This window comes from Triticum dicoccoides, chromosome 7A (genome assembly GCF_002162155.2).
Source record: "Triticum dicoccoides isolate Atlit2015 ecotype Zavitan chromosome 7A, WEW_v2.0, whole genome shotgun sequence".
NCBI classification, from domain to species: domain Eukaryota; kingdom Viridiplantae; phylum Streptophyta; class Magnoliopsida; order Poales; family Poaceae; genus Triticum; species Triticum dicoccoides.
The window spans coordinates 179,353,952-179,414,915 of record NC_041392.1 but is presented as its reverse complement, the minus strand read 5'-3'; the positions used below and the strand labels follow the sequence as shown (position 1 = coordinate 179,414,915).

General features: G+C 48.7%; 2 protein-coding genes across 3 annotated transcripts; one reads left to right on the top strand and one right to left on the bottom strand.

Annotated features, from left to right (window-relative positions):
- Positions 1-745: 745 nt before the first annotated feature.
- LOC119331434 (basic blue protein-like) lies at positions 746-1,546 on the top strand. The gene is made up of 2 exons (XM_037604590.1): positions 746-1,027; positions 1,150-1,546. The coding sequence occupies exons 1-2, from the start codon at positions 823-825 to the stop codon at positions 1,356-1,358; spliced, it is 414 nt and encodes a 137-aa protein (XP_037460487.1). The 5' UTR covers positions 746-822; the 3' UTR covers positions 1,359-1,546.
- A 38,778-nt stretch (positions 1,547-40,324) lies between these two features.
- Positions 40,325-43,329, bottom strand: LOC119332424 (HIPL1 protein-like). Of its 2 annotated transcripts, XM_037605610.1 has the most exons (7): positions 43,150-43,329; positions 42,910-43,067; positions 42,058-42,822; positions 41,759-41,975; positions 41,327-41,496; positions 41,006-41,247; positions 40,325-40,878 (listed from the first exon to the last, which is right to left on the bottom strand). In XM_037605610.1, the coding sequence occupies exons 1-7, from the start codon at positions 43,250-43,252 to the stop codon at positions 40,479-40,481; spliced, it is 2,055 nt and encodes a 684-aa protein (XP_037461507.1). In that variant the 5' UTR covers positions 43,253-43,329; the 3' UTR covers positions 40,325-40,478. The 2 variants fall into 2 exon arrangements, with proteins under 2 accessions (XP_037461507.1, XP_037461506.1); XM_037605609.1 differs by having other exon boundaries at positions 42,910-43,301.
- Between the last annotated feature and the right edge of the window lie 17,635 nt (positions 43,330-60,964).

Genomic DNA, 60,964 nt, shown 5'->3' with positions numbered 1-60,964 from the left:
GGGGGACAGAGGCCCCGGTTCTACTCCTCCCGGTAGCCGCTGAGGCTGAGTCGACGACGTGCACGCATGCACTTGGACTGACGGTGGCGAAGCAGCAGTGCTTCACAAGTGTCGTGAAACCCACCTCACGCCATGGACGATGGAGCAGGAGCAGCAAGCTTTCCTCCAATCCTTTTTAGTTCGTATATAAGATTTGTCTAAAGTTAAGCCTCATAAAGTTTGACCAATTTTATAGAAAAAAATATCAACATTCACAATGTGAAATCAATACTTGTTTATGCATCAGGACTTAAAGTTTCATATTGTATAATTTTAGCATGATAGATGTTAATATGTTTTCATATAAATATGGTCGAACATTGAGAAATTTGAATTCAGACAATTTTTATATGCAAAGTAAAAATGACCTGAGGAAGTACCAGAGCAGCCCTCACATGACCACATGGCTTAGTGGTATTTTACATTCTTTTATTACTTCAAGGTTCAGGGTACTAGGGACTTATGACTGACTGTGGAAATAAGCTGTCACCTTTTTTTCAAGGACGCGTTTAGATGCGCTGACTAATTTGAACTCCACGCACAACATCGTACATTTAATGCTAATCGTAAAAAGAAAATAACATCGTACATTTAATGCGCTTTCACGCCACCGACTCGCACTGATCGGATCCGGAATGTACTACTACTTAGGTCCAGGGCTAGCTAGCTATAAAGACCGCACGGCTGGGCCTGTCACTCCGCAAGCTAGCACAGCCCTGATTCTGAAGCATCGATCGAGCTTGAGTTTCCTAGTTTTGGTGATTTGCATTGCAGAGTGGCCGAATGGTGGCTCAGGGAAGAGGCAGTGCGGCCACCGGTCTGGTCGCCGGCGTCGTGCTCCTGTGCGCGCTCCTTCCAATCACCGGCGCGGCCGCGATGGCGCGGCAGGCGCCGAGGACGTACGTGGTCGGCGACGACAAAGGGTGGGGTCGCGACCTCAACTCATGGTGGCCGAACGGGAAGACCTTCTACGCCGGCGATGTGCTCGGTGAGTCGTTGCTGTTGTGATGTTCTCTTCCAGCTAGGCATGCAGCTAGCTGGCCATGGGCTATGGCGTTCTCCATTGTTGCATGGGTTGCGTACTTACATGTGTTGATGGAACGGCTGCAGTGTTCAAGTACGACAAGGAGCTCCACGACGTGTCGGTGGTGGGCGGCAAGGGGTACCAGCGGTGCGAGGTGCCGAGGCACAGCGCCAAGAGGTGGGTGATGCGCACCGGGAACGACCAGGTGACGCTGCGCAGGGGCAACAACTACTTCATCTGCGGCCTGCCGGGCCACTGCGACAAGAACATGAAGCTCGCCGTCAAGGCCTGGTAGATCCATCCATCTGGCTGCATAATGTCCGCAAGGCCTACCGGCCGGGGTACATCATCATCAAGCAGTGCTTGCATGCTTGGCCTGGCCGTCGGTTAAGTGTCCGTGTCTTGCTGGGTTCTCGAGTTAATTTATTTGCCTCTCGAATTGGGGTTGTCACTTGTATTAGAAACCTAATTTATCGTGGATTATGTGTGTCGTCATCGAGTAAACTTGATGTTTTCTCTATGTTATTCTACTAGCAAACATTCTCGTGCGTTGCAACGGGAGAAAAAAAAAAGTTGACATGCTTCGCTGCAAAGCAAACGTCAATTACCATTAGTCAAGCAGCTGGACAGATAGAGGATAAGTTTGATAATAACAAAAATGATGAATTGATTACCAATAGGATTCCTTGAGGCTCTAGTTCGAAACTTGGGACATGAATCTTAGTAAACTAATCAGATGACAACCTTATCTTTTAGATTACCATAATACTAATAAAATTATCATACACATAGTGCTTCTTCTGAGTTACCGACATTAAAAAGTAAAAATGTGGTATACTTTGTCGGACGTCCAGACATACATGGTGTGGTAACCGTGATGTCCCGTATAGATATTCTAACTTACTGTTTTGCTTAGTCTGTTGCACCTCAATTCACAGCTAGACTAGCTAGACGTAATTTCCTCTTTTCTGGCTTTATTGGACATGCAAGCATATATGTTTTTGCCAGGTGTTCTTTAACCAGTGTATATATGTTAGTCCAACATTGTCTAATACTTATCCATATATGTATGATGTTTGTTTTCTTTTTAGTTTCGCCTCCTCGTGGATACTATGAGTTCGTGAGGGACAAAAACAGAATATATTTTTGCGAACAAGACAAAAACAGAGTTAAATTCAACCTTAAAATAAAAAATGTAGCATCAAATTCTGTAAGAGAATGAACATATCTGTGCACGCTAACACGCCTCGGAGATTCCTTAAAAAAATAAGTCTTGGAGATATTTGATGACACCCTCGCTAGCTAACGTCTCAGAGTTGAAAGGAGGAAAACTCAACATGGGTGCACGTCGGCTGATTTTCTCTTTTGAGAGCTAACACGTTGGCTAGGTAGTAGTAGAAATCAGCGGTCTCGCTGGCGCTCCACGCCCCACATGTTATCGTCGGCTGAAAGCGAACCCTTCCTTCCGAAACCTCCTCCACCTTGATGATTTCTAGGACGAACTGTTGCCTGCGCTCACTGCCGCCCGGAGATCCCATGCACCCACGCATGCCGCCAAATCCTCCTCGCTTTCCCGCACGCCGCCGGATCCCGGTTTTCCACTTCGGCCATGGCGGGCTGTCGGATCACGGGTTTCGACAAAACCCTTAAGGTTCGAACTCTGGGGTGCGCGCGAAAATCTTCCCCTACCGATCCACGTCCTAACTTAGCTAAGATCTTACGAACTAACTCGACGAACTCGCAACACAAATGACACAAGATTATACTGGTTCAGGCCACCGTTGTGGTGTAATACCCTACTCCAGTGTGGTGGTGGTGGTGGATTGCCTCTTGGGATGAGGATGAACAGTACAAGGGGAAGAACAGCCTCATGAGGTTGAGGTGTTCTTGTGCTCGGTGGTGTGTGGCCAAGGATGTGGTGGCTTCAATCTCAGATCCGGTCTCTCCCTAGTTATGGTGGTGGCTAGTCCTATTTATAGTGGCATCGGTCCTCTTCCCAAATATTGAGCGGGAAGGGATCCCACAGCGGCCAATTCGAAGGGGGATAGCTAGTACAAGCTATCCCGACAAAAGCAGTCTTCGCCTGCCAAAGGCTCTGGTGGTGACGCCGTCTTGGGCTCCACGGTGACCTCCATCTTGCCGTCCTTCTAGTCTTGGTCTCGTTGTACCAATATGGAAACCTTTACTTGACGCCTCGGTACTGCGTGCCTATGCTTGCCCCCTTAGCACCAAAAAGGAAACAAGGACGTTGCACGCGTTGGCGCCCGCCTGGTGCCCACCTGGTCTCGATCGTCATGGCTCACGTCACGAGAACCTCGCCAGGTTTGCGTGGCCTTGAACTCTCCGCCCCTCACGAGCCAGCCTGGTGAGGCCGCTCCTGAGGAGGTCTTGTGTCGTCCGCCTCGCGAGGCTTGGCCCATCGCGAGGGTCTTGATTCCTTGTTGATGAAGATGGCCCGTACAGGCCTGCTAGTAAAGCCACGCCGTGGGCCGCAGGCAGGCAAGTCTGGGGACCCCCATTTCCAAAACGCCGACAGTAGCCCCCGGGCACAAGGCGCGCTCGGGCTTGGCTTCGAGGCGAAGCCAAAGGTCAAGTGCGGAGCGCTGCGTGCCCCAATAGCCTGCGGCCTTGATTGACGCGTGGCGGTTGATTGGACGTGGGCGTCTCCGCTTCCCCACGCTGCCTTGATAACCGCCTGGCTAAACGACCACCGCGGTCTACACGGTTATTCTTCCATCGCTTGCGCCATTCTCCTCCAATTCCTCTGCTTCCCCCCGGACTCTGCTCCTCTTTCCAATCTGACCTTAGCTCTGCTCTCCCCATCGCCATGGCACCGACGCAAGCGGATAAGGGGAAGAAGGCTCTGTCTTCGGCTAGTGCGCCCCCGGCTGCCGAGCCCGCAGTAGGCCGATCGCCGGTGCTCAACGATGAGGCCATGTGCAAGGTGTGTCCCATGCTTGCCTCCAGCTTAAATGAGTGGGGAAAGACGGTGGCTTGGCCTACATCTCGCGCTCGCATTGATCGGGCAACCACTGAGGTCCCTTTCTTCATCGACGCCCTTTGGGCTGGCTTGGTCCCTCCTTTCTCCGCCTTTCTCAATGCGGTGCTTTCCCATTATCAGATCCACATGCTGCACCTTGATCCCCAATCCGTGACCCTTCTTGCCGTCTTCGCCTTCGTTTGCAAGGCCATGGTAGGCATTGCTCCCTCCGCGGCTCTTCTCCGCCACTTCTTCTCGCTGCACCTGAGCGATCCTTGCCAGAGCTCCGGATGCCTAAGCTTTCAAGCCATGGTGGCGATGGCCGGCGACGGGATCGACTTTGAAATTCCACCATCCACGAGCGGGTTTCGGACACGATGGGTGTTTGTTGATGCCGGAGTGCTCAGCCCCCTGCTCTCCTCTCCGTCAGGGCCTGTCATTTCTAACTCCAGTTGGTGCCACCAGAGGCTCGCCAATCCATGCCTTGTTCCCGCCTGGCTCATGTTGAGGTGGCTCAAAGACCTTGGCGTGACTGCGCCTATGGTGGTGAGGGAGTTCGTCCGGCGCCGAATCGCTCCGCTTCAGCGCCACTCCCGGCCGATGTGGGCCTTGCTCAGCAGCCAGGACCACATGAGACTTCAGGAGTCTAAGCTCCCCCTTGAGGCACGGTGAACGGTGCTTGAGGTCCTGACGGGCGTCCCGTCGCCAGACGACTTGCCGAGGAAGAGTTGCCTTTTGTACCGCTGCTCGAATAAGATGACATTCGCGGAGTGGATGCCCTCCTTCGAGAAGTGGGGGCTGCACCCAGTTGGCCTCGTGGGCCCCCGTGAGAACCCCATCGTCGTTGTCCCTCTCCTTGACGCTGGCGTCGAGCTCGCCCCAAGTGTTGGTGCAGGGGGGCGTGCACCGCTGGGGGTTGATAGTGAAGGTGCCGAGATGCTGATGCCACCCAGGGCTCCTGAGGTGTCGACCTTGGGGTCTCGTGATTCTTGCCCTGGGGCGGCGGTTGAAGGGGCGACGCAGCCCGTGTCTCCCGCGACCAGGGCTCCTGAGGCCTCGGCAAGTCACTGCGAGGCAGAGCCGGCTAGCTCTCCTCGGCTTGGCGCTTTTGAGGCTGCCCCTCCGAGCACTTCTCTAGCCGCGCCTCGTGTCGGCCTCCATGTCCAGCGCTTCGGCCGGCTTTGTGTGGACTTCGAAGAGCTCCGCAAGAGAAAGGGGTCCCCGAGTGCGGCAGCGGCACCTTCGGGCCGTTAAAACGGAGGAAGTATATCGCCGTTGACGAGTAAGTACCTCATCTTGGTGATCTTCTGCTTGTTGCTTTCCTTCCTGACGATTGTCTCCTCAGGACCCCTTCTGCCAAGGCCGCAAAATCTCCTGAGAAGCAGCTCCCTCTCGCCCCGTTTCACCCGCCAAACTCGAGCACTATAGGCTCGTGCGCTGCCCATGGTGTAGGGTCAACCATGGGAGTTGGCCTGTCATCAAGGTGTCTCGAGCTTGCGCCTTCGCCGTCTTTTCTTCGCGGCCTTGCTTGGAGCACGACAAGCGTGCCAAGGGCTCCTCCCCTGGTCGCGGTCGGTGGCTGGTTGGCTTCGATCCCGGGGTCTTCTTCAAGCAGCGGGCCCAGTTTAGTTCGGGCCCCTCGCGAGGCCCAGCTGATGCCTGGGGCAGCGGCAGCCCCCAGGCCCCTGCTGAGAGGGGGCGCACCGCTACAGGCGTCGCCCATAGCCCCCGTGGCGGAGGACGAGATGGGATGTGCGCTTGAGTTCGACCACGGGCGAAGTGTTGTTCGTCGTGAGCTCTTCCATGAGGCGATGGGTGCGATGAACCGACTCGGTGAAGAACTCATGGGTGTCGATACACGCCTTGAGGCCGAGGGTCTTCGGTTGGCGGAGGAGTGGCACAAGCTGAAGGTGACCATCAACCTCGGGCGCCATCAGCGCGAGCTGGATAATGTGAAGGCTAAGGTTTCCCTCGCAGCCTCCCGTGAGGCGTGCTCCTGAGCTCTGGAAGAGGCTCGGGAAGATGACCGCCGTCGCGAGGCCGTGGAGAAGCACGCGTGGGAGCTCCAAGCCTGGAGCGCTGTCTTGGATCAGCAGGTGGAGGCGCGTAGGGCTACCCTTGCGTCATTGAGGGGGACACCCGCCGAGGAGGAAGAGATTCGGAAGCGCGAGGAGGTGCTGGCGCTGGAAGCTGTGGAGCGCAACCTTGAACTCGAACGGCTGGAGACGAGGGAGCGCCAGGTTGCTCAGGCGGAGGACGACGTCAGCGCGCGCGAGGTCAGGTCCCAGGAGGAGGTCGACCGCCGGGTGGCCGAGGCTCGCGCGGATCTCAAGAGCATGCACGACCTGAAGCTGAAGTTTGTGGAAGCCGGTGCCGCTGGTAGGACTGCTGCCCTCAAGTCCAGGTTGGTCGAGGTGGAGCGGCGCGAGGAGGCCGCTGCAACTGCCCTGGCCTCGGCGCAGGCTGAGCTAGCTTCCGCCCGCGCCGAGCTGCTCCCTCTTCAGCAGCAGGTCACCGACGCCGAGTCCGTCGCGCGGCAGAACAAGGACGAAGTGCTTCAGCGGCGGACGTTGGAGCGTGTGCATGCCCCCATACTCGAGGACCTCAGGAATAGGGCCAACACCACCTTGGGCCACATCTGCGATGAGAATGCTCCTCATCCTCATGCGAACGACTACGCCAGCCACCTCTGCTTCTTTGCCGACGTGGTGACGCGCCTGCAGAACCGTTCCGAGAGGGCTCGCCAACTTGTTGAAGAGAGGAGTCGCAGCCTGCTCGGGCGCGCATTCTCCCGCGTCTTCAGCCACCTCTAGAACGCCGATCCCAACTTCGATTTTGACGCCGCCATTGCTCATGTACCGGAAGCCATTCAGGGCGACCTGGTGCGATGGGTTGAAGACAACGTGGATGTGCTGGTTAGGGCCTTCGCTTCTGACGAAGATGGGGTAGTAGTTGCGGCGGACGAAGGTGACGTGGTTGACGACGGCGATGCCGACACCGGTGAAGGTGGAGGCGATGCCAACGATGGCGACAGCAACGCCAGCGGTGCGCCTGAAGATGACATGGGGGACGCGGCGAGCGACATATCTGGCTGATCCCACGTTTCCCTGCTGTTTACCCTGTAAAAGCTTGGGCGTGGCCCCGGAAGATTGTAAGAGCATTTTGAGAGGGGGAGCCCCTCATGTAAACAAATCACAGCTTTTTATCCTCCTGTGTCAAATTGGGCATGCGTCTTTACGAGCTCACGTATGATGGGGCAAGGTTGCTGTTGCGGTTTACCTTAGCCTAGACGAGCCCAGAACCGGCTCAAGAGATTGTGGGTTTCTGAGAAGCTCCTCAGGAATTCGTCGACACGCCCGAGGGGCCACGTGATAAGCTAGCGCCAGCCGCGACGCGACACGTGCATGGCTCGTGTGCTTCATGCCCATCCCGGCTCGCGAGGGGCCCGCGAGGGGGGAGCGACAGACGCGAATTCCGAAATAAGGCAAGAACCAGACTACGAGAAATAGTTCGAACGAGAAAAGGCATCCCCCTGCACGCATCAAATGAAAATTAAACTTCAATTTAAATCCAAATCTAGAAGGCTGGGTTATAGAAAAGAGATCCAAAGCAAAAGGCCGCGTCCGACGCCTAGTCTAGTCTTCAACGTCTTCTCACCAGCGCGGAGCTAAGTGCTGCCACTGGGCGAGGGAGGGATCCCCCGAGGCCCAAGGGCGGCTCTCCTGAGGCTCCGGGGCGTGTACATCCCCACTCATTATTACGTGAGAGTGTCACGGGCGGGGATCTTCATAGGCGTGAGCCTTACTTCATATCGCCTGACGAGGGCCCTGCCTTGCGCCACCCCCTACCACCGCTGGGACGAACGGAAACTAGGACGGCCCAACGAGGGCAGAGGGGACGCCAGCGGCGCCCTCGGTGACCACGGGTCCTCTGCCGGGGGAAAGGTCGTCGGCGCCACCCCGATAGAGGGCCTACCTCCGAGCGTTGCCTTGCTTCATGTGACGCGGAGAGGGGCCTTGCTCCTGGCCCCTCCCACGCAGCCCCCAGTGAGTCTCTCCTAATGGGGCGGGCATCGCCGTGTCGGAACCATCGCCTGGCACCGTGACCTGGTTCATCTGTGACTCATGGTTAGTGTAAGCTTGTCCCCAAGGGATTAGTGGTACACTGTATCTATTGTCGACGGCGCGGCCGGTGGGGCTCTCCGGCGGCTCCTGGAAGGCTTCAGCTCATAACGCCTCCTCCTCCCATCCTGGCCCGAGGAACGAGCCGGGGTCGTCCTCCGGCGTATACTCCTGGTCCATCACGCGGGGCACGTAGGCCTCCGAGACCGCTGCCCCGAAGACCTCGCCAAAGTGCCCCACGCTCCATGTTGCTCGGCCCATCGCGCTGTCCTGAGGATGGCGGGGCGGTGCTCCGATGGGGCCGTGTGCTATGACGCTCGTGCCCGCACCCATCTGAGGTGGCGCGGGTGCGAGGGGGCACCCTCCGCCGTGGATCGTGCTGATGTCGATGAAGCCCCCGGGCGCACTTGGGGGTACGCGGGCATGGCGAGGCCCGTCGTGGGATACTGCTGCCGCCTGCGGCATGAGCTGGTAGCAGAAAGACGGTGTCCCGTGGCCGCCGCGTCCAGTAGCTCGGCGACGCGTTCTAGCAGTGCATCCCGGCCGCTCTCCATCAGTCGGCACCACAGAAGCTCCCGTGCCACTATGAGTGCGGGCCGCATGTTCGCCTGCTCCCTCCTAGTGTGCGGCGCCGTCGCTGCGGTGTGGCTTGCGGCCCTTGCAGCAGCTCGCGTCTGTCGGAGAGTAAGAGCTGAGGGTGTGTGACCGCGCCGCCCACGCCCCGCGGTGTTTGGCGGTGCGCGCACCACCTGAGACGCGGGGTTGAGGTCTTCCTGGGGAGGCGGGGCCACCCGGGCGGGCCAGGCTGCCCAGCGGTTGTCGTCAGCCCTCGGGTCGCCGGACATCGGAACCGCGGAGCGTCGGCAGATCGACTGGTGGGGAAGAGGCTCCAGCGCACCCCTACCTGGCGCGCCAGATGACGGATCACGGGTTTCGGCAAAACCCTTAAGGTTCGAAATCTGGGGACCGTGCGAAGATCTCCTCCCTATCGATCCACGTCATAACTTAGCTAAGATCTTACGAACTAACTCGACGAACTCGCAACACAAAGGACACAAGATTTATACTGGTTCAGGCCACCGTTGTGGAGTAATACCCTACTCCAGTGTGGCGGTGGTGGATTGACTCTTGGGTTGAGGATGAACAGTATAAGGGGAAGAACAACCTCCTGAGGTTGAGGTGTTCTTGTGCTCGGTGGTGTGTGGCCAAGGATGTGGTGGCTCCAATCTCAGATCCGGTCTCTCCCTAGCTATGGTGGTGGCTAGTCCTATTTATAGTGGCCTCGCTCCTCTTCCCAAATATTGAGCGGGAAGGGATCCCACAATAGCCAATTCGAAGGGGACAACTAGTACAAGCTATCCTGACAAAAGCAGTCTTCGCCTGCCAAAGGCTCTGGTGGTGACGCCGCCTTGGGCTCCACGGTGACCTCCGTCTTGCCGTCCTTCTGGTCTTGTTCTCGTTGCACCAATATGGAAACCTTTGCTTGACGCCTTGGTACTTCGCGCCTGTGCTTGCCCCCTTAGCACCAAAGAGGAAACAAGGACGTTGCGCACGTTGACGCCCGCCAGGCGCCCACTGAAGGAAATATGCCCTAGAGGCAATAATAATGTTATTATTTTATTTCCTTATATCATGATAAATGTTTTTATTCATGCTAGAATTGTATTATCCGGCAACATAATACTTGTGTGAATACATAGACAAACTAAACGTCACTACTATGCCTCTACCTGACTAGCTCGTTAATCAAAGATGGTTATGTTTCCTAACCATAGACATGTGTTGTCATTTGATTAATGGGATCACATTATTAGGAGAATGATGTGATTGACATGACCCATTCCATTAGCTTAGCACCCGATCATTTAGTATGTTGCTATTGCTTTCTTCATGACTTATACATGTTCCTATGACTATGAGATTATGCAACTCCCGTTTGCCGGAGGAACACTTTGTGTGCTACCAAACATCACAACGTAACTGGGTGATTGTAAAGGAGCTCTACAGGTGTCTCCAAAGGTAAATGTTGGGTTGGCGTATTTCGAGATTAGGATTTGTCACTCCGATTGTCGGAGAGGTATCTCTGGGCCCTCTCGGTAATGCACATCACATAAGCCTTGCAAGTATTGCAACTAATGAGTTAGTTGCAAGATGATGTATTACGAAACGAGTAAAGAGACTTGCCGGTAACGAGATTGAACTAGGTATTGAGATACCGACGATCGAATATCGGGCAAGTAACATACCGATGACAAAGGGAACAACGCATGTTGTTATGCGGTCTGACCGATAAAGATATCCGTAGAATATGTGGGAGCCAATATGAGCATCCAGGTTCCGCTATTGGTTATTGACCGGAGACATGTCTCGGTCATGTCTACATTGTTCTCGAACCCGTAGGGTCCGCACGCTTAAGGTTTGGATGATAGTTATATGAGTTTATGAGTTTTTGATGTACCGAAGTTAGTTCGGAGTCCCAGATGTGATCACGGACATGACGAGGAGTCTCGAAATGGTCGAGACATAAAGATTGATATATTGGACGGCTATATTCGGACACCGGAAGTGTTCCGGGTGATTTCGGAGAAAACCGGAGAGCCGGAGGGTTACCGGAACCCCCCCGAGAGAAGTAATGGGCCATATGGGCCTTAGTGGAGAGAGAGAGAGAGGGGCAGCCAGGGTGGGCCGCGCGCCTCCTCCCCCCTGGTCCGAATTGGACTAGGAGAGGGGGGGCGGCGCCCCCCTTTCCTTCTCCCTCCCCACTTCCTTCCCCCTCCCAGTAGGAGTCCTACTCCTACTAGGAGAGGACTCCTCCTTGGTGCGCCATAGGGCCGGCCGGCCTCCTCCCCTTGCTCCTTTATATACGGGGGCAGGGGGCACCCCTAGACACACAAGTTTATCCACGTGATCATTTTCTTAACCGTGTGCGGTGCCCCCTTCCACCATAATCCTCGATAATATTGTAGTGGTGCTTAGGCGAAGCCTTGCGACAGTTGAACATCAAGATCGTCACCACGCCGTCGTGCTGACGGAACTCTTCCCCGACACTTTGCTGGATCGGAGTCCGGGGATCGTCATCGAGCTAAACGTGTGCTAGAACTCGGAGGTGACGTACGTTCGGTGCTTGGATCGGTCGGATCGGGAAGACGTACGACTACTTCCTCTACGTTGTGTCAACACTTCCATTGCCGGTCTACGAGGGTACGTAGACAACACTCTCCCCTCTCATTGCTATGCATCACCATGATCTTGTGTGTACATAGGAAAATTTTGAAATTACTACGTTCCCCAACAGTGCTATCAGAGCCTAGGTTTTATGTGTTGATGTTATATGCACGAGTAGAACACAAGTGAGTTGTGGGCGATATAAGTCATACTGCTTACCAGCATGTCATACTTTGGTTCGGCGGTATTGTTAGACGAAGCGGCCCAGACCGACATTACGCGTACGCTTACGCGAGACCGGTTCTCCCGACGTGCTTTGCACAAAGGTGGCTAGCGGGTGACAGTTTCTCCAACTTTAGTTGAACCGAGTGTGGCTACGCCCGGTCCTTGCGAAGGTTAAAACAACACCAACTTGACAAACTATCGTTGTGGTTTTGATGCGTAGGTAAGATTGGTTCTTGCTTAAAGCCCGTAGCAGCCACGTAAAACTTGCAACAAGAAAGTAGAGGACGTCTAACTTGTTTTTGCAGGGCATGTTGTGATGTGATATGGTCAAGACATGATGCTACAGTTTTATTGTATGAGATGATCATGTTTTGTAACCAAGTTATCGGCAACTGGCAGGAGCCATATGGTTGTCACTTTATTGTATGCAATGCAATTGCGCTGTAATGCCTTACTTTATCACTAAGCGGTAGTGATAGTCGTTCAAGCATAAGATTGGCGAGATGACAACGATGCTACGATGATGATCAAGGTGTCGCGCCGATGACGATGGTGATCACGATGGTGCTTCGAAGATGGAGATCACAAGCACAAGATGATGATGGCCATATCATATCACTTATATTGATTGCATGTGATGTTTATCTTTTATGCATCTTATCTTGCTTTGATTGACGGTAGCATTTTAAGACGATCTCTCACTAATTATCAAGAAGTGTGCTCCCTGAGTATGCACCATTGCGAAAGTTCTTCGTGCTGAGACACCACGTGATGATCAGGTGTGATAGGCTCTACGTTCAAATACAACGGGTGCAAAACAGTTGCACACGCAGAATACTCAGGTTATACTTGACGAGCCAAGCATATATAGATATGGCCTCGGAACACGGAGACCGAAAGGTCGAGCGTGAATCATATAGTAGATATGATCAACATAGTGATGTTCACCAATGAAACTACTCCATCTCACGTGATGATCGGACATGGTTTAGTTGATTTGGATCACGTAATCACTTAGAGGATTAGAGGGATGTCTATCTAAGTGGGAGTTCTTTAGTAATATGATTAATTGAACCTAAATTTATCATGAACTTAGTACCTAATAGTATCTTGCTTGTTTATGTTTGATTGTAGATAGATGGCCCGTGCTATTGTTCCGTTGAATTTTAATGCGTTCCTTGAGAAAGCAAAGTTGAAAGATGATGGTAGCAATTACACGGACTGGGTCAGTAACTTGAGGATTATCCTCATTGCTGCACAGAAGAATTATGTCCTGGAAGCACCGCTGTGTGCCAGGCCTGCTGCTGGAGCAACACCAGATGTTATGAACGTCTGGCAGAGCAAAGCTGATGACTATTCGATAGTTCAGCGTGCCATGCTTTACAGCTTAGAATCGGGACTTCAACGACGTTTTGAATGTCATGGAGCATATGAGATGTTCCAGGAGTTGAAGTTAATATTTCAAGCAAATGCCCGGATTGAGAGATATGAAGTCTCCAATAAGTTCTATAGCTGCAAGATGGAGGAGAACAGTTCTGTCAGTGAGCATATACTCAAAATGTCTGGGGTATAATAATCACTTGATTCAATTGGGAGTTAATCTTCCAGATGATTGCGTCATTGACAGAATTCTCCAATCACTGCCACCAAGCTACAAGAGCTTCGTGATGAACTATAATATGCAAGGGATGAATAAGACTATTCCCGATCTCTTCGCAATGCTGAAAGCTGCGGAGGTAGAAATCAAGAAGGAGCATCAAGTGTTGATGGTCAACAAGACCACTAGTTTCAAGAAAAAGGGCAAAGGAAAGAAGAAGGGGAACTTCAAAAAGAACAGCAAGCAAGTTGCTACTCAAGAGAAGAAACCCAAACCTGGACCTAAGCCTGAAACTGAGTGCTTCTACTGCAAGCAGACTGGTCACTGGAAGCGGAACTGCGCCAAATAAGTATTTGGCGGATAAGAAGGATGGCAAGGTGAACAAAGGTATATGTGATATACATGTTATTGATGTGTACCTTACTAATGCTCGCAGTAGCACCTGGGTATTTGATACTGGTTCTGTTGCTAACATTTGCAACTCGAAACAGGGACTACGGATTAAGCGAAGATTGGCTAAGGACGAGGTGACGATTTGCATGGGAAATGGTTCCAAAGTCGATGTGATCGCGGTCGGCGCGCTACCTCTACATCTACCTTCAGTATTAGTATTAGACCTAAATAATTGTTATTTGGTGCCAGCGTTAAGCATGAACATTATATCTGGATCTTGTTTGATGCGAGACGGTTATTCATTTAAATCAGAGAATAATGGTTGTTCTATTTATATGAGTAATATCTTTTATGGTCATGCACCCATAAAGAGTGGTCTATTCTTATTAAATCTCGATAGTAGTGACACGCATATTCATAATGTTGAAGCCAAAAGATGCAGAGTTGATAATCATAGTGCAACTTATTTGTGGCACTGCCGTTTGGGTCATATCGGTGTAAAGCGCATGAAGAAACTCCATACTGATGGACTTTTGGAACCACTTGATTATGAATCGCTTGGTACTTGCGAACCGTGCCTTATGGGTAAGATGACAAAAACACCGTTCTCCGATACTATGGAGAGAGCAACAGATTTGTTGGAAATCATACATACAGATGTATGTTGTCCGATGAATGTTGAGGCTCGTGGCGGATATCGTTATTTTCTCACCTTCACAGATGACTAAAGCAGATATGGGTATATCTACTTAATGAAACATAAGTTTGAAACATTTGAAAAGTTCAAAGAATTTCAGAGTGAAGTTGAAAATCATCGTAACAAGAAAACAAAATTCCTACGATCTGATCATGGAGGAGAATATTTGAGTTACGAGTTTGGTGTACATTTGAAACAATGCGGAATAGTTTCGCAACTCACGCCACCCGGAACACCACAGCGTAATGGTGTGTCCGAACGTCGTAATTGTACTTTACTTGATATGGTGCGATCTATGATGTCTCTTACTGATTTACCGCTATCGTTTTGGGGTTATGCTCTAGAGACAGCCGCATTCACGTTAAATAGGGCACCATCAAAATCCGTTGAGACGACGCCTTATGAACTGTGGTTTGGCAAGAAACCAAAGTTGTCGTTTCTGAAAGTTTGGTGTTGCGATGCTTATGTGAAAAAGCTTCAACCTGATAAGCTCGAACCCAAATCGGAGAAATGTGTCTTCATAGGATATCCAAAGTAAACTATTGGATACACCTTCTATCACAGATCCGAAGGCAAGACTTTTGTTGCTAAATTCGGAAACTTTCTAGAGAAGGAGTTTCTCTCGAAAGAAGTGAGTGGGAGGAAAGTAGAACTTGGTGAGGTAACTGTACCTGCTCCCTTATTGGAAATTAGTACATCACAGAAACCAGTTTCTGTGACACCTACACCAATTAGTGAGGAAGCTAATGATGATGATCATGAAACTTCAGAACAAGATACTACTGAACCTCGTAGATCAACCAGAGTAAGATCCGCACCAGAGTGGTACGGTAATCCTGTTCTGGAAGTCATGCTACTAGATCATGATGAACCTATGAACTATGAAGAAGCGATGGTGAGCCCAGCTTCCGCAAAATGGCTTGAAGCCATGAAATCTGAGATGGGATCCATGTATGAGAACAAAGTATGGACTTTGGTTAACTTGTCCAATGATCGGCAAGCAATTGAGAATAAATGGATCTTCAAGAAGAAGACTGATGCTGACGGTAATGTTACTGTCTACAAAGCTCGACTTGTCGCAAAAGGTTTTCGACAAGTTCAAGGGATTGACTACGATGAGACCTTCTCACCCGTAATGATGCTTAAGTCTGCCCGAATCATGTTAGCAATTGCCGCATTTTATGATTATGAAATTTGGCAGATGGATGTCAAAACTGCATTCCTGAATGGATTTCTGGAAGAAGAGTTGTATATGATGCAACCAGAAGGTTTTGTTGATCCAAAGGGAGCTAACAAAGTGTGCAAGCTCCAGCGATCCATTTATGGACTGGTGCAAGCCTCTCGGAGTTGGAATAAACGCTTTGATAGTGTGATCAAAGCATTTGGTTTTGTACAGACTTTTGGAGAAGCCTGTATTTACAAGAAAGTGAGTGGGAGCTCTGTAGCATTTCTGATATTATATGTAGATGACATATTACTAATCGGAAATGATATAGAATTTCTGGATAGCATAAAGGGATACTTGAATAAGAGTTTTTCAATGAAAGACCTCGGTGAAGCTGCTTACATATTGGGCATTAAGATCTATAGAGATAGATCAAGACGCTTAATTGGACTTTCACAAAGCACATTCCTTGACAAAATTTTGAAGAAGTTCAAAATGGATCAAGCAAAGAAAGGATTCTTGCCTGTGTCACAAGGTGTGAAATTGAGTAAGACTCAATGCCCGACCAATGCAGAAGATAGAGAGAAAATGAAAGATGTTCCCTATGCTTCAGCCATAGGATCTATCATGTATGCAATGCTGTGTACCAGACCTGATGTGTGGCTTGCTATAAGTCTAGCAGGGAGGTACCAAAGTAATCCAGGAGTGGATCACTGGACATCGGTCAAGAACATACTGAAATACCTGAAAAGGACTAAGGATATGTTTCTCATATATGGACGTGACAAAGAGCTCATCGTAAATGGTTACATTGATGCAAGCTTTGACACTGATCCGGACGATTCTAAATCGCAAACCGGATACGTGTTTACATTAAACAGTGGAGCTGTCAGTTGGTGCAGTTGTAAACAAAGCGTTGTGGCGGGATCTACATGTGAAGCGGAGTACATAGCTGCTTCAGAAGCAGCAAACGAAGGAGTCTGGATGAAGGAGTTCATATCCGATCTAGGTGTCATACCTAGTGCATCGGGTCCAATGAAAATCTTTGTTGACAATACTGGTGCAATTGCCTTGGCAAAGGAATCCAGATTTCAAAAGAGAACCAAGCACATCAAGAGACGCTTCAATTCCATCCGGGATCTAGTCCAGGTGGGAGACATAGAGATTTGCAAGATACATACGGATCTGAATGTTGCAGACCCGTTGACTAAGCCTCTTCCACGAGAAAAACATGATCAGCACCAAAGCTCCATGGGTGTTAGAATCATTACTGTGTAATCTAGATTATTGACTCTAGTGCAAGTGGGAGACTGAAGGAAATATGCCCTAGAGGTAATAATAATGTTATTATTTTATTTCCTTATATCATGATAAATGTTTATTATTCATGCTAGAATTGTATTATCCGGAAACATAATACTTGTGTGAATACATAGACAAACTAAACGTCACTAGTATGCCTCTACTTGACTAGCTCGTTAATCAAAGATGGTTATGTTTCCTAACCATAGACATGTGTTGTCATTTGATTAACGGGATCACATTATTAGGAGAATGATGTGATTGACATGACCCATTCCATTAGCTTAGCACCCGATCATTTAGTATGTTGCTATTGCTTTTTTCATGACTTATACATGTTCCTATGACTATGAGATTATGCAACCCCCGTTTGCTGGAGGAACACTTTGTGTGCTACCAAACGTCACAATGTAACTGGGTGATTATAAAGGAGCTCTACAGGTGTCTCCAAAGGTAAATGTTGGGTTGGCGTATTTCGAGATTAGGATTTGTCACTCCGATTGTCGGAGAGGTATCTCTGGGCCCTCTCGGTAATGCACATCACATAAGCCGTGCAAGCATTGCAAGTAATGAGTTAGTTGCAAGATGATGTATTACGAAACGAGTAAAGAGACTTGCCGGTAACGAGATTGAACTAGGTATTGAGATACCGACGATCGAATCTCGGGCAAGTGACATACCGATGACAAAGGGAACAACGTATGTTGTTATGCGGTCTGACTGATAAAGATCTTCGTAGAATATGTGGGAGCCAATATGAGCATCCAGGTTCCGCTATTGGTTATTGACCGGAGACATGTCTCGGTCATGTCTACATTGTTCTCGAACCCGTAGGGTCCGCACGCTTAAGGTTTCGATGACAGTTATATGAGTTTATGAGTTTTTGATGTACCGAAGTTAGTTCGCAGTCCCGGATGTGATCATGGACATGACGAGGAGTCTCGAAATGATCGAGACATAAAGATTGATATATTGGACGGCTATATTCGGACACCGGAAGTGTTCCGGGTGATTTCGGAGAAAACCGGAGAGCCGGAGGGTTACCGGAACCCCCCGGGAGAAGTAATGGGCCATATGGGCCTTAGTGGAGAGAGAGAGAGGGGCAGCTAGGGTGGGCCGCACGCCTCCTCCCCCTGGTCCGAATTGTACTAGGAGAGGGGGGGCGGCGCCCCCCTTTCCTTCTCCCTCCCCACTTCCTTCCCTCTCCTAGTAGGAGTCCTACTCCTACTAGGAGGAGGACTCCTCCTTGGCGCGCCATAGGGCCGGCCGGCCTCCTCCCCTTGCTCCTTTATATATGGGGGCAGGGGGCACCCCTAGACACACAAGTTGATCCACGTGATCGTTTTCTTAACCATGTGCGATGCCCCCTTCCACCATAATCCTCGATAATATTGTAGTGGTGCTTAGGCGAAGCCCTGCGACAGTTGAACATCAAGATCGTCACCACACCGTCGTGCTGACGGAACTCTTCCCCGACACTTTGCTGGATCGGAGTCCGGGGATCGTCATCGAGCTGAACGTGTGCTAGAACTCGGAGGTGCGGTACGTTCGGTGCTTGGATCGGTCGGATCGAAAAGACGTACAACTACTTCCTCTATGTTGTGTCAACACTTCCGTTGCCGGTCTACGAGGGTACGTAGACAACACTCTCCCCTCTCGTTGCTATACATCACCATGATCTTGTGTGTACGTAGGAAAATTTTGAAATTACTACGTTCCCCAACATCCACCTGGTCTCGATCGGCATGGTTCACGTCACGAGAACCTCGCGAGATTTGCCTGGCATTGAACTCTCCGCCCCTCACGAGTCAGCCTGGTGATGCCGCTCCTGAGGAGGTCTTGTATTGTCCGCCTCGCGAGGCTTGGCCCCTCGCGAGGGTCATGATTCCTTGTTGATGAAGATGGGCCGTATAGGCCTGCTAGAAAAGCCACGCCGTGAGCCACAGGCAGGCAAGTCGGGGGACCCCCGTTCCCAGAACACCGACACGGGCGGGCTCCTACACATGTGTGTGCTTCTGGGAGTCTAACGGCGGCCATGGCTCCTCCCCCGCCGGGATCCTCCCCAGCGGGCCATGGCGAGCTGAGCATCCATGCGCCGTCGGAACTCCAATCCGTCAGCCCGGAAATCTAATTCGTCAGCTGAGCATCCATCCTGCTTTTTTTAATTTCAATCGCCTCTCCCTCTTTGATCCTCTCGGGTACCGAATGTGATGCATGGCATTTTCCTTATCATATCTGACCCCTCGCTGCTTTTGTTGGCTAGTTGATTCCGGAAACATCAAATGTATATAAGTTGCTAGGATTTAGTATGAACGGGTGAGGTGGGACTATTAATTAGAATCTCAAAATTTTCCCTTTGCTGCAGTCGTAATGGAAGGCAGGGCAGTTCGTGAGGTACCGTCCTGTAACAAAACTTCTGGCCCATTGACTGTGACGCCCAAGTGGGATGCTGCCGAGAGAATTTAGACGCCAGCCTTTAATTAGTACCACCTCGTTTATATTACAATTTTGTCCATATAAATTGTAAAAGCGTATTATGACATGAGAAGAAAGCGTATTATGATGGTGAACCCGACAAAGTTAATCCATGCTTTATTATTATTAAGGAGAGATATATAACTAAGTAGTTGATCCTCACTAATTTATTTATCTCAATATAAATTATGGCATCTCAACTTGCGAATAGTCATGCATGGAAAAAACCACACTTCAACAGGCAACCATTCATGCAAAAGGCTTAAATATTTAAATTACTTTTTTATGCTATAATTCAATAGATATTTTATAAGTGCAGAATAATCATATGCATCTTCGGTTTGTTCTTATATCCAGATATTCAATTTTCATAATATCAATTTTCATTGAAATATAATATGAAAAGTTCTGACATCAACACGCGGTATATCATCTAATTACTGTGAAAGCTAAGCGCTTGGTTGATTAACCGAAATATATATGGATGGTATGTTTGATGTCATGCATAATGCCATACCTACTAGCTCGTTGACTTAGAGCATGCATGATGACATACTTAGTTGCTTGTTGACTTACCCTAGCCCATCAACTGGGACTATTTTTTATCCCAGAGTCGCAACAGCAAAAAAACCTCACATGAACGGTACTTCACGGTATGAAGAAAACACTGAATAAAAAAAGGATGATAGTTCATCTCTTAGATTATGTGCACTATATGCAGATAACAATGACTGATTTTTTTTCACTTATGGTAAAACAACTACAGATACTATATATAAGAGAGAGATATGCATTTCAACCCAAACCCGTGGACTAGCAAATTTACAACCCCGAACTCTAATATCGGTCAGAACACAAACCTCAACTCTCAAATCCATTTAAACTATCCCAGTCACTTGGTCTAAAGGTGGTTTTGGCATACGTGGCAGATATTTAATCGAATTGACCAGGTCCAGATAGCCACGTCAGCGTGCCAAGTCAGGACCCACTTTTGGGTCAAATTCTGATCGAAAATTCAAGTGTCTAGAAAAATGAAAATTTTCGGTAAAATGAAAAAAATACCATGCTGACCAATCAAGGAAAAATCACATTTGTTTGACAAACAAATTAAAAAATGCAGTAGAAATTCAATTTCAGCCACTTTTTTGTCAAATTCTGTCCAAAATTTCAAAGTGTCCAGAGAAGATTGAGAAAATCATGTAAAATCAACACTACCATGCTAACAAAACTGAGAAACTTCACACCTTTTTGACAATTATATTGGAAATATAATATAATTTTAATTTCAACCCTTTTTTGTCAAATTTTGACCAAGAAACCAAAGTTTTCAGAAAATTCCGAAAACTTTCTATAAAATCAACAATACCATGATGGCAAATCTAGGAAAGTTTCACACTTTTTTGACAAACATATTTAAAATACGGTAGAAATTCAATTCTGTAAAAAAATCAATTTGAAAGAACCAAGTCCATCTCATTATGGACAAATTCTCTCCAGTCATCTGCATACAGAAATGCATATGCTTCTGCAATGGACATGGGAGTATTGTGCGCAAGGTATACGATAAAATAATCGCTAAAGATTTGGCAATTCTCTGTCTGTTACTCCCTGCAGGTGTTTCACTGTCATCTTTCTTAAGGATTTCCTCATATGGTTGTTTGAAATCACGAGATTCCATTATAGTATCAACATGCATATCAGGCACCCCGATTTAACCACCAAAATCCTATATTTTTAGTCCATTATTCCACTAACCAAACTTGAATCCCCTTTGAAGTTCTTCTTGAAGCTTTCTGCTCTTTATATTTTATGAACTCCTAGTCGGTTGGGGTAACATAGGAGATTTCAAGGTTGTGCACCGGCTCTAGGAATGTTTGTGAAGATCAAAGATTGCCTCTAGATCTACCCTTAGTGGTTGAGTTTGGACTTCATGGCCGAATCTCAAGTAGGACAGGGCTACGTCTTTTTGATAGTTGGGACTTTGTGTATAACATTTGCTTTTTAGCCTTGATTGCTAGAATCATCTTGTCATATAGATTGATTCACATGGTTGCATTTTAGAGAACTTATAATTCTATAGTTTCCTTAAACACAACTAATTGGTTAAGAAAGTAGTCGCATATTCACCACCCCTCTAGTTAACACCTTCGAATCTTCCTCAGTTGCGGTATCATGTACCAGGGGTGGCTCATCGAAGGGAGCCCGACCCGAGGTCTGATCGGGGACAACAAGGCCCAAGACAAGGGCGAACCCCTAAGGAGGGTGTCAAAGGCCTTCTTATCTGCCAAGGCAAGGCGGTGGTAGGAGAGATTACATATGTCCTTTTTGTAAACCCTAGACCTCCACCGCCTATATAAGGGGAGGTCAGGGAGCCTTTGTTCCTATCGAATCTCAGATAGCAACTCTCAGTAGCAACATCAAACACCATTGTAACCCCTCGCACGAGGTATCCCTTCACCATGAACAATCAAAGCAAGTAGAATGTAGGTTATTACTCCACAGAGGCCCGAACCTGGGTAAAACTTTTGTGCGACCTCTCATCAGAGATTATCAGCTGCACTTGGATCCCTACCAACGGATCTGCCAGTATTTTGCACGGCCACTCACAACATCTACAATTGGACCCCCCCAATGTCCCATCGGATTGTCCGAACACTGCCCGGACAGGAGAGAGAAGAGAAAAATACACCCAACCGGACTCCCCACTTTGCCCCCCATATCACCGGTGAAGGAAATATGCCCTAGAGGCAATAATAAAGTTATTATTTATTTCCTTATATCATGATAAATGTTTATTATTCATGCTAGAATTGTATTAACCGGAAACATAATACATGTGTGAATACATAGACAAACAGAGTGTCACTAGTATGCCTCTACTTGACTAGCTCGTTGATCGAAGATGGTTATGTTTCCTAGCCATAGACATGAGTTGTCATTTGATTAACAGGATCACATCATTAGGAGAATGATGTGATTGACTTGACCCATTCCATTAGCATAGCACTTGATCGTTTAGTTTGTTGCTATTGCTTTCTTCATAACTTATACATATTCCTATGACCATGAGATTATGCAACTCCCGTTTACCGGAGGAATACTTTATGTGCTACCAAACGTCACAACGTAACTGGGTGATTACAAAGGTGCTCTACAGGTGTCTCCAAAGGTACTTGTTGGGTTGGCGTATTTCGAGATTAGGATTTGTCACTCCAATTTTCGGAGAGGTATCTCTGGGCCCTCTCGGTAATGCACATCACTTAAGCCTTGCAAGCATTGCAACTAATAAGTTAGTTGCGGGATGATGTATTACGGAACGAGTAAAGAGACTTGCCGATAACGAGATTGAACTAGGTATTGAGATACCGACGATTGAATCTCGAGCAAGTAACATACCGATGACAAAGGGAACAACGTATGTTGTTATGCGGTCTGACCGATAAAGATCTTCGTAGAATATGTGGGAGCCAATATGAGCATCTAGGTTCCGCTATTGGTTATTGATCGAAGACATGTCTCGGTCATGTCTACATAGTTCTCGAACTCGTAGGGTCCGCATGCTTAAAGTTTCGGTGACGATTGTATTATGAGTTTATGTGATTTGATGTACCGAAGGTAGTTCGAAGTCCCGGATGAGATCGGGGACATGACGAGGAGCCTCGAAATGGTCGAGACGTAAAGATCGATATATTGGACGACTATATTCGGACATCGGAAAGGTTCCGAGTGATTCAGGTATTTTTGGGGGTACCGGGGAGTTACGGGAACACGAGGAAGAAGTAATGGGCCTCATGGGCCAAGTGGTGGAAGAGAGGAGGCATGGCACGCGGCCCCCCTAGCCCAAACCGAATTGGACTAGGGGCCGGCCCCCTTTCCTCCTTTTTCCTCCTTCTCCTTCCTTCTCCTTCTCCTCCTTCCTTTCCTCCTCCTAGTAGGAGTAGGAAAGGGGAGTCCTACTCCTACTAGGAGGAGGACTCCTCCTCCTGGCGCGCCCATAGAGGGCCGGCCGGCCTCCCCCTTGCTCCTTTATATACACGGGCAGGGGGGCACCTCTAGACACACAAGTTGATCAGTTGATCTCTCCCAGCCGTGTGCGGTGCCCCCCTCCACCATATTCCACCTCGGTCATATCATAGCGGTGCTTAGGCGAAGCCCTGCATCGGTAGCAACATCATCACCGTCACCACGCCGTCGGGCTGACGGAACTCTCCCGTGAAGCTCTGCTGGATCGGAGTTCGCGGGACATCATCGAGCTGAACGTGTGCTGAACTCAGAGGTGCCATGCGTTCGGTACTTGGATTGGTCGGATCGTGAAGACGTGCGACTACATCAACCACGTTGTGATAACGCTTTCTCTTTCAATCTACGAGGGTACGTGGACAACACTCTCCCCTCTCATTGCTATGCATCACCATGATCTTGCGTGTGCGTAGGAAATTTTTTGAAATTACTACGTTCCCCAACAGTGGCATCCGAGCCTAGGTTTTATGCATTGATGTTGTGCACGAGTAGAACACAAGTGAGTTGTGGGCGATATAAGTCATACTGCTTACCAACATGTCATACTTTGGTTCGGCGGTATTGTTGGATGAAGCGGCCCGGACCGACATTACGCGTACGCTTACGCGAGACTGGTTCTACCGACGTGCTTTGCACACAGGTGGCTGGCCGGTGTCAGTTTCTCCAACTTTAGTTGAACCAAGGTGTGGCTACGCCCGGTCCTTGCGAAGGTTAAAACAGCACCAACTTGTCAAACTATCGTTGTGGTTTTGATGCGTAGGTAAGAACGGTTCTTGATAAGCCCGTAGCAGCCACGAAAACTTGCAACAACAAAGTAGAGGACGTCTAACTTGTTTTTGCAGGGCATGTTGTGATGTGATATAGTCAAGACATGATGCTAAATTTTATTGTATGAGATGATCATGTTTTGTAACCGAGTTATCGGCAACTGGCAGGAGCCATATGGTTGTCGCTTTATTGTATGCAATGCAATTGCGCTGTAATGCTTTACTTTATCACTAAGCGGTAGCGATAGTCGTGGAAGCATAAGATTGGCGAGACGACAACGATACTATGATGGTGATCAAGGTGTCGCGCCGGTGACGAGGGTGATCATGACGGTGCTTCGGAGATGAAGATCACAAGCACAAGATGATGATGGCCATATCATATCACTTATATTGATTGCATGTGATGTTTATATTTTATGCATCTTATCTTTTTTGATTGACGGTAGCATTATAAGATGATTGAGGGAGTCCTGGATTAGGGGGTGTCCGGATGGCCAGACTATACCTTCAGCCGGACTCCTGGACTATGAAGATACAAGATTGAAGACTTCATCCCGTGTCCGAAAGGGACTTCCCTTGGCGTGGAAGGCAAGCTTGGCGATACGGATATGTAGATCTCCTACCATTGTAACCAACTTTATGTAACCCTAACCCTCTCCGGTGTCTATATAAACCGGAGGGTTTTTAGTCCGTAGGACAACATACAGAACAACAATCATACCATAGGCTAGCTTCTAGGGTTTAGCCGCTCCGATCTTGTGGTAGATCTACTCTTGTACTACCCATATCATCAATATTAATCAAGCAGGACGTAGGGTTTTACCTCCATCAAGAGGGCCCAAACCTAGGTAAAACTTTGTGTCCCTTGCCTCCTGTTACCATCCGGCCTAGACGCACAGTTTGGGACCCCCTACCCGAGATCCGCCGGTTTTGACACCGACATTGGTGCTTTCATTGAGAGTTCCTCTATTTCGTCGCCGTTAGGCTTGATGGCTCCTATGATCATCAATAGCGATGCAGTCCAGGGTGAGACCTTCCTCCCCGGATAGATCTTTGTCTTTGGCGGCTTCGCACTGCGGGCCAATTCACTTGGCCATCTGGAGCAGATCGAAAGCTATGCCCCTGGCCGTCAGGTTAGATTTGGAAGTTTAAACTACACGGATGACATCCGCGGGGACTTGATCCTCGACGGATTCGAGCCACTGCCGAGCGCGCCGCACTGTCACGACGAGCATGATCTAGCTCTGCCGCCGAACAGTGCCCTAGAGGCCGCACCTGCATCGGCTTCGACCGTTAATTCGGAGCCAACTGCGCCGATCAAGGATGGGTGGTTGGACGCCACCTCGGGGGCTGCGATCCCAACGGCGATCGAGCCGAACGCCAGCCCCGCACTCCGCGATACTCATGACTCCAAGGAGCCGGACTCCTCTCCGGACTCCGAACCCTCCGCGCCCCTGCCGACCGAATCCGATTGGGCGCCGATCATGGAGTTTACTGTCGCGGACATCTTTCAGCACTCGCCTTTCGGCGATATTCTGAAGACCCTAAAGTCTCTCTCTTTATCAGGAGAGCCCTGGCCGGACTACGGCCAGCAAGGTTGGGATACGGACGATGAAGAAATTCAAAGCCCACCCACCACCCACTTTGTAGCCACTGTCGACGATTTAACCGACATGCTCGACTTCGACTTCGAAGACATCGACGGTATGGACGCCGATGCAGGAGACGATGAAGAACCAGCGCCTATTGGGCCCTGGAAAGCCACCTCGTCATATGACATATACATGGTGGACACCCCAAAAGAAGGAGACGACGATGGGACAGCGGAGGATGACCCCTCCAAGAAACAGCCTAAGCGCCGGCGTCAGCGGCGCCGCTCAAAATCCCGCCAAAGCAAATACGGTGACTCCAGCACGGGAGATAATAATACTCCGGAGAGTGCCGAAGAAAACCCCCTCCAGCAAGATTCAGCACAGGAGGATGGAGAAGCCAGCCCTCACGAGAGAGCGGCAGACAGAGAGGTCGAGGACGATAACTATATGCCTCCCTCCGAAGACGAGGCAAGCCTCGACGACGACGAATTCGTCATGCCAGAGGATCCCGTCGAGCAAGAGCATTTTCAACGCAGGCTTATGGCCACGGCAAGAAGCCTCAAGAAAAAATAGCAACAACTTAGAGCTGATCAAGATTTGCTAGTCGACAGATGGACTGAAGTCCTTGCGGCCGAAGAGCATAAACTCGAACGCCCCTCCAAGAGCTACCCAAAGCGCAGGTTGCTACCCCGATTAGAGGAGGAAGCACTTAAACCTACATCACCAGCACTTGATATGTCCGACCGGCCACCTCGTGGCCGCGATAGAGAGGCCTCTCGGCCCTCCACTCAAGCCGCACCCCGTACCAAGGCACGGGAAAATGCGCCAGACCTGTGAGATATGTTGGAGGACAAGGCAAGGAAAACAAGATCGATCTATGGATCGCGTGGGCGCCCCATGACTCGAGACGGTAACCGTCACGCCGGACACAAATCCGGTAGGGCCGAACACAGTAGACAAAGCTCATTGGAGCTATGTCGTGATATAGCCCAGTACAGAGGCGCCGCACGCCCACTATGCTTCACAAATGAAGTAATGGATCATCAAATCCCCAAGGGTTTCAAACCTGTAAACATCGAATCATATGATGGCACAACAGATCCTGCGGTATGGATCGAGGATTATCTCCTTCATATCCACATGGCCTGCGGCGATGATCTCCACGCCATCAAATACCTCCCACTCAAGCTTAAAGGACCAGCTCGGCATTGGCTTAACAGCTTGCCAGCAGGATCAATCGGTTGTTGGGAGGACCTGGAAGCCACATTCCTCGACAATTTCCAGGGCACTTATGTGCGACCACCAGACGCCGATGACCTAAGCCACGTAATTCAGCAGCCAGAGGAATCGGCCAGGCAATTCTGGACACGGTTCCTAACAAAGAAAAATCAAATAGTCGACTATCCGGACGCTGAGGCCCTAGCAGCCTTCAAGCACAATATCCATGACGAGTGGCTTGCCCGGCACCTTGGACAGGAAAAGCCGAAATCTATGGCGGCACTCACGACACTCATGACCCGCTTTTGCGTGGGAGAAGACAGCTAGCTTGCTCGTAGCAACAATATGACCAAGAACCCTGGTAATTCGGATACCAGGGACAGTAGTGGCAGGTCACGTCGCAACAAGCAGAAGCGCCACAATAACGGCGACAATGCTGAGGATACGACAATTAATGCCGAATTCAGAGGCTATAAATCCGGTCAGCGGAAAAAGCCATTCAAAAGAAATCCTAGGGGCCCGTCCAGTTTGGACCGAATACTCGACCGCTTGTGCCAGATACATGGCACCCCCGAAAAGCTGGCCAATCACACCAACAGGGATTGTTGGGTGTTCAAGCAGGAAGCAAGTTAAATGCCAAAAATACTGACAAGGGGCTGCATAGCGATGACGACGAAGAGCCCCGGCCGCCGAAAAATAGTGGACAGAAGGGTTTTCCCCCACAAGTGCGGACGGTGAACATGATATACGCAACCCACATCCCCAAGAGGGAGCGGAAGTGCGCGTTAAGGGACGTATACGTGGTAGAGCCAGTCGCCCCAAAGTTCAACCCATGGTCCTCCTGCCCGATCACCTTTGATCAAAGGGACCATCCCACTAGCACCCATCATGGAGGATTCGCCGCATTGGTTCTAGACCCAATCATTGACGGATTTCATCTCACTAGAGTCCTTATGGACGGCGGCAGCAGCCTGAACCTGCTTTACCAGGATACAGTGTGGAAAATGAGCATAGATCCTTTGAGGATTAAGCCCACCAAAATGACTTTTAAAGGCGTAATACCAGGTGTAGAGGCCAACTGTACAGGCTCAGTCACACTTGAAGTGGTCTTCGGATCTCCGGATAATTTCTGAAGCGAGGAGTTAATCTTCGACATAGTCCCATTCCGCAGTGGCTATCACGCACTGCTCGGGCGAACCGCATTCGCCAAGTTCAATGCGGTACCGCACTACGCATACCTTAAGCTCAAGATGCCAGACCCTCGAGGAGTAATTACGGTCAATGGAAACACCGAACGCTCCCTCCGAACGGAGGAGCACACGGCGGCCCTTGCAGCGGAAGTACAAAGTAGCCTCTCCAGGTAGTTCTCCAGTCCGGCTATTAAACATCCGGACATCGTCAAGCGCGCCCGGAGTATCCTACAACAAGACTGCCTGGCACGTTTCGAGCAGGCGTAGCAATACGGCCCCAACCCCAGCCCGCGCAAACATGCGACACCAGTGCTTCGCGTACATAACTACGCTCTAGAAATACCATGGGTGCAGGGGGAGTTGCACCATCATGGCACGCCCGAAACACGGCTTAAACCGCACCAGGGGCTGCCGATTTTTTAATTTTCTCTTACTTTCTGGACTCCACTCTTCTGAAGGCTTGTTCGGCGGTTCAATTGCCGCACAAACGATACAAGAACTAGGGAAGCAGACAAGCCATGCCGCATTACGGAACTCCCAGGTGGTCTCTATCACGAGCAGTATACCTGTTTTGCTTACCATTCCGCAGCCTGCCCCTGGAACGGACATGTTAAATAGTCCAACCTTTTGCTTATCGCATTATTTGTATCGTTCTGCTTTGATCGCAGCCCTTTTTAATAAACAATGCATAGCTTCTGTCTATTTTTGCATTACTCTTTTTTTTACAAATATATGTTCCTTAACGACATGTTGCACCCGTACACTTTGGTACGGCCAAAATACGCCAGGGGCTTTAGTACCCCTCAATATGGTGTGCGAAGTCCGGACACTTTAACAAGTGCGGCACCTCGAACTTATAGCATTATATGCATCGGCTCCGAATCATGTCTTGGGTCAATAGTTGGGTTTGCCCGACTCCTATGTTTTGGTGCCTTACGTTCCGCTATATCGGCTAAGGTAGCACTAGGAGAACTACTGTGATTGTGCCCCAGTTGAGCTGGGTCGAGCACCTCAGTAGAGAAAGCTAAAACTGACTGTCATGATGAAGCGAGAGCTGGTCGCTGTTCGAGAGGTTTTTTGAGTCCCTCAAGACTTATGCCGCTTAGAGCGAGGAGTCGGCTCTGTTCGGCCAAGGCGTGGATAGCGCCCCGAACTCGGTCTTCCGAATACCAGGGGCTTCGCTAAAATTTAAAATTATAGAATTCTATGGCTAAGTGAGAGTGTTCAAGCATTATAGTCCGATTGCCTTGTTCGCTGTGCTAAGCACCTCCCTCGAAGGACCCAAACATGGGAAAAGAGCGCTCAGGTTTATCCCCGAACACCCCAGCACTAGCGGCACAGGGGCAGAAGCCGACGACTCGCCATCTCTCAGAATTGATAAACAGCCGCACAGAAGGTAATATTTTAAATTCTAACAGCATTGCTTAGTGCATATGAACCAGTTTTCAGCGCACAGGACAAAACGAGCGAGTTTTACTCAAAAATTACATCCCTGGAACATTCATCCGCCATAAGGCAGGCACCCTTCAGAACATCCTTATAATAATTCTCGGGCTTGCGATGCTCCTTCCCCGGCAGTGGCCCGTCCTTCACAAGCTTCTCAGCATCCAGCTTGCCCCAGTGCACCTTAGCACGGGCAAGGGCCCTACGGGCGCCTTCAATGCAGACGGAGTGCTTGATGACTTCGAGCCTTGGACAGGCCCCCATCAGCCGCCGCACCAGCCCGAAATAGCTCCCAGGCAGAGCCTCTCCAGGCCACAGTCGAACTATGAGGCCCTTCATGGCCTGTTCGGCCGCCTTGTGGAGCTCGACCAGTTGGTTCAGCCGGTCGCTCAGGGGCACGGAGTGTCCGGCCTCAGCATACTGAGACCAGAACACCTTCTCTGTCGAGCTGCCTTCCTCGGCTCGATAGAATGCGGCAGCATCGGACACGCTACGGGGAAGATCTGCGAATGCTCCTGGAGAGCTCCGGATTCGGGTAAGTAACAAGTAACTTACGTTTACATGTTTGCTTTGCATAAAGAATGCCTTACCCGCCGATATCTTTTTCACCTCATCCAACTCCTGGAGGGTCTTCTGGGATTCGGCCTTGGCAGACTTGGCATTTTCAATAGCCATCGCGAGCTCGGACGCTCGCGTCTTTGAGTCAAGCTCCAAACTCTCATGTTTTTCCATGAGTTCCTGGAGCTCCTGCCGCACCTTGCCAACCTCGGCCTCATACTTCTCCCACTCGGTGCGCTCCGTGGCCGCCCTCTTCTTGGCCTCGAGCAGCGCTTGCTTAAGGGTCGCCACCTCAGACATGGCCCCTACAATAGCCACGATAATCCTGTCATTTTTTGCAATTGCACCTTTTTATATATATATTTAAACAAGGTATTTCTTACCTTCCTTGTCCTCGAGCTGCTTCTTGGCACGCCCGAGCTGTTGCTCGGACTGCTCGAGGTTCTGCTTTAGCGTGTCCACTTCCGCAGTCAGTACGGCGGATGCCAACAGAGAAGCCTGCATACGCATATTGACTCCTTTTTGTTAGACTCCTGCGAATTTCATTTTGATCCTCTATTCGGCTTTTCTCCCCGAACGCCAAACAGAGCATCAGGGGCTACTGTCTATGCGGTAATATTATTTACACATTCTTTACTTACCTCAAAGCCTGTTAAAAGGCTAGTACAAGCTTCAGTCAGTCTGCTCTTGGCGGACTGAACCCTCTGGACCACCACACTCATAATGGTGCGGTGCTCCTCGTCGATGGAGGCGCCATTGAGCACCTCCAACAGATTGTTCGGCGCCTCCGGTTGGACGGGGGTCACCGGCACGGTGGGCTTGCTCCTCTTCGAAGGAGGTCACCCGCCGGACTCTGGAACCTTTGAAGATTCCGGAGCGGTGTCTGGCCTAGGGCCGGACTTGGAGCCCTGGGGGGTTTTATCCCCTTTACTCCTGGAATCCGGGAGGTCGCCTTGCGGCGCCTCCAGGACCACCTCCTCCCGGTTTGGAACCTGTTGGGACAACACTTCGGCGTCGTTCGTAGGGCGGGGGGAGGAAGCCGTCGGAAGCGAATTCAAATCCGACGAGTCCAGTGAACCGCTCGACGACGCGTCGAGCCGGTCTTTGGGTGGGCTGCATAATCATATTCGACATAAGGGAAAGCTGTGCAATAAAGGAATACTATGAATTACTCTAGTATCCGGATACTTGCGATTTCGCCAGGGGCATGGCCCTGAGCGGCCACTCCTCTTCGCCATCGACGGCGTTGGTGGAGTAGTCCGGAGGAAGGGTTTCCCCCTTCTTGGACCCTTCGGCCTCCCCAGTTGGGGCGGCCTTCCTTTTCTTCCCTTCCCCCGCTGGAGGGGGAGAGGTCTCTTCTTCCTCCTCCTCGTCTTCGTGGGAGGAGTGCGTCTTGGAGTCGTCGGATGATGAATCCGACACCTCCGGGCGCCGGGCACTCTTTCGAGTCCCCGTGGCCTTCTTCTTGGCCTTCTTCTCCGGCACCACATAGGGTGCCAAAACCAGCAGCTTCGCCAAGCGGGCATCGGCTGGGTCTTCGAGCAAAGGAGCCGGACAGTCGATCTGTCCGGACTTCGCCTGCCAAACCTGTCAAAGGTAAAGGAGCTTAGATCCCCCATAGAGTTAAACTATGAAAAACTAATACCCTGTAAAAGGTACAAACAACTTACCGCGCTAGCGTGACGCTGCGCGCTGAATCCGCGATCCTCGGTAGCAGATGCGGGAGCCTCGGCGCCCTTGAAAAGCACCTTCCAGACATCTTCGTACGTCGTGTCGAAGAGCCTGCTCAGAGTTCGGTGCTGCGCCGGGTTGAACTCCCACAGATTGAAGGCCCATTGTTGACACGGGAGGATCCGGCGGATGAGCATAACCCGGACTACGTTGACAAGCCTGAGATGCTTGTCCACCAGGGTTTGGATGCACATTTGCAGTCCAGTCACCTCTCCTTTGCTGCCCCACGACAGGCCCGTCTCTTGCCAGGACGTGAGCCGCGTTGGGGGTCCGGACCGGAACTCGGGGGCTGCGATCCACTCAGGGTCGCGCGGCTCGGTGATGTAAAACCACCCCGATTGCCACCCCTTCAGGGTCTCCACAAAGGAGCCCTCGGGTCATAAGACGTTGGGCATCTTGCCCACCATGGCGCCTCCGCACTCCGCCTGGTTGCCGCGCATCACCTTCGGCTTGACATTGAAAGTCTTGAGCCATAGGCCGAAATGGGGGAGGATGCAGAGGAAAGCCTCGCACACGATGATAAACGCCGAGATGTTGAGGATGAAGTTCGGGGCCAGATCATGGAAATCCAGGCCGTAGTAGAACATGAGTCCCCGGACGAATGGGTGGATAGGAAAGCCCAGTCCGCGGAGGAAGTGGGGAAGGAACACTACCCTCTCATGGGGCCTTGGGGTGGGGAGGAGCTGCCCTTCTTCGGGAAGCCGGTACGCGATGTCGTTGGATAAGTATCCGGCCTTCCTTAGTTTTTTAATGTGTCCCTCCGTAACGGAGGAGACCATCCACTTGCCTCCCGCTCCGGACATGGCTGGAGAAGGTTGAGGTGGGGAGTGTGGACTTGGGAGCTGGAGCTCGGGTGCGCAAGAATGGATAGGCAAAGGAGGAAGAAGGCATAGGTGAAAAGGTGGATCCTTATCCCCTTATATGGGTGGACGCAACTATGTGTCCCCACCAGCCTGGTAAAACTCGCTTATCCCCAAGCACCGTAATCAATGGCGCAGTTGGGTTACCCATGCCCGTATTGATGAGAATCCCGGAATAAGGGGACACGATCTCTGCTTCGACAAGACGTGCCAAGGAAACCTCCTCACATGACGCGCTGAGGTGGGATAATAAAACGATTCGAATAAAGGCTTGGCCGTGGTGCGTCACACTATGGAATACGTCAGCAGATTAGATTTGTGAAAATATTATTCTCTCTATGGCAGTATGTGGAAACTTATTTTGCAGAGACGGACACTATCTTTGTGTTCAAAATCTTCTATGAAGTACTTGGAGGAGGAACCCGCCTTGCAATGCCTAAGACAAACTGCGCGCTCGACTCGTCATCATTGAAGCCTGGTTCAGGGGCTACTGAGGGAGTCCTGGATTAGGGGGTTTCCGGATGGCCAGACTATACCTTCAGCCAGACTCTTGGACTATGAAGATACAAGATTGAAGACTTCATCCCGTGTCCTGAAGGGACTTTCCTTGGCGTGGAAGGCAAGCTTGGCGATACGAATATGTAGATCTCCTACCATTGTAACCGACTTTGTGTAACCCTAACCCTCTCCGGTGTCTATATAAACCGGAGGATTTTTAGTCCATAGGACAACATACAGAACAACAATCATACCATAGGCTAGCTTCTAGGGTTTAGCCTCTCCGATCTCGTGGTAGATCTACTCTTGTACTACCCATATCATCAATATTAATCAAGCAGGACGTAGGGTTTTACCTCCATCAAGAGGGCCCGAACCTGGGTAAAACTTCATGTCCCTTGCCTCCTGTTACCATCCGGCCTAGACGCACAGTTCGGAACCCCCTACCCGAGATCCACCGGTTTTCACACCGACAATGATCTCTCACTAAATTTCAAGATAAAAGTGTTCTCCCTGAGTATGCACCGTTGCCAAAGTTCGTCATGCCCAGACACCACGTGATGATCGGGTGTGATAAGCTCTACGTCCATCTACAATGGGTGCAAGCCAGTTTTGCACACGCAGAATACTCAGGTTAAACTTGACGAGCCTAGCATATGCAGATATGGCCTCGGAACACTGAGATCGAAAGGTCGAGTGTGAATCATATAGTAGATATGATCAACATATTGATGTTCACCATTGAAAGCTACTCCATTTCACGTGATGATCGGTTATGGTTTAGTTGATTTGGATCATGTGATCACTTAGAAGATTAGAGGGATGTCTTTCTAAGTGGGAGTTCTTAAGTAATATGATTAATTGAACTTAAATTTATCATGAACTTAGTACCTGATAGTATCTTGCTTGTCTATGTTTGATTGTAGATAGATGGCCCGTGCTATTGTTCCGTTGAATTTTAATGCGTTCCTTGAGAAAGCAAAGTTGAAAGATGATGGTAGCAATTACACGGACTGGGTCCGTAACTTGAGGATTATCCTCATTGCTGCACAGAAGAATTACGTCCTGGAAGCACCGCTAGGTGCCAGGCCTGCTGCTAAAGCAACACCAAATGTTATGAACGTTTGGCAAAGCAAAGCTGATGACTACTCGATAGTTTAGTGTGCCATGCTTTACGGCTTAGAATCGGGACTTCAACAACGTTTTGAACGTCATGGAGCATATGAGATGTTCCAGGAGTTGAAGTTAATATCTCAAGCAAATGCCCGGATTGAGAGATATAAAGTCTCCAATAAATTCTATAGCTGCAAGATGGAGGAGAATAGTTCTGTCAGTGAACATATACTCAAAATGTCCGGGTATCAAAATCACTTGACTCAACTGGGAGTTAATCTTCCTGTTGATAGTGTCATCGACAGAGTTCTTCGATCACTGCCACCAAGCTACAAGAGCTTCGTGATGAACTATAACATGCAAGGGATGGATAAGACAATTCCCGAGCTCTTCGTAATGCTAAAGGCTGCGGAGGTAGAAATCAAGAAGGAGCATCAAGTGTTGATGGTCAACAAGACCGCCAGTTTCAAGAAAAAGGGCAAAGGGAAGAAGAAGGGGAACTTCAAGAAGAACAGTAAGCAAGTTACTGCTCAGGAGAAGAAACCCAAATCTGGACCTAAGCCTGAAACTGAGTGCTTCTACTGCAAGCAGACTGGGCACTGGAAGCGGAACTGCCCCAAGTATTTGGCGGATAAGAAGGATGGCAAGGTGAACAAAGGTATATGTGATATACATGTTATTGATGTGTACCTTACTAGAGCTCGCAGTAGCACCTGGGTATTTGATACTGGTTCTGTTGCTAACATTTGCAACTCGAAACAGGGACTACGAATTAAGCGAACACTGGCAAAGGACGAGGTGACGATGCGCGTGGGAAATGGTTCCAAAGTCGATGTGATCGCGGTCGGCACGCTACCTCTACATCTACCTTCGGGATTAGTTTTAGACCTAAATAATTGTTATTTGGTGCCAGCGTTGAGCACGAACATTATATCTGGATCTTGTTTGATGCGAGACGGTTATTCATTTAAATCAGAGAATAATGGTTGTTCTATTTATATGAGTAATATCTTTTATGGTCATGCACCCTTGAAGAGTGGTCTATTTTTGATGAATCTCGATAGTAGTGATACACATATTCATAATGTTGAAACCAAAAGCTGCAGAGTTGATAATGACAGTGCAACTTATTTGTGGCACTGCCGTTTAGGTCATATCGGTGTAAAGCGCATGAAGAAACTCTATACTGATGGACTTTTGGAATCACTTGATTATGAATCACTTGGTACTTGCGAACCGTGCCTCATGGGCAAGATGACCAAAACGCCGTTCTCCGGTACTATGGAGAGAGAACGGATTTGTTGGAAATCATACATACAGATGTATGTGGTCCGATGAATATTGAGGCTCGTGGCGGATATCGTTATTTTCTCACCTTCACAGGTGATTTAAGCAGATATGGGTATATCTACTTGATGAAACATAAGTCTGAAACATTTGAAAAGTTCAAAGAATTTCAGAGTGAATTTGAAAATCATCGTAACAAGAAAATAAAGTTTCTATGATCTGATCGTGGAGGAGAATATTTGAGTTACGAGTTTGGTCTACATTTGAAACAATGCAGAATAGTTTCGCAACTCACGCCACCCGGAACACCACAGCGTAATGGTGTGTCTGAACGTCGTAATCATACTTTACTAGATATGGTGTGATCTATGGTGTCCCTTACAGATTTACAACTATCTTTTTGGGGTTATGCTTTAGAGACGGCTGCATTCACGTTAAATAGGGCACCATCGAAATCCGTTGAGACGACGCCTTATGAACTGTGGTTTGGTAAGAAACCAAAATTGTCGTTTCTGAAAGTTTGGGGCTGCGATGCTTATGTGAAAAGGCTTCAACCTGATAAGCTCAAACCAAATCGGAGAAATGTGTCTTCATAGGATACCCAAAGGAAACTGTTGGGTACACCTTCTATCATAGATCCGAAGGCAAGACTTTCGTTGCTAAGAATGGATCCTTTCTATAAAAGGAGTTTCTCTCGAAAGAAGTGAGTGGGAGGATAGGAGAACTTGATGAGGTAACTGTACCTGCTCCCTTATTGGAAAGTAGTACATCACAGAAACCGGTTTCTGTGACACCTACACCAATTAGTGAGGAAGCTAATGATAATGATCATGAAACTTTAGATCAAGTTACTACCGAACCTCGTAGATCAACCAGAATAAAATCCGCACCAGAGTGGTACGGTAATCCTGTTCTGGAAGTCATGCTACTAGATCATGATGAACCTACGAAGTATGAAGAAGCGATGGTGAGCCCAGATTCCGCAAAATGGCTAGAAGCCATGAAATCTGAGATGGGATCCATGTATGAGAACAAAGTATGGACTTTGGTTGACTTGCCCATTGATCGGAAAGCAATTGAGAATAAATGGATCTTCAAGAAGAAGACTGACGCTGACGGTAATGTTACTGTCTACAAAGCTCGACTTGTTGCAAAAGGTTTTCAACAAGTTCAAGGGATTGATTACGATGAGACCTTCTCACCCGTAGCGATGCTTAAGTCTGTCCGAATCATGTTAGCAATTGCCGCATTTTATGATTATGAAATTTGGCAAATGGATGTTAAAACTGCATTCCTGAATGGATTTCTGGAAGAAGAGTTGTATATGATGCAGCCAGAAGGTTTTGTCGATCCAAAGGGAGCTAACAAAGTGTGCAAGCTCTAGCGATCCATTTATGGACTGGTGCAAGCCTCTCGGAGTTGGAATAAACACTTTGATAGTGTGATCAAAGCATTTGGTTTTGTACAGACTTTTGGAGAAGCCTGTATTTACAAGAAAGTGAGTGGGAGCTCTGTAGCATTTCTGATATTATATGTGGATGACATATTATTGATTGGAGATGATATAGAATTTCTGGATAGCATAAAGGGATATTTGAATAAGAGTTTTTCAATGAAAGACCTCGGTGAAGCTGCTTACATATTGGGCATTAAGATCTATAGAGATAGATCAAGACGCTTAATTGGACTTTCACAAAGCACATACCTTGACAAAGTTTTGAAGAAGTTCAAAATGGATCAGGCAAAGAAAGGGTTCTTGCCTGTGTTACAAGGTGTGAAGTTGAGTAAGACTCAATGTCCGACCACCGCAGAAGATAGAGAGAAAATGAAAGATGTTCCATATGCTTCAGCCATAGGCTCTATCATGTATGCAATGCTGTGTACCAGACCTGATGTGTGCCTTGCTGTAAGTCTAGCAGGGAGGTACCAAAGTAATCCTGGAGTGGATCACTGGACAGCGGTCAAGAACATCCTGAAGTACCTGAAAAGGACTAAGGATATGTTTCTCATATATGGAGGTGACAAAGAGCTCATCGTAAATGGTTACGTTGATGCAAGCTTTGACACTGATCCGGACGATTCTAAGTCGCAAACTAAATATGTGTTTATATTGAACGGTGGAGCTGTCAGTTGGTGTAGTTCTAAACAAAGCGTCTTAGCGGGATCTACATGTGAAGCGGAGTACATAGCTGCTTCGGAAGCAGCAAATGAAGGAGTCTGGATGAAGGAGTTCATATCCGATCTAGGTGTCATACCTAGTGCATCGGGTCCAATGAAAATCTTTTGTGACAATACTGGTGCAATTGCCTTGGCGAAGGAATCGAGATTTCACAAGAGAACCAAGCACATCAAGAGATGCTTCAATTCCATTCGGGATTTAGTCCAAGTGGGAGACATAGAAATTTGCAAGATACATACGGATCTGAATGTTGCAGACCCGCTGACTAAGCCTCTTCCATTAGCAAAACATGATCAGCACCAAGGCTCCATGGGTGTTAGAATCATTACGCTGTAATCTAGATTATTGACTCTAGTTAAAGTGGGAGACTGAAGGAAATATGCCCTAGAGGCAATAATAAAGTTATTATTTATTTCCTTATATCATGATAAATGTTTATTATTCATGCTAGAATTGTATTAACCGGAAACATAATACATGTGTGAATACATAGACAAACAGAGTGTCACTAGTATGCCTCTACTTGACTAGCTCGTTGATTGAAGATGGTTATGTTTCCTAGCCACAGACATGAGTTGTCATTTGATTAATGGGATCACATCATTAGGAGAATGATGTGATTGACTTGACCCATTCCATTAGCTTAGCACTTGATCGTTTAGTTTTATGCTATTGCTTTCTTCATAACTTATACATATTCCTATGGCTATGAGATTATGCAACTCCCGTTTACCGGAGGAACACTTTGTGTGCTACCAAACGTCACAATGTAACTGGGTGATTATAAAGGTGCTCTACAGGTTTCTCCGAAGGTACTTGTTGGGTTGGCGTATTTCGAGATTAGGATTTGTCACTCCAATTGTCGGAGAGGTATCTCTGGGCCCTCTTGGTAATGCACATCACTTAAGCCTTGCAAGCATTGCAACTAATAAGTTAGTTGTGGGTTGATGTATTACGGAATGAGTAAAGAGACTTGCCGGTAACGAGATTGAACTAGGTATTGAGATACCGACGATCGAATCTCGGGCAAGTAACATACCGATGACAAAGGGAACAACGTATGTTGTTATGCGGTCTGACCGATAAAGATCTTCGTAGAATATGTGGGAGCCAATATGAGCATCCAGGTTACAGTATTGGTTATTGATCGGAGACATGTCTCGGTCATGTCTACATAGTTCTCGAACCCGTAGGGTCCGCACGCTTAAAGTTTCGGTGACGATTGTATTATGACTTTATGTGATTTGATGTACCGAAGGTAGTTCGGAGTCCCGGATGAGATCGGGGACATGACGAGGAGTCTCGAAATGGTCGAGACGTAAAGATCGATATATTGGACGACTATATTCGGACATCGGAAAGGTTCTGAGTGATTCGGGTATTTTCGGGGGTACCGGGGAGTTACGGGAATACGAGGAAGAAGTAATGGGCCACATGGGCCAAGTGGTGGAAGAGAGGAGGCAGGGCGCGCGGCCCCCTAGCCCAAACCGAATTGGACTAGGGGGTCGGCCCCCCTTTCCTCCTTTTTCCTCTTTCTCCTTCCTTCTCCTTCTCCTCCTTCCTTTCCTCCTCCTAGTAGGAGTAGGAAAGGGGAGTCCTACTCCTACTAGGAGGAGGACTCCTCCTCCTGGCGCGCCCATAGATGGCCGGCCGGCCTCCCCCCTTGCTCCTTTATATACAGGGGCAGGGGGGCACCTCTAGACACACAAGTTGATCAGTTGATCTCTCTCAGCCGTGTGCGGTGTCCCCCTCCACCATATTCCACCTCGGTCATATCGTAGCGGTGCTTAGGCGAAGCCCTGCGTCGGTAGCAAAATCATCACCGTCACCACGCCGTCGTGCTGACGGAACTCTCCCGTGAAGCTCTGTTGGATCGGAGTTCGCGGAACGTCATCGAGCTGAACGTGTGCTGAACTCGGAGGTGCCGTGCGTTTGGTACTTGGATCGGTCGGATCGTGAAGATGTACGACTACATCAACCGCGTTGTGCTAACGCTTCCGCTTTCGGTCTACGAGGATACGTGGACAACACTCTCCCCTCTCGTTGGTATGCATCACCATGATCTTGCGTGTGCGTAGGATATTTTTTTAAAATTACTACATTCCCCAACAACCGGGCTGTTTGGAAATCCTCATACCCATACCAAATATGGGGAGGATACGGGGATGTCCGGGCAGCCCTCCACGTAGGATGCAGCCCACCCAGATAATATTTTCTCCTTCTTTACTATTTCTCTCTCCATCTCAGCAAATCACATGCATTTGACCGGGCAATTTGAGAAGGATGTATGGGACATGCTTGCATACATGCACAAAATGGAGGGTCAAAATGAACAGGCCCGGTCATTGACCCGTATGTCCGCTGACGTTTGGAGATCAATGTTAGCCAATCGTTATTGTAGATGCTCTCACTTGCTTGCTGTAAAAATGGTTAACTAGAGTCAAGATCTTGGACCTTCACATATCAACTCACTTACACTTTTGTTCTCACTTTGTGTTGAAGGGTTAACCAAGATGTGCTACGTTTGTCCCTAAAAAAAGATGTGCTACATTTGGAACCCATGTGTGTACCATTTGCTCAGAGTTTTATTGAACTCTCGGTGAAAATAATCCCACCGTCCGGGGATTACAACCTTTTCCTTTAAGAAGCAATGTTTGCGCAATTGGGCCCTAATTCAATCCATTTCGTGCAATATTTGACTTATAATTTGATAAATACAATCTAAAAATTTACACGATCGCACACATAGAGAGAGTACCCAAAATATACAACATCAAAACACCACAACCGTATGGCAACTTTGCAAAACATTCTGAACTGAAACGAATAGTTCTTCTCAAAATCCCAAGCTCAGCAAGACAAGTAACACTCCTGCCAACATTGTCGTTGGTAGGGTGAAAGCTTGTGCATTGAATGCCGAGCTTGGCGACGAGGTAGGCGGGGGCACCCCTTCTTGTGTGGAGCTCTTGATTGGGCATGCGTAGTTGCAACTGCTGGGATCGACCACCCTGTACACTCCCTTGCTGGTAAGCAAGTATAAGTCCTTGGCGTTGTCCTCGCCGAAGGAGAAGATGTAGCCCAACGACGGCAGCGGGCTCTTGGCCGCGACGTCGCACGGGATCGGTGACGTCTTGGAGCAGCCGAATGTCAGCGGCGTCACATTGTACACCCCGCTGTTCTCCGGCGTCTCGATCCCCGACCACATGGACTGCGCATACAGGTCCGCGTAAATGTACCTACACACACGCAAGGACAAGATGAAATTAACACAATACACACGCTTGTCACGGTCACAAATTATGCCATGAAAGCAACAACAAAATGAGGTGGTGAATGAAGTCAATCGAGGGCTGTAATTATTACCTGCCGTTGAGGCATGGGTTGGTCATGGAGCGGTAGACATAGCCGCCGATGATGGAGGCAGAGCCAACGTTGTTGTTGACGGTGTTGTGGGCGTAACCCATGACCGGCATGATGGCGTTGATGGAGTCGACCGAGGTGTTCCCACCGGGAGTTGACAACGCTGGGTAGGGCTGGGGGCCCTCGAACACGCGCCACCCGTAGTTCCCGCCATTCACCACTAGGTCGACTTCCTCATACAAAGACTGCAAACTCACACGGACTTCATCACGAAATTAGTAACACGGATTGTGGTCATAAAAGCATGGGGATACGAGAGGTTACCTGGCCGACGTCGGCGCAGAAGAAGTAGGACGGCTTTGCGGAGTCGAAGCTGCAACGCCACGGGTTCTTGAAGCCCATGGCGAAGACCTCCGGCGCGAACTTGGGGTCCATGGAGAATGGGTTGTCCTTGGGGATACCGTAGTTGCCCCAACTGGGAGTGCTGTTACCAGCTGCACGCAGTAGAAATTTGTATATGAAAAATTGGGCACTCTGACCGTTTGAATTTGAATATAAACGTGAACTATACACAGTTGCCATCAAATATAAAACAAGTGGTACTGATGGATTTCAGTTCAAGATCACTCTTCATTACAGTTTCAATTGCTATATTCATGTTCTTTTTCAAAAAAGTAAAATAAACTGGTGACTATCAAACTGGATGCATTATATATATTTTTTGGATAAAGTAAATTGAGTTTATAGTTGCCTTACTTGGCATGTCGTTGACGTCGATCCGGATGATCTTCCCGAGCAGGGTCCCCTTGTTCTGTGCGAAGTTCCACGGGTCGCCGACGCTGCCGCCGTCGCCCATCATGAAGTACATGTAGCCGTCTCCCGGGCTGAAGAGGATCTGCCCACCGTGATGGGTCGTGAACGGCAGCCCGAGCGTCATGATCCGCCTCGCCTCCGTCGGGTTTGCAGAGGTTGCCTGAGGCAACAAACGGCCGCGCATCAGCACCGAAGCAAATGCACACATCGCCGGACAAGAATTGACATGATGGCGTATGTACTTTCGAAGGCGAGCCGGAGGACGAATTGGCGGTGTACTCGGCGATCACGTTCTGGTACTGGCAGGGCTGCGCGCCGTTGTCGGCGCCGAGCTTGGACGGGTCGCAGCCGATGTCGGAGTTGCAGGCGCACCTGCCAGAGCACGATGCCGATTGCGTTTTGTCGCAGCTGTAGGAGACGAAGAACCGGCCGTTCTTATCGAAGTCCGGGTGGAAGGCCATGCCGAGGAGGCCGAACTCGTTGTCGAAGTGCACCTCGTCGGTAATGTCGAGGAACGGGTTGGCCAGGTCCAGCTCCAGCGGCTTGCCGGAGCCCTGCGGCGGCACGGTGGCAAGGAATACCTTGCCGGCCTGGTTGCTGAGGAACACGCGGTTGGAGCCGTCCGGGTGCGCCGCCATGTTGAGGTACGAGCCGTTGCTGACGCGCTCCAGACACATACCGTTCACCGGCGGCACGACGCGGGTCGCATTGAACGCCGCGGCCTCACCGTCGAAGCAGATGGACTCGCCGCCCAGCGCGCCGCAGAAGTCGCCCTCTGACTCCCACACCTCGGCGAGCTTCGGCGCCGATGCGCCACCCTTGGGCGGCTGGAACGGCGACGCCGGGATGGACACGTCCTTGCAGGTATCCCACACCTTCGCGCAGTACCCCGTCGCCGCGGCCACGCCGCTGACACGGCTCGACACGCCGGTGCTGTTGCATAGCAGTGGCACCGTCCGAGGGCTTGTCCCGACGGTGAAGAGCTCGCCGGCGTACGGGTTGCATCTCTGCAACAACAACATCCCCATTGTCTCAGTGGCAGAGCCTTCCATGCACATGGTAATTCAGTCCAGCGAGTGAGCAGGAAACCGTACCGCGCAAAGGATGGACTTGACGAGGTCGCCGCACGGCGTGCCTGAGATGTTCATGGCGGCAAACTGCCTCCGGACAGCGGCGTCGTCCGTCGTGTTGCAGCAAGCAGTGCCGTTGTAGCCGCAGAAGGAAAGGGACCCGTTGACCGCCCTCGGGAACGCTGCTCGACATGATCGAAGCATAATAATCACAAACTGCTCGGAGAAACAACACAAAGAAGCTGCAAGAAATCGACGGCATACTCGAGTCCATGCACAGTTTCGCGCCATGGCTGTCCTGGGCGGCGAGGAGGAGGACAACGGTGGCGATGGATAGTATCGCGGTCGCCATCGACGACGACCTCATGGTGCCTCGATCGGGAAGGAGGAGAAGATGGGAACTTGCTCAGGTAAGAAATGGGGCCGACGACTTTATGGAGGCTTGTGAGGAGGCCGGAGTTGACCAAAGATTGGGATTAGCAAGGCAATCAATGGACGACATGCTGGATAATGGAGGCTTGAGGAGGCAGGCGTTGACAAAATAATGAGATTTTTTTTCAGCCGACCAAACAATGGGATTAGCAAGACAATCAACGGACCACATGCTGGATAATGACAACTATGACCGTATTAAATTATAGGATATGGGCCATCCAAAGGAATCATGTGAGATGAGCATTACTCTGAACTATGAACTAAACTATAGCATATAAACTGCTGATGGATTAAATTAAACTAAACGATAAAGCTAAAGGACGAACGTACCCAAATTATTTTGGATGAGGGTTGAATCAAACAACTAACTAGGCGCCCATATACGTGTGAACCACGTTCGAACTGAGTGAACCGGCGGTTGGGCCTAGTGGCGGACCATTATGTTATAGGGTGTCATTAAAAAAAACCACCAAGATAGTTTATGAGCGCATCTCCAACATGGATCCCTAAAATGGACCTGGTAGCCGTGCGTATAGTTAGGCTACTCAGGCCCTCCCCAATGCTTCATCTTGTACATATTCTAAGGCTGTCATGTAGGCCAAAAATCTGATGTGGCAAGGTAATAAAGAGGAGCGATGTGAGTTTGGTGACCCAGGAAGAACCAATGCAAGCACATGAACCTAGGCAAAATCAATTAAATGAAAAAAATCCACCAATAAATGGAATAGTTTAGTTGCTAAAGCATTAAATAAGGGGAGCTTAGCATCAACAAGTGAAGCATCTATGCATTGTGGACATTGCTAAACCTTTTAATATGGTTAGCACCTTATCTAAGCATTTATACATTGGAAGTGGCCTCATAGTGGGGAGTATCATATACTCCCTCCTTTCTGGTTTTGGGCTTATCTTAAAATTTTAGTTTTCCCATTTTATAAGTCTCAATTTGATTGTTCTCCATCATATGTTCAAATTTTAAGGTGCAATAAATCATTGCATGCAAGTATTAAGAGAAAATTGACCAATGCATGTACTTTATGCATGCATGCATTGCAATTAATGCATTGATAAACACAATTTTTTGAGGAAAACAAGCGAATTAATTGAATGGTTTTGCAAACTATAAAAATTGTTCCACCACTCACCATCTACCTTGGTTGGTGAGATTTTTGAATTGAGCCCTATAAACCGGAAAGGAGGTAGTACTAGTATCATGCACGTGATACTAGTGTATGACACTACCTTCAGGCTAGCCATAGTGGGGGTAACATAACTAGTATCATGTACTTGGGACTCATAAACATGCTTACATGGCAGATAATTAAAGAAGAGAAAGGGTCATAGTAACATAGGTAGATACCGTAACATAATAAATGTTATGCTACTATGTGTCATGCATGACAATAAATGAGACCACCTATGATACTACTTTATGATACTATGCATTATGGATGTAGTATCATACACGAGTATCATATGCATGATAATAGTATATGTTACTCCCCATTATGACCAGCCTCATAGTGCACAATATGATAGAGTAGTAGTATAATAGATGATCATATTTATTATCATGCATGACACAAAGTACTAGCATAACATTTAACATGATACGGTATCTACCTGTGTTACTCTAACCCATTCTCTTTTCTTTGATTCTCTGCCACATCAGTATGTTTGCTATTCCCGAGTGCATGATATCAGCTAAGATACCACCACTATGGCCAAACTTATATGGAGCCGGCCATCCAACCCTAGACATCAAACGCGGGGACACATTCCAAATGAAATTTAAAAAATCCGAACAAAATTCATGCAAACGGACGATTTTCAATTAAACATGACCAAATTCATTATATTATCGACACATTTCACCTAAACAAAAGTGAACGTCACTTTGTAACCTAGTCTAAATGTTTGCCGGCCGTGACAGTGTCCGTGTCACACATCCTGACTTCTCCAAGTCCGGCAAGCTCAGCGTCCTTGAGCCTAGGAAAGTGAAGTTGCTGGAGGCAAAGAATAGGATGTGGGGCACAACCTACTTGAGACCCAAGACGTGCCGACAACCCATGCCCTACTCTTTCTCGCTGGATTCCGCCGTGTCGACTATGTCGAACATAGACGGGCGAGCCTCATGGTCGTTGCACTGGGGCGTGAGCTGTGGAGGTGGCGCGGCCAACGCAGAGCAAGCGATGCCCATGGTCGGATGCACCTCCTCTTCATCGGCCTCCGCGTCGAGCTTGTGAATAGGGAATCTTTATCCGCCCATAGGACGCGCAACCGTCATCACTCGCAGTAGATGTCGCGCGCGTTGCACATGGACTGATATATCACACTACTAGGGAAAAACTTATACATAGAGGATTATCAGTAGTGTTGGTTAAAACTACGCGCTACTGCTACTTACCCGTAGCACAGGGTCACATAGGGCGCTATTGCTATTGTGATAGCAGTAGCGCGGCTTCAGGAAAATGTGTTACTACTATAATTCCCACACTGTTGCCGACATGCTAGGCATAGTAGTGGCGAGCTTGAAGAACACACGCTACCGCTAGTGTGTAGTAGTAGCGCGTCTTCGGGGAAGAGCGCTACTCCTAGGTTTGCACCTTGCAACATGGCGGGCCCCACATAGCAGTAGCGCGTGTTGCAGGAGCGCACTACTGCTACGTTTTTTAGCCCACGCTGCTGCTAAAAGTAAACCAAATAAATGAAGATAAAATAAACCAAAAAGAAAAAGAAAATAAAATGAAAATAAATAGAAAAGTAAATGAAAATGAAAAGAAATAGAAACATGAGAAAGAAAAAAAGAAAATGTAAATAAAAATAAAATAAAAAGAAAAAAATAAAGGAGAAAGGCATAGTAGTAGCGCTTGTTTTCAACAAGCGCTATAGCTAATGTAGAAGTAGCGCGTTCTGAAGACCCGCGCTATAGCTAAGTTTGACTTAGCCCTGCGCGGGCGTCCCTCCTTCCCTCAATTCCCCATTCTGTTCTCGATCGCTCCTGCTGCCGTCTCCTGCATCCCTCGCTGCCGCTGCCTCCCTCGCCGTCTCCTGCCACCGTCGACGCCCCCTGGAGCCACCAGAGTCGCGCGCCCTCGACGGCACCGGAGCCGCCCTCGATGCCACTAGAGCCGCACACCCTCAACGCCACCAGAGCCGCCCTAGCCGCCACCTCAGCCATAGAGACCAGTGCCGATGCTGGCGAATTAGCTGGTATAGAACCGAAACCGAAGAGGATATGGTGCCCAAACCAGCTCGGCACTGCTAGACTGGTGGTCACGGCTGTGGACCCCGGCAATTTTGAGCCAACAAAGCCTGTGGAAGTGCGCATGTGCTCCGGCAATCAAGTAGGCTGCATCCTACGGGAAACTGCCACCATCAACGATGAAAAATTAAGGAAGATGCGAAATATGGAGCACTCACTCCTAAAGAAGCTGCACCAGAGATTCTTGTTCCCGGTTCGACATGAAATCGAATATACTCGACCGTGGAAAGACCCGACAATGAAGAATATAAACAAGAGAGGAAATGGTATCTTCGTTTGCCGAACAAGGCAGTCAAAGCAGAGGTAGCTACCGCAAGAGAGGAAATGGTATTTTCATTTGCTGCCTTGATTTCGGTTGTCATCAATTGGACCAAGCAAAATCCAGATAAAGAGGTAGCAGACTCTCCCCTTCCCAGCTTCGTCGGGAGAAGCTCGTTTAGCATTGCACCAGCACCTGCTCACGCAACTGCGCCTGCTCCGACACCTGCTCCCGACTTTGGCGTGCTCGGCGGGGCTTCGTCTTTGGCTGAGCTCGACTCCCTCACGGTAACTACCTGTCACACCAGCCCTCTTCAATATATGTATGATCTCCCATTTCCGTTGCCTTTATGTAGGATCGAAAGTAGGTCTAGGGGGTTATTAGACTACTTGACCAAATAAAAATCTAACCTTTTCCCAATTTTAGTTGTGGGCAGATTTTAGCAATTAGCACAAGTCAAGCAATCAACCTACACATGCAATTCGAAGAGTGTAGCAGCCGAAAGTAAAACATTGCATATGAAGGTAAAGGGAAGGGTTTGGAGAGTGAAAATTCAATGGAGACATGGATATTTTTGGCGTGGTTCCGGTAGGTGGTGCTATCGTACATCCATGTTGATGAAAACTTCAACCCACGAAGGGTAAGTGTTGCGCGAGTCCATGGAGGGCTCCACCCACCAAGGGTCCACGAAGAAGCAATCTTGTCTATCCCACCAGGGCCATTGCTCACGAAGGACTTGCCTCACTCGGATAGATCTTCACGAAGTAGGCAATCTCCTTGCCCTTACAAACTTCTTGGTTGAACTCCACAATCTTGTCGGAGGCTCCCAAGTGACACCTAACCAATCTAGGAGACACCACTCTCCAAAAGGTAATAGATGTTGTGTTGATGATGAACTCCTTGCTCTTGTGCTTCAAATGATAGTCTCCCCAATACTCAACTCTCTCTCACATATTTAGATATGGTGGAAAGATGATTTGCATGGAAAGCAACTTGGGGAAGGCTAGAAATCAAGATTCTTGTTGCTGGATTGGAATATCTTGATCTCAACACATGAGTAGGTTGTTCTCTCTCAGAAAATGTAGGCTGATAGTGTAGGAATGTTTTGATGGCTCTCTCACATATGGAGAAGGGGGTGGAGGAGTATATATAGCCTCCACCCAATATCCAACCATTACACACATCTGACCCAACTCAGTCAGACCGAATAGATGAACTCGGTGAGACCGATTTAGTTCAAAATGTGAACGTTGGGAATCTCGATGGGACCGAGTGGAACAACTTGGTGGGACCGGTGTGCTAGGGCTTAGGGCAAACCTCATCTCGGTGTTGCCAATTGCATCAATTCGGTGAGATCGAAGTGAAGTGATACGTCTCCAACGTATCTATAATTTTTGATTGTTCCATGCTATTATATTATCCATCTAGGATGTTTTATATGCATTTATACGCTATTTTATATGATTTTTGGGACTAACCTATTAACCTAGAGCCCAGTGCACGTTTCTGTTTTTTTCCTTGTTTTTGAGTTTTATAGAAAAGGGTCCAATTGACATGCCAATTTTTGATGATTTTTTATGGACCAAAAGAAGCCCCCGGAGTAAAATAGTTGGGCCAGAAGAGTCATGTGCCATCCAGGAGGGTGGAGGGCGCGCCCTACCCCCCTAGGCGCGCCCCTGCCTCGTGGATGACTCGGAGACCCCCTGACGTGAGACCGACGCCAAAAATTCCTATAAATACAGAAACCCCCGAAAATAAACCTAGATCGGGAGTTCCACCGCCGCAAGCCTCTGTAGCCACCAAAAACCAATCGGGACCCTGTTCGGGCACCCTGTCGGAGGGGGGAATCATCACCGGTGGCCATCTTCATCATCCCAGTGCTCTCCATGACGAGGAGGGAGTAGTTCACCCTCGGGGCTGAGGGTATGTACCAGTAGCTATGTCTTTGATCTCTCTCTCTCTCTCGTGTTCTTGATTTGGCACTATCTTGATGTAAAGCGAGCTTTGCTACTATTGTTGGATCTTATGATGTTTCTCCCCCTCTATATCCTTGTGATGAATTGAGTTTTCCCTTTGAAGTTATCTTATTGGATTGAGTCTTTAAGAATTTGAGAACACTTGATGTATGTCTTGCATGGGATACCTGTGGTGACAATGGGGTATTCTATTGATTCACTTGATGTATGTTTTGGTGATGAACTTGCAGGTTCCGGTGACCTTGGGAATCTATGCATAGGGGTTGGCACACGTTTTTGTCTTGACTCTCCGGTAGAAACTTTGCGGCACTCTTTGAAGTTCTTTGTGTTGGTTGAATAGATGAATGTGAGATTGTGTGATGCATATCGTATAATCATACCCATGGATACTTGAGGTGACATTGGAGTATCTAGGTGACATTAGGGTTTTGGTTGATTTGTGTCTTAAGGTGTTATTTTACTATGAACTCTAGGGCTGTTTGTGACACTTATAGGAATAGCCCAATGGATTGATCGGAAAGAATAACTTTGAGGTGGTTTCGTACCCTACAATAATCTCTTCGTTTGCTCTCCGTTATTAGTGACTTTGGAGTGACTCTTTGTTGGATGTTTAAGGATAGTTATAGGATCTAATTATGTTATCCTTGTTGAGAGAACTTGCACTAGTGAAAGTATGAACCCTAGGCCTTGTTTCCTAGCATTGCAATACCGTTTTCGCTCACTTTTATCATTAGTTACCTTGTTGTTTTTATAATTTCAGATTACCAAAACCTATATCTACCATCCATATTGCACTTGTATCACCATCTCTTCGCCAAACTAGTGCACCTATATAATTTACCATTGTATTGGGTGTGTTGGGGACACAAGAGACTCTTTGCTATTTGGTTGTAGGGTTGTTTGAGAGAGACCATCTTCATCCCACGCCTCCCACGGATTGATAAACCTTAGGTCATCCACTTGAGGGAAATTTGCTACTGTTCTACAAACCTCTGCAGTTGGAGGCCCAACAACGTCTACAAGAAGAAGGTTGTGTAGTAGACATCAAGCTCTTTTCTGGCGCCGTTGCCGGGGAGGTTAGTGCTTGAAGGTATATCTTTAGATCTTGCAATCGAATTGTGGGAGTCCTGGATTAGGAGGTCTCCGGACAATCGGACTATCTCCATTGGCCGGACTGTTAGACTACGAAGATACAAGATTGAAGACTTCGTCTCATGTCCGGATGGGACTCTACTTGGCGTGGAAGGCAAGCTAGGCAATGCGGATATGTGTATCTCCTCCTTTATAACCAACCTTGTGTAACCCTAACCCTCTCCGGTGTCTATATAAACTGGAGGGTTTTAGTCCGTAGGACGACAACAACTACAACATACAATCATACCATAGGCTAGCTTCTAGGGTTTAGCCTCTCGGATCTCATGGTAGATCTACTCTTGTACTACCCATATCATCAATATTAATCAAGCAGGACATAGGGTTTTACCTCCATCAAGAGGGCCCGAACCTGGGTAAAACATTGTGTCCCCTGCCTCCTATTACCATCCGCCTTAGACGCACAGTTCGGGACCCCCTACCCGAGATCCGCCGGTTTTGACACCGACATTGGTGCTTTCATTGAGAGTTCCTCTGTGTCGTCGCCGTTAAGCTTGATGGCTCCTACTATCATCGATGGCGATGCAGTCCAGGGTGAGACTTTTCTCCCCGGGCAGATTTTCGTGTTCGGTGGCTTTGCATTGCGGGCGAATTCGCTTGGCCATCTGGAGCAGATTGAAAGTTACGCCCCTGGCTACCAGGTCAGGTCTGAAAGCTTAAAGTACACAGCCGATATCCGTGGATACTTGATCCTCGACGGATTCGAGCCTCTGCCTTGTGCGTCACGCGGTCACGATGAGTACGATTTAGCTCTACCATCGGATAGTGTTCAAGAGATCGCACAGGCAGCCGCTCCGACCCTCAATTCGGAGCCAGGTGCGCCTTCCGCGGACGGGTGGATGGACCCCGCCACGGAAGCATTACCCTTAGCAGCGATCGAGCCGAACATCGACCTTACCTTGCACGAGAGCCGTGTTGTTAAACTGCCGGATCCTTCTCCGGCCACGGACTCCGAACCGCCTGCGCCCGTTCCTATCGAATCCGATTGGGCGCCGATCATGGAGTTTACCTCCACGGATATTTTTCAGCACTCTCCCTTTGGCGACATACTGAACTCATTAAGGTCTCTCTCCTTGTCAGGAGGATCCTGGCCGAACTATGTCCGGCAGGACTGGGATGCGGACGACGAAGAAATTCGTGGCCCACCCACCACCCACTTAGTAGCCACTGTCGATGACTTAACCGGCATGCTCGACTTTGACTCCGAAGACATCGACGGTATGGACGACGATGCGGGAGATGCAGAGGAACCACTGCCCACAGGGCACTGGACGCCCACTTCACCACATGACGTATACATGGTGAACACACCAAAAGAAAATGACGACGAGGAACGGAAGGATGCAACGAAGGGTTGTCCCCTCGAGAAGCAGTCAAAGCGGCGGCGCAAACGCCACTCCAAATCCCGCCTCGACAGAAACAACGATCATACAGACCCAGCGTTAGAGCAGGGGGAACCATTGCTGGACCACGGCAACACGAAGGATCAAGCCGAACAACCTGACTCTGTCAAAAATAATAGTCCGGATGAATTCACACCGGACAGACACCCAGAGCAACAGAATGCCCGTCAAAGGCTTGTTTCCACCGCGAGGAGTCTAAAAAAGCAGAAGCAAAGACTCAAGGCTGCACAAGACACTCGGAATCAGATGGAGCAAAGTACTCAACGCAGCAGCGAAGTACGGCAGTAATCGCCCCACCAAGAGCTACCCGAAGCGGAAGTTGCTACCCGAATTCGATGAGGAGGCCTTAGATCCCCCCAACCAAAAATTAAAACGGCCACCTAGCCGGATAGACGACCTCACGGCCAACATAGAGCGGCAAGCAATGCCGCACATAAGCCAATACGCGATCCACGCGAGGGCTCGCATCAAAAGGACGGCGCAACCAGATCCATCTATGGACAACACAGGCGCGCTCCAGCATACGATGCAACACAATAAACATCCGAACGCTACGGTACACCCAGATACAGGGGTGCCGCACACCCCCTATGTTTCACCGACGAGGTACTGGACCATGAATTTCCAGAGGGATTCAAACCCGTAAACATAGAGGCATACGACAGAATAATAGACCCTAGGGTCTGGATTGAGGACTATATCCTCCATATCCATTTGGCTCGAGGAGATGATCTCCACGCCATTAAGTATTTACCCCTCAAACTCAAAGGGCCAGCTCGGCACTGGCTTAAAAGCCTCCCCGAAAGCTCCATTGGAAGCTGGGAAGAGCTCGAAGACGCTTTTCGGGCAAATTTTCAAGGGACTTATGTCCGACCTCCGGACGCGGACGATTTGAGTCATATAACTCAACAGCCCGGAGAGTTAGCCCGAAAGCTTTGGAACAGGTTCGTTACTAAAAAGAACCAAATAGTCGACTGTCCGGATGCCGAAGCCTTGGCAGCTTTTAAGCATAACGTCCGTGACGAATGGCTTGTCAGACACCTCGGCCAAGAAAAGCCGAGAACAACGGTAGCATTAACAAGCCTCATGACCCGCTTTTACGCGGGTGAGGATAGCTGGCTAGCCAGATGCAGCACCAGCGACCCCAGTACATCTGAAGTTAGAGATGGAAACGGGAAATCACGGTGCAACAACAATAATAAACACCGGAATAAAGAAGACATCATGAAGAGCACGGCAGTAAACGCCGGATTCAAAAGCTCTTGGCCAAGTCAGCAAAAGTCGCCCTCTAAAGGCGCCAAAGACGAACTGTCCAGCCTAAACAAAATTCTGGACCAAGTATGTCAGATCCATAGCACCCCCGGTAAACCTGCTAATCATACCCAGAGAGAATGTTGGGTCTTCAAGTAGTCCGGAAAGCTCAACGCCGTACACAAGGGGGAAGATACACCAAGCAAAGACGATGATGAGCCTCTCAAGCAAGACACTAGGGAACAACAAAAATTTCCACCAGAAGTCAAAACAATAAACGTGTTACACGTGATAAAGGGGAGAAACAAAGCGACACTCCCAGATAAATATGCCCAAGGGCCTATCACCGCGGAGTCCTGCCACTGGTCATTTCAATCGATCACTTTTAACCATCGGGATTACTCAGCAAGTATCCGGCGTGCAAGATGGGCTGCCCTGGTATTAGACCCAATAATTGACGGATACCACTTTACACGAGTCCTGATGGATGGTGGCAGCAATTTAAACCTGATATACCAGGATACAATCCGCAAAATGGGGATAGACCCAACGAAAATTTGCCTAAGCAATACTACCCTTAAAGGAGTAACGCCAGGCCCAGGGGCTCATTGCACGGGCTCCCTATTACTAGAGGTTATATTCGGCTTCCCCGATAACTTCCGTAGGGAACATTTAACATTCCACATTGCTCCGTTCCAAAGTGGCTATCAAGCACTACTTGGACGTGAAGCTTCCGCTCGCTTTAATGCAATACCGCACTACACTTCCCTTACGCTTGAGATGCCCGGTCCACGTGGCATCATTACAGTAAATGGAAATATTAAGCGATCCCTGCACGTCGAAGAGAGTGCGACTGCCTTGGCAGCCGCACACTAAAAAGGGCCTCACCAGCTAAAGCATTTGATAGGTCATCAAGACCACGAACACGGTTAGACAAGTCCAGCGCAGCCATATGTAGTCACACAGGTTTGACAAGCCACACCCCTATTAGAAACACAAGGGGCTCAACGCGCGCAGACAAGTGGCAATTTTTACTCATCTTGAATTATACATGGTTTCTTCAAACCTACCTTCTTGCACGACAACTTTTCACCTAAGTTTCTCTCTTTTACAGATGACCATCGTGCTACACCCGTCCAGGATACGGCACAATGGAGACACAGGCGCAGACGTGCAGCAGGGACCCGCCCCAAGGATTCTTTTTAGATTAAGACCCTGTGTCAACCTTTTTTACTGTCTTTTGTTGATACACATCCCTTGGATTCTCAGTACAATTGAGAAGGATTCTGGCGTCTTGGCATGTGGCCACGTCAGAATAATGCACGTACCTGGACACCAGGGGCTTCTTACAAAGGGCACTATTTAGGCCTGGTTTATACCATAAAGACCGAATACCTTAGGGAGTGTTCGGCGTCGCGAGTTTGGCCTTATATGCATCAGCTCTGAATCATGTCTTTGGTCAAATGTTGGGTTTGCCCGACTCCTATGTTTTGGTACCTTACGTTCCGCTCTATCGGCTAAGGTAGCACTAGGAGAACTACTGCGATTGTGCCCCGGGTCATCCAGACGAGCACCTCAGTAGAGAAAGCCGAAAACTGACTGTCATGATATAGCGTGAGACTGGTCAACCACTCGATGACCTATCGGAATGTTAGAATTCCTCCGCCTTAACGAAGGGCTGTTTCCCGGCCAGGCATGTACGCACCCTAAATTCGGGAGAGTGCGGAGCCAACATGGGCTATATAGTAGCCCCACCGTCAAACTCCTATGGCTAAGTGAAAGTGTTAAAGCATTATAGTCCGGTTGCCTCGTTCGCTGCGCTATCACCTCCTTAATAGGACCAAGACGTTGGGTTAAGTGTGAACATGCGTCTTCTGTGAACACCTCCACATTATATGCGTGGGGGCTGAAGCCGACGACTGCAATCTTTCAGGTTATACACATGTATACATAAACGGCCGCACAGGAGGCATCATATTACGTTTAGGCAAAAGTATAAACACAGCCTTAATAAATTTCATAAAAACATTATGTTTACAATGGGAATACATGTCACTCAAACATAATATTCTTCGAGCACTGGGCCTCTATCAAACGAGCACCCTCGAGAACCTCTTCGAAATAGTGCTCGGCAGCCACTCGGCCTATGGCCGAACCCTGCGCCGCAACAATGGTAGCATCCATCTCCACCCAGTATGCTTTAACACGGGCAAGGGCCATCCGCGAGCCTTCTATGCACGCCGACCTCTTCATCGCATTGATGCGCGGCACCGCACCAAGGAACTACTGCACTAAGCTGAAATAGTTGTTTGGTTTCGGCTTTTCCGGCCACAGCTGATCCACGACAGACCTCATGGCGAGTCCGGACAACCTATTCAGTTCGGCCCATTCGGCTAGCTGATCAGTCAATGGAAGCGGACACTCTGGAATGTTGAATTGCGACCAGAACAGCTTGTCCACTTCACGATCTGTTTGACCTTGGAAGTATTTGGCTGCATCGGCAGCGCTCGCCGCCAAGTCCATATATGCGTCTGCCGAACTCCACAGCCGATCTAGAGGGGCATACCGTGGATCTTCAAACTTTCTCCGTAGCATGAACGGCTTCCCAGCCGCAATATCCCCGGCTTCACGCAGCTCCTCCTTCTTCGCTCTCATAGCAGAGCGGGTGTCTTTGTTCGCCATCGTGGCCTTTTCAAGGTCCGCTGCCTTCAATCGGTTCTCTTTTTCAAGGACCTGGCAACGATCGGCAGTGTCTTTTAATTCTATGGCCATCTTGGCCATCTTGTCTTTGCTCTCGCAATGCGCGGCCTTCTCGGCTTTCAACTCTTCGGCCGCCTTCAAAGCAACCGCATTACTAATCCTTGCTTATTCTTTGGCTCGGGCAAGTTCCACCCGCAAGGTTTCCACGGTGGCAGCTCCATCTGCAGTCACAACATATTAAAGATACTGGCATCATGCTGCTCTTACTATGTGGCATTCACCAGAAAATAACACTTACCCTGTGCCTCGTCAAGCCTCTTGTTAACAAGCTCGATGTCGGCATCCGCCGCATCCAGTTGACGCTTCAGTTCGACAAATTCTTGAGTCCGGCTAACCACCGGAGCTCCCACTACCTACACATTAAAGCGGTATGGTTATTTCCTGGGACTACGATCCTCTATTTGCCGCCATTCTCAGCGACAACCAGAGTCTTAGGGGCTACTATCTACACAGGGCACACCTAAAAATGTGCGGTACCATCACAAATGTACACCATTTTACATACCTCAAAGCCCGTCAGTAGACTCATAAAGGCATCATGCAACCCACTTTCGGCGGATGAGATCATTTCCATCACCGTACCCATCAATGTACGGTGTTCTTCTGAGATGGCCACTCGCTCCAACAGCTCTCTCAGTACGTCCGACCGCATACCAGACGGTGCCAGACTCTTCTGTTTGCTCTCTTCGAGAGCCGGGCGTTGGGGACTTCGGGTGACTATATGATTATCTTCTGGCCTCACCGGATCCGGAGAGGCCCTCCGTGACGACACTTCAAGGTCGCCCGCTTCTTGAGCGGAGGAGTCCGGGGGAGGCGTTTCGCTCTCCATCATCTCTGGAAGAAGATCCCCCGAAGATGAGCTCTGCTGAGAAGGGCTAAGATCCGAACTGCAATAAATACTTCGGTTATTTTCCTCAGAGGCAAGGTAGTATATCTCCACTATTAAAGTACTTTCTGATTAATTACAGCTCGTTGGAGGGCTGATCCCCGCGCGGACTTTGTGCGGCAAGAGCACCCTCCAAGGCATGACCCTCTGGCGGAGATTTCTTCTCCCGCTTGGAAACATTGGTTTCCGGATCTTCAGAGGTAGTCCTCTTCCTTCCCCGGGGTGAGAGAATGTCCGATTCCTCCCCTCGGTTATCCTCCCTCATGGAGGCGCTCGTTCCCTCGGTCGGAATGGGCAGGGATGGAGGTCCACTTTCGCCCTCATTATTCCCCCCTTTGTCTTCCTTTGAGGGCTCCAGGCAAGGTGCTAGCTCAAGCATCTTTTCTAGTACCGGATTTTCCAAACCCTCAGGAAGGGGGGCCGAACACCGAATCATCTTTGCCTTTGTTATCCAGTCCTGGTCAAAGAGCGATTTCTCAGAATGACGTCGTGCTAAACAAAAGATGGTGTGTTCGGCTGAAGAATTACTTACTTGGTCGGCGGTACGGTTGCTGCTCAGGCCCACGTCCTCGGTGGTATCCGGACACTCTATTTGGGGTCCGAAGAATGATTTGTACATCTCCTCGTGCATCAGGCCGAGGAAATTCTGAATAGTACGCGACCCTTCTGGGTTGAAGTCCCACATGCGGAGGGGCCGGCGTTTGCAAGGCTGGACTCGACGAACCAGCATGACTTGCGCCACCATAATCAAACTGAAATCTCCTTCGAAGAGATTTTGGATGCGGCTTTGCAGTACAGGCACGTCCTTGGCAGGACCCCAGCTCAGCCCTGTGCTAATCCATGACATCAGTTGTGGTGGAGGGCCTGAGCGGAAAGCAGGGGCAGCCACCCAATTGGCACTTCTGGGAGCTGTGATATAAAACCACCCCTGTTGCCATAATCCGGACACCTCTGGAAAGGAACCTTTGGGCCACGGAGCTCCTGCTATCTTGCTTATTAATATGCATCCGCACGCTGCATACTTCCCCTTGACCATCTTCGGCTTCACGTCAAAGGTATTGAGCCACAGGCTGAAGTGAGGGGTAATGCGGAGGAAGGCCTCACACACGACAATGAATGTCGAGATGTGGAGAAAGGAGTCCGGGGCTAGATCGTGGAAATCTAGCCCGTAATAAAACATCAACCCCCTAACGAAGGGATCCAGAGTGAGGCCTAGTCCTCGAAGGAAGTGGGAGATGAACACGACGTCTTCGTTGGGTTCAGGAGTAGGGACGACCTGCTCTCGGGAAGGCAGCCGATGCGAAACCTCGGCGGTCAGGTATCTGGCCTCCCTCAACTTCTTGATGTCTTCTTCCGTCACGGAAGAGGGCATCCACCGGCCTTGAAGGCTAGATCCGGACATGATTGAAGATCCAGAGCACCTGACCTGGGCTTTGGGTGTTAGAACTCGAGGCGGGGGAAGGATTCGATTGAGCACGGGAGGGAAAAAAGTAAAAGCCTTATCCCTTTATAAAGAGGGTGAATATCAAGCGTCCTCTCCGTAGCCGTTTGGTACTTGCCTATAATCTAGGAGTCCTAGACACGGTTGGGTTACCCATGCCCGTATTGATGAGAATCCCGTAATAAGGGGACACGATCTTTGCTTTGACAAGACGTGTCGAAAAGCTGCCTCGCGTTATGTGCGGGGCTAGTTAAAGGAAACAGTTCGAATAATCATCGGGCCATGGCATAATGTCGTGTTGCCAAAACAAGTCAGCAAATTAGATTTGTGAAAATACTATTCTCTCTATGGTGGTATGTGGAGCTTATTTTGCAGGGTCGGACACTATCCTTATATTCAAATTCTTCCATGGAATATTCGGAGGAGGAACCCGCCTTGTAATGCCGAAGACAATACTGCGCGCCGGACTCATCATCATTGAAGCCTGGTTCAGGGGCTACTGTGGGAGTCCTGGATTAGGGGGTCTCCAGACAGCCGGACTATCTCCATTGGCCGGACTGTTAGACTATGAAGATACAAGATTGAAGACTTCATCTCGTGTCCGGATGGGACTCTACTTGGCGTGGAAGGCAAGCTAGGCAATGCGGATATGTGTATCTCCTCCTTTGTAACCGACCTTGTGTAACCCTAACCCTCTCCGGTGTCTATATAAACCGGAGGGTTTTAGTCCGTAGGACGACAACAACTACAACATACAATCATACCATAGGCTAGCTTCTAGGGTTTAGCCTCTCCGATCTCGTGGTAGATCTACTCTTGTACTACCCATATCATCAATATTAATCAAGCAGGACGTAGGATTTTACCTCCATCAAGAGGGCCCGAACCTGGGTAAAACATTGTCTCCCCTGCCTCCTGTTACCATCTGCCTTAGACGCACAGTTCGGGACCCCCTACCCGAGATCCGCCGGTTTTTACACCGACATTGGTGCTTTCATTGAGAGTTCCTCTGTGTCGTCGCCGATAGGCTTGATGGCTCCTACTATCATCGATGGCGATGCAGTCCAGGGTGAGACTTTTCTCCCCGGACAGATTTTCGTGTTCGGCGGCTTTGCACTGCGGGTCATTTTATTTTGTTTTGCTTGCTATTTGAATAAAGTACTTAAGATCTTAAATTTTATTTATGAGAAGGAGTCTTCACATAGTTACATAATTACTCAACTACTCATTGTGCTTCGCTTATATATTTTGGAGTAGTTTGTCGTTTGCTCTAGTGCTTCACTTATATATTTTTAGAGCATGGCGGTAGTTTTATTTTGAAGAAATTGTTGAACTCTCATTCTTCACTTATATCATTTTGAGAGTCTTAAACAACATAGCAATCTGCTTAGGGTATGAATTTAGTCCTAATATGATAGGCATCCAAGAGGGATATAATAAAAACTTTCATATAAAGTGCATTGAATACTATGAGAAGTTTGATTCTTTATGATTGTTTTGAGATATGAAGATGGTGATATTAGAGTCATGCTAGTGAGTAATTATGAATTTGAGATATACTTGTGTTAAGGTTTGTGAGTCCCGTAGCATGCACGTATGGTGAATTGTTATGTAACGAAGTTGGAGCATGAGATATTTTTTTATTGTCTTCCTTATGAGTGGCGGTCGGGGACGAGCGATGGTCTTTTCCTACAAATCTATCCCCCTAGGATCATGCGCGCAGTACTTCGTTTCGATAACTAATAGATTTTTGCAATAAGTATGTGAGTTCTTTATGACTAATGTTGAGTCCATGGATTATATGCACTCTCACTCTTCCACCATTGCTAGCCTCTCTAGTGCCGCGCAACCTTCGCTGGTACCATACACCCACCATATATCTTCCTCAAAACAACCACCATACCTACCTATTATGGCATTCCCATAACCATTCTGAGATATATTGCCATGCAACTTCCACCGTTCCGTCTGTTATGACACACTTCATCATTTTCATAATGCTACTATCCTTTTACCACACTTGTGCTTCAAAGTAGCACCATGATCTTCATAATAGAGAGTCTCATGTGTTGTCACTTTCATATACTAGTGGGAATTTTCCATCATATAACTTGGCTTGTATATTCCAATGATGGGCTTCCTCAAATGCCCTACGTCTTCATGAGCAAGCAAGTTGGATGCACACCCACTTAGTTTCTTTTTGAGCTTTCATACACTTATAGCTCTAGTGCATCCATTGCATGGCAATCCCTACTCACTCACATTGATATCTGTTGAGGGCATCTCCATAGCCCGTTGATACGCCTAGTTGATGTGAGACTATCTCCTTCTTTTTGTCTTCTTCACAACCACCGTCTATTCCACCTATAGTGCTATGTCCATGGCTCACGCTCATGTATTGCGTGAAAGTTGAAAAAGTTTGAGAACATCAAAAGTATGAAACAATTGCTTGGCTTGTCATCGGGGTTGTGCATGATTTGAATATTTCGTGTGATGAAGATGGAGCATAGCCAGACTATATGATTTTGTGGGGATAAGCTTTCTTTGGCCATGTTATTTTGAGAAGACATAATTGCCTTGTTAGTATGCTTGAACTATTATTATTTTTATGCCAATATTAAACTTTTGTTATGAATCTTATGGACCTGAATATTCTTGCCACAATAAAGAGAATTACATTGATAAATATGTTAGGTAGCATTCCACATCATAACTTCTGTTTTTATCATTTACCTACTCGAGGACGAGCAGGAATTAAGCTTGGGGATGCTTGATACGTCTCCAACATATCTACAATTTTTGATTGTTCCATGCTATTATATTATCCACCTAGGATGTTTTATATGCATTTATATGCTATTTTATATGATTTTTGGGACTAACCTATTAACCTAGAGCCCAGTGCCAGTTTCTGTTTTTCCTTGTTTTTCAGTTTTACAAAAAAGGAATACCAAACAGAGTCCAATTGACGTGCCAATTTTTGATGATTTTTTATGGACCAAAAGAAGCCCCCGGAGTAAAATAGTTGGGCCAGAAGAGTCCCGAGCCATCCACGAGGGTGGAGGTCGCGCCCTACCCCCTGGGCGCGCCCCTGCCTCGTGGATGACTCGAAGACCCCCCTGACGTGAGACCGGCGCCAAAAATTCCTATAAATATAGAAATCCCTGAAAAGAAACCTAGATCAGGGTTCCACCGCCGCAAGCCACTGTAGCCACCAAAAACCAATCGGGACCCTGTTCCGGCACCCTGCCGGA

What these genes read in the sequence shown, in the direction of transcription:
- LOC119331434 (XM_037604590.1), top strand. Translation starts at nt 823, where the DNA reads ATGGTGGCTCAGGGAAGAGGCAGTGCGGCCACCGGTCTGGTCGCCGGC. An exon ending in CTACGCCGGCGATGTGCTCG is followed by an intron (nt 1,028 to 1,149) that starts GTGAGTCGTTGC and finishes GAACGGCTGCAG; the next exon opens with TGTTCAAGTACGACAAGGAG.
- LOC119332424 (XM_037605609.1), bottom strand. Translation starts at nt 43,176, where the DNA reads ATGGCGCGAAACTGTGCATGGACTCGAGTATGCCGTCGATTTCTTGCA. An exon ending in TCAAGTCCATCCTTTGCGCG is followed by an intron (nt 42,823 to 42,909) that starts GTACGGTTTCCT and finishes TTGTTGTTGCAG; the next exon opens with AGATGCAACCCGTACGCCGG. An exon ending in TCTGCGCCGACGTCGGCCAG is followed by an intron (nt 41,248 to 41,326) that starts GTAACCTCTCGT and finishes GTGAGTTTGCAG; the next exon opens with TCTTTGTATGAGGAAGTCGA.